Consider the following 61908-nt stretch of genomic DNA (forward strand, 5'->3'; position numbering starts at 1 on the left):
TGAGGGATCCTTACACTCTTTTCAAGATTTGCAGCCTCAGTTTATTACCTCTGTCAACTCATGAAACTATGCTCCCAACTATGAATATGAACAATTTTGTTGGCAAGATTCTTAGCAAACTGATCACAGATCCTTATAGATTAGTGATGGGGACCCTTTTAGGCATAGAGTGACCAAACCAGAAGGCCCACATGTGCGCCAGAATGCCAGAAACCCAATGACCACCTGGCTGAGCTGGGGCAATGGCGCATGTGCCCACAGAGAGGGGTCTGTGTTCCACCTCTGGAACGTGTGCCATAGGTTCGCATCACGGTTACAGATGAAGCTTCCAGTACAAAAGTGCATCGCTGCAGTAGATATAGAAAGATATTGATACTTCACTGACCTTATTGCATGATTTAAGCTCACATCTGAACCCATGTCTGGCCGGCTTTACTCTTGTGTTTCTGCTAGCATTCAGAAATGCTTCTTTTCCCAAAGCAATTTATAATCCAAAGATAAATTAGGGAATCGGAAGAGGCCTTTTGGGAGCAATTCTGTGAAGCCTGTGAAGAGACTGGTCAGCCACTTGTCTGGAATGCTATTTGGACTAGAAGACCTCCAAATTCCCTTCCAACTCTGTTATTCTGTTATTTTATCATCTCCATAATTCAAACTTCAACTAGGTACTCAGATTTCCAAGGGACCCAATTGATTCCATAAGCACCTAGAATAGAGCATATTAATGGGGCTGTTTCCTATAGAGAAATTAAAGGTGTCCACAAGTTTTAAAGTGACCAGAAAGTCATCTGACTGTGATGAAGGGCTTATGTTAATGTTTCCCATCTTCAGATCATGTACAAATTTGTCAAAGATAAAAGTTAGCTATAATATATAGTGCCCAGTCTGTGTCAGAGCCGTGATGATTTGGAACAAACCAGAATTTGCATGGAGATTGTGAATTCCCAGCTGTCTCAAACCTCTCCACATGGAGGTTGAAAGCCCCAGCAAGCCTTAGCTGGGGCCGGGGCCAGCAACCTTAAACACTCAAAGAGCCACAAAGACCCTAACCAGAAGCCCCCCATTGAGTTCTGGAGCCAACCGGAAATCTGGTTTCCCCCACTATAGAGTCTCCTCCTAGCATGGCGTCCTTTTTCCTCTGCCGACCAGAAGTTCGGTTCCCCCACCATAGAATCTCCTCCTAGAGTGGCATCCTTTTTCCTCTACCTGTCCTAACCAAAAGTCCTATCAATTGTGGAGCCCACAGGTGACAGGGAGCCACAGCAGAGAGATAAAAGAGCCATGTGCGGCTCCAGAGCCGCAGGTTGCTGACCCCTGGCCTAGGGAATCCATCCCAACTGTAAGTAAAGTTAAGTACACAGAAACGAGTCTGCTGGGCCATAGTGGAAAGTATACATTAGTGGTATCTCCATTTTGTTCTTCATATGCAATTCTACTTACAGGACTTCATATCCAGCAACCTGCAGAACAACATAGCTGAACACTATCAAAGTTGCCACCTCTCCTCGCTAACCTGGTATTGAGGCTGGTATCCCATGTGAAGCCTGGCCATGCAGATCTCATACAGAGGAATTCTGATACTCTTCTCTAAGCAGGTCTGAGAGATAGATACCAGATCCACTTTCTCTTCTGTCACTAAATCATGGAGGAACCATGTCTTCTTAAAAAGATTTGTCATTCCCCAAAACAGAAATAATAACAAATCTGAATCCAAGGCTTCCAGCAACCCAGCATCCAGGAAACTACGCTGAGACTTGAGTCACCATCAACCCAAGCAATCTCAGAAGCAGGCATTCCTTAGCATCAATCCTATTCCCACATATAGCAACAGAGACACCTCCTCCAATACACCATCTCCAACTCATTGTATCTTTCCAACAGCAAGGATTACCTAACCATTTCATCTTAGCTCTTCACCCCTTCTTCTTCTATCAGTGTTGGAAATATATGAAAAAGAAAGCAACAAAAATTATTTTATATTCTCTTTCAATTAATCTTAACACTCATTTTGGAATAAGGTTTTGTTCCACTTTTCATTTCTTCTGAAGCAAATATATGTCACTTGGATTTATCTTGCCACAGTATGCTAATCTTAATAATGTTAGAACATAGCAAACTAGCTTGTCATCCATAAAGGAAACAATGATGACAAATGTTTGATAGTCATATTTTTAATCATTTCTCTAATTAATATGCTAGCAAGGATGGATATGCAACTGAGGCCAAAGTAATAGTCACATAATGAGTAAATAATTAATAACATGCTATCTCATCACATGCTGCTGCACATAATATGAACTGTTGTCATAAACTAAGTATTATGAATTTTACATTTGATTCAATATTCTTTTATATACACATCTAAAACATATTGCAGACTTTAATTGCTTCCTGATTACAATTAACTGCTGCCACCTAGTTACCGTTGGCTGAACTTGTACAGGCAGTCCTTGGCTTATGACTACAATCAGGACTGGAAGTTCATGGAAGCACTGGAAGCTAAATGACCTGGTCATAAGCAAGACATCATGTAATCACATTACATAGTGACCCAGAATCCTGCAATCCCTGTTGCCATCATTAAGTAAATTGTACCAGAAATGCCTCTTTGCACAGAGCCCCTGGGAAGGGAATCAGAATCAGAACAGAGCTGGAAGGGATCTTGGAGCATAAGATCCTATATCATTTCAAACAAATGACTGTCCAGTCTCTTCTTTAAAACCTCCTGATGAAACCCCTACAACTTCTGACTGCAAGCTGTTCCATTAGTTAATTGTCATCACTGTTAGGACATTTCTCCTTAATTCCAGGTTTCTTCTCTCCTTGATTAGTTTCCATCCATTGTTTCTTCTCCTGCCCTCAGGTGCTTGGAAAATAAATTGACCCTCCTCCTCTTTTTGGCAGCCTCTCAAATACTGCTATCATGTCACCCCTAGTCCTTCTTTTCTCTAGATCAGCCAAACCCAAATCCTGCAACCATTCTTCATATGTTTTAGTGTCCAGGCCTTTAATCATCTCAGTTGCTCTTCTTTGCACTTTTTCTAAAGTCTCAACATCTTTTTTGTAATAAGGTGACCAAAACTGGATGCAATATCCAGGTGTGGTCCTACTAAGGATTCATAAAATGGTACCAATATTTCACATGATTTTGATTCTATGCCTCTGTTTATACAACCAAGGATTGTATTAGCTTTTTTGGCTGCTGCAGCACACTGCCGACTCATGTTTAAGTGATCGTCCACTAAGACTCCAAGGTTCCTCTCACAGTTACTGTTTCTGAGCCAGTTTTCACCTAATCTGTTGCAGCTTTGGTTTTTCCTGCCCAGGTGTAAAACCTTGCTTTTCTCCACATTACATTTCATTTTGTTGGATAGGGCCCATTGTTCAAGTCTGTCAAGATCTTTTTGGATCCTGAGCTTGTCTTCTATGATGTTGGCTAGTCCTGCCAGCTTGGTGTTATCTGCAAATTTGATGAATTCCCCTTCTATTCCCTCATCAGAAGTAGGTTGTGGTCTACTTCATTAAATGCCTTGCTGAAATCTAAATATATTATGTCTACAGCATTTCACCTGTCTACTACGGTAATTTAGTCACTTTGTCAAAGGATAAAATAAGATTGGTTTGGCATAATCTGTTTTTAACAAACCCATGCTGGCTATTAGTTATAACTTTATTTATTTTTAGATGTTCACAGATCTGTTTTTTGATTATTTTTTCCAGTATCTTCCCAGGTATTGATGTTAGGCTGACTGGTCTGTAGTTTCTGTTTTTCTCCCCTTTTTTGAAGATGGGAACCACATCAGTTCTTTTCCAATCCTCTGGTAGTTCCCTGGTGCTCCAAGATTTTTTAAAGATATGATAAGATATGATTGCAATGGTAATCATAATCGTAATGGTACAATGATAAAGATATGATTCAATGGTAAAGGGATTGGCAGTGTTTGTATTATGAAAGAAAGGATGGGGGAGGCTGCTTTTGTCTTTTCTTCTTTTTTTCACAGCCAACTCCATATAATCCAGGAACTTGGCACAAAGGGGAATTTTGGCATCCTGCAGCTCCGTTAAGCTATTTTGTACTGCTACTTCTTTTTTTGCCTTGTAAAGTCAACCCTGAGGCCTGAGAGATACTGATTGGCCCAAGGACACCCAGTTGGTATTATGTCCCAAGAACCAGGCAGTGGGAACAAAAAGATAGTGCTGAAGATCTGCTGGGGTGGTGGAGTGCAGAGCAGCAGAGGACTAAATAGATGGGGAAGTGATAGGTGGGGAAGTGATAGATGGGAGATAGATGGGGAAGTAATAGGTGGGTGAGAGCAGTTGCAGCACTCCCATGGTCATTAGTGTGGCAGATTACCCAGTGCCTAAACATGGATCACATTATTGCAAAGGGTAAGGCAAGAGCCATAACTTTAGGCATGTGTTGTAAGTCCCTTTGTTCAGCAACATTGAAACATATGGCTGCTGAATGAATGGCCATAAGTCAAGGACTATCTCTAAAACTGTAAAACTGAGCAGAGTTGAACCTGATTAATAGCAACAGGAAATGCCAGAATTGTAGACTGGGAAGTAAAAAAATATCCCAACAAAAGGCAATGACAAAACATTCTTATATTGCTGCCAAGACAGTTATGCTGATATGTCCATAAGTCATCAGGAGTGGAGCTCACTTTGAAGGAGATTTAATCTGAAAGACAATCCTTCTAAATAATTTTCAGCAAACTACATTCAGTGGCCATTGGAAGAGTTCTTGTTTAAATTGGAATTTAATTGCCCAAAGCTCAGCTTGGATGAGGGTTCAATATAGTTTGTCATAGACTATTTTTTGGTGCTTTCTAGACAATGTTGACTTTTAGAAACTGCCTGGACATGCAAGATTTCAGAAGTATTTTGTCACTGCCTCCTTTCTAGGCCTGAGAGATACTGATTGGCCCAAGGACACCCAGTTGGTATTACACCTAAGGCAGGACTAGAACTCACAGGTTCCAGCTTTAAGTCTTAACTACCATGCCAAACTAGCTCTCATGTTCTAGAACTCTATTTCTAATTGAAGAATCATGGAGTTTCCCATTCTATTATCAAAAAGATGTGACAACACATTTGATCTTCATTGATAGCAGTTTGGTGGAAATGACAAAAATTGTGCAACTTCCGTAAGAAGAAATCATGGACTGAAGACAGTTCTGTGGAAAGCTAAGCCGACAACTGCAGCAAAGCACTAAAGAACCTGTAAGTAAATTAATACTTCAGAACCTCTCTGGACAAGGAGAGGATAGGTGATTGCTCCTATATACTCCAGTCCAAACAGTTGCTACTTACAAGAAGATTGCAAGACAGAGGCAGATTTTAAGCACTGGGAAATGACATCTTGCTCGCAACTGTGGTCAGTGCCTTTTAAAGAACACTAAGTTCACAAACTTCCTTTTCTATTCACATTCAGAAATTGCTTGTTAAGACTTTTAAGCTATTAGAGATTTTTGGATTGACAAGATTGAAAATGGTGGCTGAATTTACTTTCAATCTTTACCAAAGAAAATATTAACCATAAGTTTAAGAATTTTTAAATTGAAATAATCAGTTAAATAAAATATTGTAAGTTATAAGCAGTTTAAGGCTCTAGTCAAATTAGGATTAAGATTTTGGAATCACTTCCCAAGGGAAATAGATTTATTTGGACTTTGGCAAAATAAGAAAAATCATTTTAAAAAATTGGACACTAGAGGGAACTAAAGGTTATAATTAAAGGAAAATATACACAACCCTGATTAGCTTGACTGATAAAATGACATAAAATATTTTAACAATGAAAATACTGAAGGACACTTTTGAAAAATGGAATCAGAAGTTAGTATCAAAAATATCAACAGCAATAGACGGTGTCCAAAATGTTATGCAAGAAATTGCAGATGAAGAATAAGTTTAACTGACAAGATAGAGATGACATGAAAGTGGATCTATAAATCATAGACTGTTTGAATGATATAAAAAAAGATTTCCCACTGAACATACAAAAGAAAGTGGTTGATGACTTAAAAATCCAAAAGCTATATATATATATATATATAATGTTGCAATATTTTCAGGATCAGACTCAATAAGATTAGTAAGAGTTAAAGGTTTAAATATATTTCCTTTTATTTACAATAGGCATTCTATATTCACTGAATATTCACAGATAGAAGCAAGGAAAAGGGTGCATGTAGCTCCTTATATATACAATGGGTGGAGCTATATGTGGGAGTGGTGAATTATGAATACATTAAGAAGTGAAGAATAAGTTAACCCCTGATACCCCGTTCATATACTATTTACACATTAGAGAATAAGGCATTTACATCTGACAAATCCCCCTCTAAATGCCGATTCGTTATGCAACACCAATTACATTCAGATTCAGGACAATACAAAACATACAATTTAGAAGTTAAATATTTATGTTGCTTAGAAGGTAAAGGCTTTGTCAATATGTCAGCTAATTGTTCTGAAGTATCACAATGCACTGCTTTGATAAATCCATCCTGAGATAATTGTCTCACATGTTTAAATTTTATATCTATGTGTCTGGACCTTTGTCCAATAGCATCAGATCTAGATATTTCAATGGCTGCTTTATTGTCTTCATGCATAACAAAAGGCAAAGCAGGTTTTTTCCAAACATCTGAAATTAAATCATTAAACCATACAAGGTTATTTGCAGCTTTGGATAAACAAACATATTCCACTTCTGTCGTTGAAGTGGCCACTAGTTCCTGTTTACCAGTGTACCAGTAAACTGGACAGTCATTTAAGAGGAAAATATAACCAGATGTACTTTTTCTACATGAGGTGTCTCCAGCCCAGTCCGCATCTGCGTAACATGTAAGCTTTGGTTCTTTATTGTCATTAGGTTCTAACATTAAACAAAAGTCTAGTACTTTTCAGATATCTTAAAATTCTTTTAACAGCTTCCCAGTGATACATTGTTGGTTTGCTGACATGTCTGGATAATAAATTGAGTGGTAAGGCGATATCTGGTCTTGTCCAATTAGATATATAAAGAAGTGAACCTATGATTGATCTATAAAATGTGTTATCCTTGAATTCGGGGGAAGATTCATCAGTATTTCTTAGAAAATCAGTTTGCATAGGAGTATCACAAGGTTTGGCATTGTTTAAATTGCATTTATTTAAAAGTTCTATGATCTTATCTCTCTGAGTAAGTTTGAATCCCCTTCTAGTCTTATTAATTTGAACACCAAGATATTTGTTTACTTTGCCTAGGGATTTTAACGAGAAATGTTCATTTAGCTTAGTTACAAAAGTTTCTCTTCTCTCTTTATGTTTTCCTATGTATAAAATGTCATCCACATAAATCAATACAAATTCAATGTAATCATCACCCTTTTTGACAAAGAAACAGTTATCAGCAGTGGTAGCGTTGAAGTCCATGGTTTTAAGTACTTTTACTAAACAATCATACCATCGTTTACCAGATTGTTTTAACCCGTATAAACTCTTGTTTAACAACCAAATCTCATTTTTGTTTGTGTATTGACTGTGAGGTGCTCTTACGTATATTTCCTTATCTAGTTTTGCGTGTAGATACGCAGTCTGTATGTCATATTGAAATACATCAAGATTGAGTGCTGATGCTACCACTAGAGCTGTTTTGACACTCTCTGTTCTTACTGTGGGGGAATACGTGTCAGTATAGTCCTCCGGATATTTCTGTGCATAACCTTGTGCAACTAGTCTGGCTTTGTATAGAGTATTGCCTCCCTCTAAGTTCTTAATTTTATATATCCACCTGGTACCAATAATTGTTTTATCTTTAGGTGCAATTGCAGGTGTAAATACATTTAATCCTTGTAAACTTTCCATCTCCTTTTTCATCGCTAATTCCCATTTTTCTTTTTCTTCACGAGGGAGTTTTAACACTTCCTCATATGTATTAGGTGTTGTTGGCTCACCATCCATGTGCATTATATAATCCTTGTATTTATTTGGCATTTGATTTCTGGTGTTTCTAATAGTTTTTTCAGGTTTACTATCGTTATCATGCAAATATCTTGCTTCCTTTTTTGTTAGTGTGTCTGTCTTTATTTTGTGTTGGCTATTTGTCCAAGTTTTGTTTTTGTTTTTATATTTGTTGATATTTTGCTTTTCTATGGTCCCTTTCTCATGAGATTTTGTATCTTTGTATTTATTTGGAAATATTTCATTAAGATGTAATTTAGACCAGTTGGCCTGTTCATGGAACACAGCTGTTCTGGAGACTATAAATTTGTTATTATTATCAATGAATCTGTACCCTTTAGTGCCAGTCTCATATCCCATAAATCTGAGTCTTCTGGATACGTTTTCTCCCTTTCTTCTTAATTGCTTAGGTATGTGTACGTCTGCAGTGACTCCGAATATGTGCATGTGTGCTAATTTTGGTTTCCTATTATACATCACTTCATATGGTGTCTTATTTACAATGCTGGACCAGGTTCTATTTTGTGTGTAATTTGAATAATGTAAGGCTTCTGACCAGAATTGTTTGCTTAAACCAGCATCTTCCAATGTGCATCTAATCATGGTTTGTAATGTTGAATTCTTCCTCTCTACAATCCCGTTCTGGAATGCAGAAAATGGACTAGATTTGTAATGTAGCATTCCTTTGTCTTTTAACCATTGGGAGAATTCTTTAGACATGAATTCACATCCCCTATCTGTCATGATTTGTTTTATTTTGATATTGTGTTGTGTTTCTATGCGTTTGTAAAATTCTTTAAATTTTTGAAAGGTTTCATCTTTGTGTTTTAATGTATAAACAAATCCATAGCGGCTATAATCGTCTACTATTGTCAAGAAGTAACCTTTTCTATAAGTGATTGATGGAGTTAATGGACCAACTAAGTCCATGTGTACTAAATCAAAAATTTTGTTAGTTGATCTAGTAGATTTTCTTGGCCTGGGACTAGTTTTTAGTTTTGTAGATTTACATACTGAGCATTCCAAATAGTTTTCACAATTTTTTATTTTAACACCTTCTGCGTGTTCAGTCATTTTTTGTACTACAGGAAAACTGGCATGTCCTAATTTCCTATGTAAGATGTGAGCACATTCATCATGAATTGGCTTACCTATTTTTGGTTTTTTTTCATTGTGTGCATCTATGTGATCATGAGATATTTTACATTCATCATTATCACTGTTGCTAATATTTTCATCATCTACTTCAATACAATCTCCCATATTTGAATCAATGTTATGCAGCCATTTTTCCTTTGTTATCAGATAAGGTAGGCCTCCTTTAATCATCACAGTGCCTATATTTATTTTATTCTTCTCTAAAGTCGCTTTTCCTTTTGAAAAAACAATGTTAATGTCAGAATCTCTACTTAGTTTTATGGCACTTAGTATGTTATGAGGTATTTCAGGTATTAGTAATACCCCCTCTATTTTTCCTAGACCAGGCAGGGTTACATTCCCTCTACCTAATACTTGAACCTTTTCTTGGTTAGCTACCTTTATTACAAATTTATCTTCTGTAAATGAAGACAATATATTTTTGTTATTAGTGGTGTGATTAGTTGCTCCAGAATCAATAAGCCAATTATTGTTCTCATTTTGCTGTATGTTAGTGTTGTCTTGTTTATTTAACCCATTCAGTGAGCCAGATTTTCTATCCTTTGAATTATCTCTGCCCCCTCTATTCTCTTTGTAATTTGGTGGGCTTCTATATCTATGTCTATCTATGGAAGACTGTCTATAATTGTATTTGTTCCTATATTCTGACCTATGTCTTTCCTTTGAAATCTTGGGGCAATCTCTTCTATTGTGTTCCCTGGATCCACAATTGTGACATTTAAATGTTTCATTATATTTTTCTTGGAAAGCTACTTTCCTATATGGTTTGTGTTCTGTGTGATTGTTAGAACGATTTCTTCTTGAATTGTCTTCTGCTATCAATTTATTGGATAGACTTTCTATGGATAAGTATCCTAGATTGATTGTGTCTAAATGTGACATAAAATTGTCCCATGATGGATCAAGTGAGTTGATAATAACACTTTTCATTGTTTGGTCTGAAATCACCTCCCCCCTCAAATGCAGCTCAGCTCTTATTTTGTTTAAAGATATTAAATGCTCACTTATGGAAACCCCTGGTTTTATCCTAGATGAAAAGAAATCTTTAGACATCCTTGTGGTGGTAGCTACACTATCACTGTGAAACAAATTAAACATGCATTGAATAATTTCTGAAACAGTCAGATTTGGCTTAATGCTGTGATACATTGCAGGAGACACACTAGATATTATTAAGAAAAATGCTTTATGGTGTAAACAATCTATTTTTAGAGTCCAAGGTCTTTTTGGGGGACTAGTGATAAAAAATAGTAAGCTTTCCTTCATAAAGACAACCTGGAGCTGTTGATACCATTCTTGCAAGTTAATGCCATTAACCCTTAGCTTCGGGAAGTCACTGGGTAAATTTCCGACATTATTGGGTCCATTACTTACAACCTGAGGTAGTCTGTGGTCTTGTAAATGCAGAAAATTGCAAAACGGCGTGGGGATGCTCGCAACGAGTCTGCGCGGTCTTCTCGTCAGTTCATGTCTTCCCGGGCCGTCTGCGTAGTCTTGCGCATGCGCGTTGTCCATTTCTTCTTTGGAGTCGTCGTGGAAGGTTCTCCCCATTGCGGCTCGCTCGTTCTGCTCCTCCTCGGACGAATCGGTCTCTGATTCGATTTTGGGAGTCCTGACGACGGCGGCTGTTCTTCCTCTTCTTTTGAGGGCGTTGGTGCTTGCTTCGGTCTGTGGCGTAGGGCGGTATCGGCAAGGCTCTCTGGGTTCGGGCGTCAGCGCTCTCGTAGTCAGGATGGGAGCGGGCAGGTCTTGAGGCATTGGCTTGCTCGCTCGCTTCTTCGTTAGCTTTTTAGTAATTTTTAGTTTTGGCCCAAATGCGGCAAAAAGCGTTTTCATTGCTGATTTTATTTGGTAGTTTGTTGAATCACCTTCACTTTCTGATTCTGATTCTTCTGAGGTGTTTGAATCTTCTTTTTCATTTTCGTTGTCTGGTAATGTTTTTCGCGCCAGAAATTTTGAATTGAGCTTTTTGATTGGCTCTGCTTCGCTCATCTTGGAGGCCTGTTGAAACCAAGATGGCTGCCATTCAAAATTTCGCGCGGGATCACCGTTTTTCTTCTTCGCAATGATTTTCTCTGCAGTCATATCACTCACTATTTTTGGGTCTTTAGACTTTTCATTAGTGATGTTTTTCTCTCTCGCTGCTCCGCTGTTCTTCAGCATATCTTGGAGGTTCGCGATGAGGCTTTCATCATTCTTCTGGCTCTTTAATAATTTTAATATCTCTGACCTGAGTTCGTTATTCTCTATCTCGATTTCCTCCTGGTCATCATTTTCATCTATTATTTCTTCGTCTTCAGTGGTGTATTCTTCGGATTCTCTCGAAATTGCGTTTGTGGATTCGTTGATTATTTCTTGTTCTGTTTCCATTTCTTTGCTGTAGGCCCTGGTGTTGGGCCTATCTTTCTTAGACATTTTTAAGTTTTTATTGAGTCAATTAACCATCCTCTGCTACCAGCTTGTTGCAATATTTTCAGGATCAGACTCAATAAGATTAGTAAGAGTTAAAGGTTTAAATATATTTCCTTTTATTTACAATAGGCATTCTATATTCACTGAATATTCACAGATAGAAGCAAGGAAAAGGGTGCATGTAGCTCCTTATATATACAATGGGTGGAGCTATATGTGGGAGTGGTGAATTATGAATACATTAAGAAGTGAAGAATAAGTTAACCCCTGATACCCCGTTCATATACTATTTACACATTAGAGAATAAGGCATTTACATCTGACATATAATTTAAATGCTTCTTTTGAAAATTACCCAGGGGCAGTGGTGGGTTTCAAAAATTTTTATTACCGGTTCTGTTGATGTGGCTTGGTGGGCGTGGCATGGTTGGTGGGCGTAGCTTGGTGGGGGTGGCAGGGGAAGGATAATGTAAAATCTCCATTTTCTCCCGATCAGCTGGGGCTCTGGAGGCAGAGAATAGAAGGGGGAGGCCCCAGTCAGAATTTTTACTACTAATTCTCCAAACTACTCAAAATTTCTGCTACCGGTTCTCCAGAACTGGTCAGAACCTGCTGAAACCCACCTCTGCCCAGGGGGCATATGTCAAATGTAAGAGTTATAGAAAAGACATTAGCTGTAAAATAGTAGCTGTGATGTTGGACTAGGACAGGGGATACCACTCTGCCATCCACATTTCCTTGTTTTGTTTGCTTCTGCTTGATCTATTTCACAGGCTTGCTAACATGCGAAAAGATATTTGCAATTTCTTCCACTCCCAGAAGAAAGGTGGAATATAAAGGCAATCACACAGTAAAAATAAATATAGTTCCCCCATATCCATAGGATCTCAATAATTACATTTCTTAATGAACAATAGGATTCCAGAAATATAGTCTAGCTAAAACTAAGGAATACTGCTGCTAATGCACAGGGAAATAGCAATTTGACTGCTTATTGACATTCCCATAATCATTTATTGAAGAAAAGCAGAGAAAATTGGAGGCTAGATTTTAGGGGAGGGTATAGGGAGAGGAAGTTGTGTCTCTTGAGGATCTACACTCCCTAAAACAATACACTGGGCCTGTGGAGGTATCCGTGAATCAAAATATCCATCGATCTGCAGATTAGTCTCTTTGCAAAATAAAAATATTAAGTAAGAATTTGAGTCTAGCATTCTGGGTCCAGTGTCAGTGTAATGTTTCTGTTTTGATGTCAGGTGGCATTTACCAGATTGACAACTGCTTTCTAAAGAAGAAGGGTACATCTTCTCTGCCTCAAGCAAAAACAAATAGATTTGGGCATATATTTACTTATTTATTTTTCACATTTCTGAACTGCCCATCTATTTCAGAGACCAGACTCCCCATCCCATTCCTGATTCAATCCTTCCCTTTCCGCTACTTAGGAGAAGCTCCCCTTTTTAAATAATCAGGAAGAAGTTGATGCCTGGGATGCTGGAGACTAGCAAGATTTAACATCTCCCTTCATATTCAGTTTTAAGGTAGAATTTGCAGAAAGAAAGTTTTCCAACTAATAAAGTAGCACAGAGATAAAATCTATTTCCAAGGGCTTTGTAAGTTCTAAAGAAATAGGAAAAACATAACTGAGATCTTTAATTTAATTTCTGTTTTGGATCTGATACTTTACACTTTATTGTGCCCATATCTTTGTCTCTATACAAGTTTTGTCATTATATGCTTTTTTTTTTTTTGCAGCTTTACTAGCATCATTCAGTGATCTGTCAGAACTTTCTCTTTTTCTGAATATTTGTTCTTTTGAAGGTGAAGAATAGGTTTATAATTTTAGTAGCTTGCTCTATTTTTTCATCTCCTTCACCACTGAATGTCTTATATATGACTGCTTAAAAGATAAAACAAAACATTTCTCTTTTCTTTTTAAAAGAATAAAATCAATTCTCTGTATATTTTCTAAGATTAACCCAGCTCCCCAAAAGTAGGATGTGTGTGTATGTGTGTGCTTATTGCCCTAATCACTTGCCTAAAGGTAAAAGCACTATAGAATTTATTTCTCCTTCCTTTATTTCTTTGTTTTTAATTTGCCAGAAAGAAGCATAATCTGTGGGAGTTAGCACAGTCTGTATTGAGGTTTGGGAGGGCAAGGGTATTTTCCAGCAAGTGATGGGGAAGCAGTAATTACCAAATTTTGATGGCAAGGCAGGAGGAGAAAGTTGGGAGTGTAGAGTGTAGTGGATCTCTGGCAATATTAAGATCTTTTACGTCATCCAAAAGTGCTACAACAGAAACTCTAGCAGTATATAGATTTATATACAACTCCACAGTGCTTTATAGCAATTTCTGGGCAGCTTACAATGTCAGCATATTGCCTGCAACAATCTGGATCCTCATTTTACTGACCTCAGAAGGATGGAAGGCTGAGTCAACCTCGAGCCTCTTTAGGATCAAACTCCAAGCTGTGGGCAGAGTTAGACTGCAATATTGCATTCTAACCACTGTGCCACCAATGCACTCCTCCTGCAGCCACTCTGCACTTGTTTCACAGACAGGAAGGACCTATTACAAGAGTTACATTTTTATATTCCTTTATTGCTGTTATGCTTTAAATTATGGTATATTATTTTTTCATTGCATTATCTGTACTAGATGTAGGTACACATATGTAGTTCAGAACTTTTTGAGTCAATTACCCCTTTCTCCAGTCTCAAATAAGGTCATCCCTCCCTACACAAATCTCCCCAGTATGTACTATTTACCTAAAATGTCCCAGCAGATCTGGTCCAAACCAGATCCTCAGCTCACAAGTAAGTCATTGCAAATTATTCCATTACCAGCAAAATATGTCCAAATTAATCCTTGAAGGTTATTACTTAAACTAAATAAAAATTGCTGCTACCCCAAATGTAGCCTTTCATGCTAGAGTGGCATCTGTGCTGCCAGCCAAAGGTCATTTTATGAAGAAAGCTTTATATATTTGTGAGGCTGTAAAAATATTTTCATGAAAAATTCAATCAATGATATTGATACCATGAATCAGAAACAGTTTTGAGTTGACCAACCATATTTTTTTTTATGTTGCAAATCATACATATATTCCAGTACTGGTCAGGGGTGAAGCTCCTTACGTTAAGTCATCATCTCATGATGTTACAAGTAATGCAAAGAGAAATACTAGCTGTGATTTAAATCAGGGTTATACAAAGAAGTGGAGTCAATAGTTTCGCAGCCCTCAGGGCACTTCCATTGATGATCCTCCACCAGTTCAAAAGTAATCACAGTCTTTTGTGTTGGAAGTATTGGAGAGAAGAGTCAATTTATTTTGTCTCAATTGCACTGTAACTGAAATTGAATTTGCAGTTTCAATTACAGCTAGTATTTAATATAATATAATAACAGAGTTGGAAGGGACCTTGGAGGTCTTCTAGTCCAACCCCCTGCTTAGGCAGGAAACCCTATACCAGTTAAGACAAATAGTTAGCCAACATCTTCTTAAAAACTTTCAGTATTGGAGCATTCACAACTTCTGGAGGCAAGTTGTTCCATTGATTAATTGTTCTAACTATCAGGGAAATTTCTCCTTAGTTCTAAGTTGCTTCTCTCCTTGATTAGTTTCTACCAATTGCTTCTTGTTCTACCCTCAGGTGCTTTGGAGAATAGCTTGTCTCCCTCTTGTTTGTGGCAGCCCCCGAGATATTGGAACACTGCTATCATGTCACTCCTAGTCCTTCTTTTCATTAAACTAGACATACCCAGTTCCTACAACTGTTCTTCATATGTTGGCCCAGCACATTTTGTTTAGTCTCAATCTCTCTTAATTTTACCCAAAGCATACAGATAAGAATGTTTGGTTTCTCTTTGCAACACTTGAAACAACATGAAATGATGACTTAACTTAAGAAGCTGCACTGTCAACAAGTTATCTTACTCCTTTAAAGCTCATGGCCTTTAAGAGGTAAGACATTGTCTTTACAGAGATAAGACAATTGTTTGCATTGCAGCTCCAAAGACTAAGGAAGAAGGAGTGACATTATCACAAATTCTTCAATTTTCATCTATTCTTCAGAAGAAGATGAACCAGCATATAAAGCCCCAAGCTATTTAGGGTTTTTTTTAATTTGTTCTCTTTGCTTTGGAATGGGGATGAAGAAATTTTTGTCAATCCAGATCTGTGGCAGCCCAAGGCAGGTCAATTATTTTGCTCTTAGATAGGCAAAAACATTAAGATAATCATGGACTACATTTGAACTTCTGGGAAGTGGACAGTGAGGGTGTGGGATAGGAATGCTTTAAAATATTTTCTTCCTCTCAGTCCCTGCTCTCACTGCTACCACCCCGCCACCCCTTTGTGTTTGCTACAGAGATAATTTCAAAATGCCTTGGAATGAGATTATACTGGAGAAATTCTGCAATTCTTCACAAAACTGCTTTGTGAAGATAGTTTTCACAAAAGGTGGCACTTGTGCCTTGTTTATTGTAGCTTCTACCACTCATCCAGGGTAGTCTAAAAAACAAGAAAGAAATAACTAAAAGAATCTCCTGTGCTCTAAAAAGCTAAGCTATTTTTAAGAATTAGTGATTAATAGAAACAATGAGGTAATAAATACAGTCACTTCCATGCTCATAGTATATTGATTTTGTGGGTATTTATGGGAGAGGATTGTCCAAAAAGTCAAGATAGTGGGCCTGACTGCATGGTTATAGTGTCAGCCTATTTATGTCTTCACATACCTACTCCCACAGATGTCCTGATTTTGCATTTGTTTTAGGTCAAATGAAAATTTGATTTTTAGAAAATCTATTTGAAATAATATCTGCTGATTTAAACACAATACAGAATTTTAAACTGCAATGGCAAATTATATAACCAACTGGTCCTACACACAAGAAACTGAGAGAAGATTCTAAATGAGAATTTAAAATAATTCACAGTGTTCCCAATAACATCCTCTAATTACTCATCTAACTAATAAGATAGCAAGGATAGAAATGTAACTGCAGTCACATGGTGAATAGACAGATAATTATACTGAAGCAAACCATTTATCACATGCAACTGCACATACATATGGTATGTCCAGTCAGCATCTGTTTATACAATGTGATTACTTTCTGTGTATTGGTAGGGGGGAAATCCTTAATCTTGCTGAATTTTGAAAGATTCTATACATTATTTCTTATATTCTTGCAATGGAAACAAGAATATAAATATCAAAATATATTTCTGGCTATCCTGGAAGTATAGAATACAGGATTTGGCCTGTTGATAAAGTTGCTACAATATTTAATACTAAACCTTAACCCTAACCCTAACTCTAAAGCCAATTTGTTTTGGTCAGTAAAAAGATAAAACATTACATACATATATATTAAATATAGCAATGAGAGAAAACAATCTACATAGCCATAAATAAGTGAATCCGCTATGAGAAAGGGCATACTCATGTTCTGCCCCAGCTCCGGATTTCCGAGGATATTGACATACACCAATGGTCCTTATCAAATTTATTAAGTAGCAAGAATAAACAAGACTGGCAAAGATTGGCAACCAGTCCAGAAAACAAGATATGATAAACCAAAATACTCTGATAATAATACAAATTGTTTCCAGCAAGAACGCACTAGCTGCGTGCGACTTAAATAGACTAAGGGAGTGGCCAATTATCCTCAAGCCCTACTCTCAAGTAGACCTCCTCCTCCTGAGTAGCCACTCCTGCCTTTTGGTAGCCCTGCGTGCTCGAGCATTGAGGAGAGGCTCCTCCACTTCGCTCTCTCCACTTGAAGGAACCTCTGGAGGTTCTGAAGGCCCTGGCTGAGTCTCTGCCTCTGGCACCACATCCTCTTCAGCCTCCTCGCTGTCCGACACGAGCACTGGCTGCGCAGGCTGCTGGGGCAATACCACACCAGCCTCCTCTTTGCCATGATCCGCGCAGGCCGCTGGCAGGCCACAACAACTCATCAGTTCCTTGCACATATTCCCAACAGTTTTATAGAATTTTGCTTTATTAGATGATAGCGTTGTCTAAAAATGCTCTCATTGACCTTTGATTTGAATTCTTTGCCTGAGTAACATGAAATACATTTCTTTGAAATGTAATTTATAATTAATGTTTATGCTAGAAACTCTGAATATCCATATTCTGCCCAAAAGAAAAAGGAGTGTTAATCTCAGTGAAATGAGCTGTTATACTACTAAATGGAAAATGCGTAAGCTTGCAACTTGTTTCTGACTGGAGGACAGTATATAAAAATAATTGTTGTCCATGGTGAATTTGAATAACTGGGGTAAGGCCCAGGTATCTTGAATACTTATTTTGCCTAGCCTCCCTTCTGTCTTTTTTTTTTTTCTTCATCTTTCTGCCTCTGCTAATCTACTTTTCCTTTTCCTTTTTTTCCTCCCTAACCTGGAAGAAAGTTAATCTTTATTATCTGGAATATGAACACACATTCATATCCCCATATATTCTTATTCTGGAAGACGGATACTTGGGTTAGGTCCAGGATAGAATTCTACTTAGCTATATTAACTCCATTTTTTCCTGTAAATGAAGAAGTCACGTGCTCACAGGCAGAAAATTAAGGCACCTTCAGATGCCAGGATGTGACAATAAGAAACCTAGGTGTTATGGATAGAAAAACTCTGTAAAAGATAAGTATTGACTGACGTAACTACACATAGAAAAAAAATCCTGGTTTCTTAGTAGCACAGGCATGGACAATATTTAATGATACATGTTTTTCCAACTGTACTGTATTTGAACTGTCTATATAAGCTCACTTGACCATATGTTTAGTGTCTTGGCCAAGGAAACACTGCCAAATATACTCTTTTGATGCTTGATCAAAATATGCAGATTCTTAATGATTCTTAATGACTTGACAAATGGTGTCCAGGGTAGAATGATAGACCTGAACCTTATCACTTAGGTGACTGAACAGCAACAAGAGTGCATATGTGTGCATGTATTGCTATATATATATATATCACAACTGAAAAATTAATACAGGATAAAAGCATTGAACTAAGTGGATAATTGGATAATAAAAGTGGATGATAATAAATGGAGGGAGACTGTGAACTTTATTGGTACATCAATAAGTTAAATATCAATGCACAAATTTTCTGAGGTTATCTTGAAAAATCTACTAGTTAAGAAAAATGGGCTCCTAATATTAGTTATTATTGGTGATTTTTATGACACAATTTCATCATTAGTAAATGATACCATTAGTAGATGATACTAATGTGAACATCTGCCTTCATGATCTATTTACTGCTAACAAATAAACCAGAGTTCATTAAAAAACAGAAATCTTTTTGTCTTTATTAAATAGTTTGAACATAGTAAATTGTGAGATATTATCTTTTTGAGAAGATTACATATTAAATTAAAGACAATGGTGGATCAGATTAACCAAGCCATCCAACAAATAACCAAAATGTTGATAATCTAGTATCAAAAGCCAATTACCACTCTCTCAAACTAAATACAGATTTAGTTTGGAAATTACTCTTTTCTACAAGTGTTCATTGGACAAGGTATGCTTTAGTTACAAAGCATAGCTAGAGCTAGCTCTAATTTTTTTTATTGGATGCTAGTATTATTATTTATCTTCTGTCTGTTTTGTTTCCTGTTTATTTTATGAGTAGAGTTTTAATTCTTGTTTAACAATCTTAATCGCAATGTTTTGTAGATATATCAGCTGTCCTTTTTAAAGACAGTGGTTATTTCAAGAAGAATTTGAATTAATCAGTTATTATCAAATAATCCCAGACTTCAATTTGCTAATCTTGGATTTCTCACAACCTAATAATCCATTCGGCCTCCTTAAATGAGGAAGGAGGTCAACTGAATTATATAATTAAAACTTGACTCAACTTAGATTTTAATCACTTCAACACGTCCTTTAACATTCATATGCCAATATGATTCATTATGATTTTCCCTACTACATTATATTTGTCCCTGTGTGGATTTGTATGACTTCTCCACAAATAAAATGTTTCAAAAAGCACAATCCACAACACAATGACAGTAAATCCTGATGAAACACTCTATCAGAGGAAAATATTCAACTGTGTTACAGATGATTTTTTTTAAAAAAATATTTAGATAAATGAGGATCATCAAACTATAGACATCACCTTAAATTATGGAATTCTGAATCCAAGAATTTGCTCTGGTATCAAACAGAACAGTTTTCCAATGCAAAAGTCCATTTCAGATTAAAGTTATTCTAAGATTTCTTCATTTTATTTTATACATTGATATATGATATGATATATGATATATGCCAAGAATGACTGCAGGAACTGGGTGTGTCTAGTTTAATGAAAAGAAGGACTGGGGAGACATGATAGCAGTGTTCCAATATCTCAGGGGCTGCCACAAAGAAGAGGGAGACAAGCTATTCTCCAAAGCATCTGAGGGTAGGACAAGAAGCAATGGGTGGAAACTAATCAAGGAGAGAAGCAATTTAGAACTAAGAAGAAATTTCCTGACTGTTAAAACAATTAATCAATGGAACAACTTGCCTCCAGAAGTTGTGCATGGTCCAACACGGGAAGTTTTTAAGAAGATTATGAACTTTAAAAATGTAGCTTTCTTTCTTTCTATTGTAGAAATCTAATCGGCAAAATCTAAATCTAATCAGCAAAAAAGAGGTAGCTATTTTAAATTTCAGATGCTTTTTAATTTTTTTTATTAAAGAAAAGTTAAAATATAACAGCCTTTTCTTTTAAAGGACCAAAAAAACCCCACAGCAAACAAGACATTAAAGAGAAAAGGGTACCTTAAAAAAAGGACCAACACATATACACATATGTCCTTCTTAGTTGGATGCTGATTAATATAATACAACAATGTTAGTTTCCCACCCCTTGCGAAAAAAGCCAAAAGAATTTTAAACTAGTAAATCTATTGACAAATTGTTAGTCAGTCATCTATATGCTATATTAATAATAAATAACAATATTAAGAGTATTGTATAAAAGTATGAAAGTAATAAAATTATCAATAATAATAAAAGAGAGACACGTTTGAAATTCCATAACCCTCTGTTAACAAATCATTATTGTAAGAGCCATGGTGGCGCAATGGTTAGAATGCAGTATTGCAGGCTAATTCTGCTGACTGCCAACAGTTTGATTCTCATGAGCTCAAGGTTGTCTCAGCCTTCCATCCTTTCGAGGTGGGTAAGATGAGGATCAAGATTGTTGGGGGCAATATGCTGATTCTGTAAACTGCTTAGAGAGGGATGTAAATCACTGTGAAGTGGTATATAAGTACTTATGCTATTGCAATCAACTTGTAGAAAATTTATCACCACTTCTTAACTATCCCAAATCATCCCAATAATTAACCCTAATTGGTTCTAGATAAAATATCCACATTTGTTTCTTAATACCATCTCTTATCAAGTGCTGAGTGATTGAATACAATAAGTTCAATCTCCAAAGCCAATCTATCTTCCTACAAAAATCCAGATGAAATTGTTCCCCAGTTAAATGTGAAAAGTCCATTAAACACTCTCCTTCAAACCCTAAAAAAGACATTTAACACTTATTGCCCCAGTTCTCTGCTATTTCCCCCCAAAATAATAGAATTCTTTAGAATTTTTTAGAATTCTTTATTGGCCAAGTGTTATTGGACACACAAGGAATTGTCTTGGGGCATATGCTCTCGGTGTACATAAAAGAAAAGATTCGTCAGAATCATAAAGTACAACACTTAATGATTGTCATAGGGAACAAATAATCAATCAAATCATATTAGAAAACAGTCAATATAAATCTTAAGGATTTATAAGACTGGGTCTTATATTAATTTTTATGCCAAAACACCCATTAGGGCTTATTTTCTAGTTAGATCTTATTTTCAGGGAAATATGGTACTAAATGCACATCTGGCTAATTATCTTAACTGGGGCTTATTTTCGGAGTAGGGCTTATATTACAAGCACTCTGAAAAATCATGCTAGGGTTTATTTTCTGGTTTGGTCTTATTTTCAAGGAAACATCATATATAAAACACAGGCTTGAGCTTTGTGACGGTATATGAAGTTGATTCTGTTATTTCTGAGTCCATGTTTCTTCTTGGCCAATTTAATGCTTAGAAATCACATTCCTCTTGATTCTGAATATTTTGCACAGTCTCTGTTGTTTCTGAATCCATATTTCTTCCCACTGGTTTGAAATCAAGTTCCTTTTGTGGGCTTAATATATGTCAGATTCTTCAGAATATTTTCTATGAGCTCATCAAATCTTTTAGAAACACTTTCAGCTAAAACTTTCATATTGCCAAGCAGTTGCCACCCCACCCCCCCAAGTTTCAGCTTCCTCTTTCTCTCTGTAATCCAACATGTTGTTGCTCAGTATAAGTATGAAGAGCAGGAAATAAACAAAAAAACCAAGGAAGATATTTTTTGAATATTTTCATTCACAAACTTTTGCAAGTTGGTAAAATAAAAATTCCCTGCAATGAATATTCAATAAAATATAATTCAAATGGATGCACTTTCACCATCCAGAGGCACGTGCCATATTTCCTCAGAGAAAAGCAGAAATTGATAAGAACCAAATAGAATAGAATAGAATAGAATAGAATAGAATAGAATAGAATAGAATAGAATAGAATAGAATAGAATAGAATAGAATAGAATAGAATAGATTTTTTTATTGGCCAAGTGTGATTATACATATAAGGAATTTGTCTTGGTGCATATGCTCTCAGTGTACATAAAAGAAAAGATGTTTATCAAGAATCATAAGGTACAACATTTAATGATAGTCGTAGGGTACAAATAAACAATCAGGAAATAATATCAATATAAATCGTAAGGATACAAGCAAAAAGGTTACAGTCATACAGTCATAAGTGGAAGAAGATGGGTGGTAGGAACGATGAGAAGATTAATAGTGCAGAGTTAGTAAATAGTTTGACAGTGTTGAGGGAATTATTTGTTTAGTAGAGTGATGGCGTTCAGGAAAAAACTGTTCTTGTGTCTAGTTGTTCTGGTGTGTAGTGCTCTATAGCGTTGTTTTGAGGGTAAGAGTTGAAACAGTTTATGTCCAGGATGCGAGGGGTCTGTAAATATTTTCACAGCTCTCTTTTTGACTCTTTTTGACTCATGCAGTATGCAGGTCCTCAATGGAAGGCAGGTTGGTAGAAATTGTTTTTTCTGCAGTTCTAATTATCCTCTGAAGTCTGTGTCTGTCTTATTGGGTTGCAGAATCAAGCCAGACAGTTATAGAGGTGCAGATGACAGACTCAATAATTCCGCTGTAGAACTGTATCAGCAGCTCCTTGGGCAGTTTGAGCTTTCTGAGTTGGTGCAGATAGAACATTCTTTGTTGTGCTTTTTTGATGACGTCTTTGATGTTAGCTGTCCATTTTAGATCTTGCTAAATATGGTAGAACCTAGAAATTTGAAGGTCTCTAATGTTGATACTGTGTTGTCTAGTATTGTGAGAGGTGGAAGTATGGAAGGATTTCTCCTAAAGTCTACCACCATTTCTACGGTTTTGGGTGTGTTCAGTTCCAGATTGTTCCGGTCACACCATGAGGCTAGTTGTTCAACCTCCCATCTATATGCGGATTCATCATTGTCTCAAATGAGACCGATCACTGTTGTGTCATCTGCGAACTTCAGTAGTTTAACAGATGGATCATTAGAGATGCAGTCATTGGTATACAGAGAGAAGAGAACCAAATAGATCAAACAGAGAAAACAGGAAAAAAACCAGAATCCAGCAGGGGGTTGAAATAAATCAGCATTTAGCCAGCCAATTAACATTTACAGATAGAGAATAGAACAAAAATTCAAAAAGTGAAGTTATGAAGCCTAGGCTTCCTTACAAGAACGTTCTGCTAATAAGAAGAGATGTAAAAAAGACCAATGACTTTTCAGCTGCTTCTACAAGGAGCTGCAATTTTCAAGATTCCCCTCCTGGGTTCAAAGGTCATCTTAGGTCATTCCCAAGTGCCCCCCTTAAAATCTAGGGAGCAAAACTGCCAAAGAAACAGGTCTGGCAGCAAAAACAGCAGATCGTGGGGAGGAGGAGAAATTCCCCCTACCCAGCAGCAGCCACTTTGGGGGAAAGTCTTTCCAAATATCAGATGCTTTAATGGAATGTAACGATATGTCTACAGTTACAGCTTTAGCTCCAAAATTTGATGTGTGGATCCCAAAGAGGCACTCCCAGTCTAATATGAATACTATGAGTTCTCCAAATTGGAGAAATCTCCATATTGTAATGTGCATCTCCAAGTGAGATGCACATTAAGCCAAATCTGGCATAAAAGGTTCTCTGGGTTAGTTAGTTAGTTAGTTTATTAAATTTCTATACCGCCCTTCTCCCGAAGGACTCAGGGTGGTGTACAGCCATATTAAAACAAACATATACCCAAAAAATTAAGAACAATTTAAAATCAATATATATATATATAATTTGGCCCTTATGTTAAAAAACCACAAACACCTGATTTAAAATTCATTTGCTAAGCCAGCCCGGCCTGTTGGAACAAAAAAGTCTTAAGGGCACGGCGAAAGGTACGGAGGTCGGAGATCATGTGAATCTCCGGGGGCAGTTCATTCCAGAGGGCAGGTGCCCCCACAGAGAAGGCTCTCCCCCTGGGTGTCGCCAGTCGACATTGTATTGAAGGGTCCCTTCTGATACTTACTCCAATTTATTGCTAACTTAGACTCATCTAGGTAGGGAATGAAAATTGATTCCAGTCTACTAGTATTGTTTCAACTTTGCCCCTCACTGTATTACTGCTGAATAGGAACAGAACAGTAGTGGGTTTCAAATCCCGGGGCTACTGGTTTGCTATCGGTAATGTGCAGGTGCGCGCACACTCTTTGTGAGCGCACGGCACTTCTGCACATGCACAGAGCATTTTTGATGACGTCCGGGCAGGTGGGTGCAGTCTCCCGCTGCCGCCACTACCGGTTCCCCTGAACTGAAGCGAACCGGAAACAACCCACCACTGAAACAGAACAGGCTTTCTCTCTTCCAGCAAAGTGAAAACATTAGTTTCAGGTGGTTTTGGGAATGAGGAGAACATATAGTTATGCTTTGTAAACTCACAGACTTAAGAGAGTATAGCAATTGAGAATACATTTCAGGGAACACAATCTCTTGGAAGAGCACTAAATAGAAAAGATCACCAAGCCCTTTAAGTGAAGCAGTGAAGCACAAGTGAAGCATTTTGGGACAAAGATTGTGCATACCTATTTATTATGTCTTCCTCTGCACTTTTCAGTAAGCAGTAAGACATTGTGGTGGGGTTCTAAATTGATAAGATAACTGCAGCTATCTGAGTGGTATAAATGTATAATGTAAATTGCCAGTGGAATGGAAGCAAGCACTCTCTTTCCTAAAGGTTAGGAGAAGGTTCAAAACATTTACTTTCTCAGGATGTCTTTACTTTAGCTTCTGGCCAGAGCTACTAATAGACTGGGCAGCATGTAGTATTTCTAAATATATAAATTAAGAAGCTGAAAAAATGGACCTACAATAATGAGATCTAGATTGCAAAAATGCCCATTAAATGGCATGAAGAGGTACAGAAAACTAGTTATGTCATTTAGTTCCTCTAGATTTCTGCATTCTAGATCTGATAGGTGTATATAAATGCATTGATATTTATATATACCTATCCACACCATGTGCGTCTGGGTGAAGAGAGTTCTATGTTCCAAGTCCATCTCCAACATACAACCTGCAGCATTTTTATGTTTACGTGTAAATGAAGATTAAATCTCACATTTTAAAGGACCCATATATCAAAGGTCTCCTACAGGAAGAGGAGTACTGGAGTGAGGCACATATATTATAAGGACTGCCTTAAGCCTCAGTTTTTAAAGCTTTTAAAAAATGGTATATTTATCTATCACAGTTCCATCATAAAATTTCCCAGACCTCAACCAAGAATTGTCCCAGATCTGTTTAACTTTATAATAGCTTTTGCCATAGGAAGCTAAGAATTTAAGCACATTTGCAACAATGCAAATATTTCCTGCTGGCAAGTAAAATCCCACATAATAAAAGTTCAGTAAACTGAGCTAGTAAACTGCTACAAACTGACCATATCTGCTTATATTTTCTTATTTTGCATATAGTAATGCTGTATTTTTTTTTCCTACCCCGATTGAAGCATATTCAATTTTCCTTGCCTGTCGTCAAAGCAGTTCAGCTTTTCATACAATTTTATAAATTATCAATTAGTGCTTACTGATTCTAAACTCCAATGGCTTTATTCTTCTGCACTTTTTTTTTTTTAAATTGAAGTAATTTTGGAAGCAAACAAGCAATGGAATGGATTTGCAATCGATTTGCTCCAAATCCCCAGTTGCTTTCTTCACAACACACAAACACACACACTAACACAAGGACAATAGTAACACTTATTTTTATAGTAAAAAACTTCTAGTAAGTCTCATATTCTATAGCAACATTATACATTTAAAGACAAGGAGCCTCCATTCTATAATTTAATTCTTAAAAAGAATAACAGTGCTTGTTTTAAGCTATTATTAACTACAATAATTTTAACAAAGGATTCCCAAAACAAAAAAGCAAGCTTTGGTTTATCAGTTCAGTCAGGAAATAGAGGCTATACTGAATCTTCATCACATAAAAATCCATTTCTAATGAACAACATAGTATTTTATTTTATTCAAAAATGTAATATTTCAGCTATAAACAAGTTTTATCCTCTGGTAAATACAATATACTAGTTGCTTAACTGTAGACTGGTCATATAATTTCACTTTAATTCACTATAATTTCAATTTAATTCAAAAGAATTTAGTATTCTATGCTTTTCAGAGCTCCACAATTTTAAGGACCTTTCCATTAATTATCAGCCTTTTGCATTTCTTGGCTTTTAACATTTACTTTTTTGCAAAGTGACCTGAGCTTGATGCAGTCCTTTTAGCCCTTAGGGTGCTCTTATATTCAGGTATTTTCATGATTCATACTAGACTGATATTGCACACTGAACAAAATTTCTTGTCTTTTTGTGTATATTATTCCACTTCATGCATATGGGTATGTGTCCATGCATTTCTTACTATATAGTGGCTGTCACAATGCATTCTTATTATGTCTAGATTCTGCTGTTTTTATTCCCTGTCAAATTAACCCTGAGGGATGATTATGTTTCCTGAAGCCTTGCTTTATATTTTTATTCTCCTCTGCCCTATTTTCCATCCAGTTACATATTGCATTTGATCTTTGTTTTGTGACTCTTATTATCCCAGTCATGATCATTTCAGGGTGACTTGAGTGATAATTGAGGCATTGATCAGGACAGGTCAGCTTTTTGTAGACCTGTAACATTAGCCATTGTTGTTTTTTGATGGGAATATCCATGAAAGGGAATGATTTTGTTCTTTTTTTCATTGTGAATTTAATTGATGGATTTTGATGGATTTTCTCAATTCAAACGCTGCAGGAATACTTCTCCATCTTGTTTTTGTGATCCCAAAGCACAAACATCTCATCCACACTTGCTTAACTCATTTGTGGCTATTGCTAAAACCATTTTTTAGTCATCCATAAACATGCTGTACTGATAGTTACAGAACAAATCCCTGAATTAAGAACTATTGTGTAAGTGTCACAATATTACAGTATGTCGATGAATGTTACAACAAATTTATGGCAAGTCTATGGGATCTAGAACAATACAATATTGATGATCCCAGAACAAATGTCTGAATAGATGCCTGTTTTGCAAACACCAAAATTTTGTAATATGGAGTTGAAAACTATAGCCAAATAGATGACATATTAGCTGACCATTATTCTATACTTATGTAGGATGACAATACATCTTTTGCTGAAATTTTGCATGTTTTACTATGTACATGTTGTCCCTTAAAAATTATTTCATTCAACAAAACATAATATACTAAGATTTCATTCATTAATAAGTGGATGTGTACACCATATTAGGTGTACATCATGTTAGGAAAACCTTAACCAACTCTTATAGCAAACAAGGGAGCAGTGGGGGGAATCAAGAGTTCCCTTACTTCTGCCATTCTTCTCCTCCAGTTCCCAGCTTTACAAAGCTGCATTCTTTAAACATAGGAGTTACGTGTGTTCCCAGAGTGGAATTGGTTTATTAGAATATAAATATTTTATTATATGTACTGAAGTCAAAAATCAAGCCAAATAAAAATGGACTTATAAAGGAAGAAATGATGGACTGAAAACAGCTCTACAAAAGTGGACCCAACAACCACAGCAAAAAGACAAGAGCCATGAATAGATCTGTTCTTTGGACTTTTCCAGACCAAAGCAAGGGTTCAAGATCACTCATAAATGCTCCATATAGTTGCTCCTTGGTGGGTTTTGTCCACTGAGAGATGAGGGAATAACCATTTTGCTGAAATTGCATGAAAAAGTTTTCAATAAATAGTAGAAAATGGTTAATAAATTTATACAATGGTTAATAATTTATTCTTGCTTCTTACAAAAGCAAGAATAAATTAAAGCATTGTATATAATACCAATGAAGGCGGCCTTGGAATTCCAGATAAATCTTATTATTACATAAACCATGTCAATACATTTTTTAATCTTGATAAAGACAGAAGAATTAGTTAAAGGTGGAATAAATAAATAAATAAATAAATAAATAAATAAATAAATAGTGAAAATCAGAGTACTTTCTGTTATAAAAAATATTTATAAAAAACTGAAGCACATTTCATTTGACTAAAGTCATAATTTGGAAAAAATGGGCTCCTAAATTAACCAACCAATTCTTTAACCTTTTATATTTCATCAAGCCTTTTATGATGCTGATAATAAAACTGGGCAGAATTTTGGGTTGGAAAATAAAAATATTTTACTATTTAAAAATCATATGATGGCAATATTCCTAAAACAGGGAAACAATCAGAAGTTGTGCTAGAAAATTTGGCTCCTCATCACGTTTTGTGCTTCATTGCAAACCCTGAAGTTAAAATCGAAGAGCCATGACTAAATTTGAAATGAGGTTAAATTCATTGCCTAATATGGAGAGAGGGAGTACTTTAAAAAGTACAACATTCTGTTAAAAGAGAAGACAAATTAATGAAACTGATTTTGGCAAAACTTGGGAAAAACCAATGAAAGTATTTTATAGAAAATATAACACGATAAATCGGAATATCAATAAAGGAGAATATTTGTAGCTCAAGGTTGAAATGAGATGTCCTTGATGCTCTGAGCTTGGTTATGTTGAAAGAAATATCCATCTGGTTCAGTTCCAAGTGGGGAGAAAGACACTTGAAACATGCAGGCTGATTGGAAAGATGGTTTAATGGTGAAGCAGAACCACCAAGCACGTTGATTCTGGGTAGTTGATCACATGGAGTGGAGAGTGAGGGTTATTTATACCCTCTCTTGGGCCTTGCCCTTGAGTTTTCTGTTCCTGTGCAAGCTGGAGGAGTTGGCTGCTGTAGGAGTCATAGCTAACCTTCTAGGTTTTTCTGAGTCAAGCTTGGTTGAAGCTTGGGCTGATGCAATGAAGGGGCTTGTTGTGCAGTTCCTATTGTGGCTGAATGGCTTTTCCCTGAAGGATAATCCCATCATCCTGGAGCTGAAGGTCTTTTGTTCTGTAGATAGGCTGGCCCAGTCTTTCTTAATGGGCACCAAATATCTGCTGGGGACATGGAGCTGAAGCTCTAAATTTCTGTCTCCCTTAAGATTTCTATTTCTTTTTTAGGGGAAATATAATATTCTGCCTTTTTAATATTTCCTAAAATATTTCATTCTTCTAGAGAGGTGGGTCCTAACTTTCTATACTTGCTTGTTTTCTTGCAGAAGTAAGGAATGCTGTTTGTTGTCAATTTATATTCTGGTGAGTTATCTGTCTGTGTGGGTGGATGGTCTTCGGGATTCTTTGGTTGGGCTATTTACTAATGGCTCTTTGGCAGTTTCTATATAGACTATGCAAAAGAGACAATCAACCAGCCCAAAAGAGAAAAAAAATCTAGCACCTCTCCACTAGTAATCAGCACTCAGATCAGTATAGATTAACTCCCAAGGTCAACTTCGCACCAACAATCTAGTAAGCAATACCCCAATCAAGAAACTGCCAAAGAGCCATTAGTAAACTGCCCAACCAAGAAGAGCCATTAGTAAACAGCCCAACCAAAGAATCTCAAAGACCGCCCCCACCCACACAGACAGGCAAAACACCAGAATATAAACTGACAGGAAACAGCACTCCTTATTATCACTGATAATAGTTAGGGTAATAAAAAGTCTGCAAGAAAACAAGAAAGCTCAGAGAGTACCAAGGACCCCTTGAATTGGAGTATAAATCCGATGCGATGGATAAAATGTAAAGAAATAGATATATATTATCATTCTTGCTGGTCTTGCAAAGTTGCTTAACTGTTTTGGACTGATTTTTTTTAATGCAGATAAATTACAATTCAGACCCTGCCTTACTATGTTTTTGATAATCAAGTGACATCTTGGGGCATAAAGTATTGATAGTTTTTTGGTTGATTGCAGCCTGGCATGAACTTGAAAGAATAGGAAAGCAGTTGTCTATTTCCATATATGAAAAACACTTTCCTTGAAAAGGTAACCTCCCTCACAAAAGGTATCAATATTATGATAATGAAGAACATGAATTTTAGCCTACCTGATTTAACCTTACCAAATAAGTACAATAAAGGCATAATATCTGATACCCAGTTTCAAGTTCCTATATAATTTAATCAAGGCTACAGACATTTTGTTTTTATATTTTCTTCACTGTACATTGTATATAAAATACAGTAAACGATTACTATTATCTTTAAGCTATTTTTAAGCTATAGCTTTCTCAATAAATAAATAAATAAATAATTTGTTGATTCTCTGTAACTCTGAAAGAGGGTAAGTCTTTGTAATTCAAGATTGGTGTCAGCACCTGGCAGGGATTACTGACTTGGCCAGTGGCCTAGTTTTAAATATGTTTAATTTATGAGTCATTCCATCCATAGCTCTCAGGGCAATATAAATAAATTCAAAAATTAAGCACAATAACATCCATTGCATATAGTAAAACAAAAACTAGGCACAATAGCAATTTAAAAGACTAAAGATTAATTTTGTATCATAAAACAACAAGTAATAAAATATTTTAAAAAATGTAAGATAACTGTAGTGAATATAAGGAACGTCTACTAAAGGTCCTATGAAGATTAAAGAAAAGTTAATTAAGTGTCCATCCAGCGTACAGGTAGACACAACAATAGAAGTTCAGGAAAATCAAATTCAGAGGAGACAATCAAGAAAATGGGTTTCACCTTCTCAGGTGGGCTTTTAAAAAGTGGGGTGGGTAGCCTCCATTTTTGTCACCATCTTTTGAGATTGGTGTTTACTCACCTAAAGCTAGCTGAAAGTTAATTACAATAACCAGGCTGGATCTACTAATTTGGATACTAAGGTTCATGAGAGATCCTGAGGTTTTCAGGACATTAGTCTCAAGATGATAGTGACTGGCATCAACTTCAAAAAACAATTGTTCATTACTTCTCTTCTTTTGATTTTACTTTTTAAAGTAATTTTATTAAAGATATAATTACAATAGTACATACAAACTAAAAAAAATAGAAAAATAGAAAGAGCAAAAAGTGCAAAGACAGAAAATGAAAGACAAAAAGAACAGAAACGAAAAAGAATAATAAAAGAATAAACAAAAAGAAATGTATGAAGAACTTTCAATACGTATAAACAATTTTAATAATTTTTGTCTCCTCTTAGATTATGACAAGTTATCTCTTCATCCCAAACCCCATCTTTTATTACAAACAAATTCATAACACATCATTTCAGTTCTTGTGTCACTTAAAATCCATTAAACTTTCCAAAGAAATTCTATAGTATATAATACTATAATATAATATAATTCATATTATGGTGAATTTATTATGGTTTCATCCAGGGTTGGGTTCTATTTATCTTTACTACCGATTTGCAACTGTTAAGAGTAATGGATGTAAAAGGTTACAGCAAAATGAAGCCAAAGCTACAATTAAGAGTTTACATATTCCTTTGCAAGTTTAAATAATAGCAGAGCAAATGTAACAATTTGGTCGCTAACAGATGGGAACACAATTGCAAGAAAAGAGTTCAGTTTTTTGAGGTCTGAGCTCCCAAATTCAATGCCATCTGTAATTTGTCCCTGAACTTATTGTAAATGAAACAGTGGAATGCATAGTGAATAATGTTCTCCACTTGACCAATACTGCAAGATCAGACATGTTGTTTGATAGGGACTTTATAAAATCTTTGTCAACCCTGGGGGCCATCTTTTCTTTGGAGCTTCAGGTCTGCCTCATTAAGTGCCTGGGAAAACGGAAGGGGGGATTTGCAAGGAGTGGTGAAGATATATAGCCATAACAACATTCTTTTCTCTGGAAGTCAAGGACACTCAGCCCACACCTGGATGGGAGTGACTAGGGGCTGTCTCCAGTTTGGAAGGTGGCATGATTGGATCTTCTTTTTTTTTATTTATTTAAAAAGTTTTATAAGTACATTTTCTCCCCAATTTCCCCCCTCCCAAGCCCCCCCCCAAACCCCCCATGCCCTCCCTAGCACTCCCCTTTCCCCCCCAGGACTTCCACAAAATAAAATCCTAATCAAAAAATACATTTTATAAAGCTTAAACCCCTCCACCCCCTATATAACATGATTGGATCTTCTGATGAGCTTTCTTTTGGGTGGGGAATACCTGGGAACTTTCAGATTCGGGTTTTCCCAGATGTGCCAATATGACATCTCTAATAAAATGGATCTTTGAGGAATCGCTAGCCTCGGAGTCTTCTTTAGTTCGGGATGTTACTTGGAACCATGACAATCTCCTTTTGAGTTATGCAGCAATCATAATCTGCAGGTGAAGGGAAGTTAAAGCCCTTTTCACTGAATCACTGGAATCCCTTTCAAAACGCCTATCTGTAATCTTTTCTTTATTCCAGGAGCTACATTCTCCCAAAGGTGGAAGGAAACATATTTGTAGATGGGGGATAAAGGCTGGCCAATGACTCTCAAGTGTGTACTCAAATGTTGATGGAAAGTAGCCTTACCTCCATAGGCTACTTAAATAGGTAGCAGGAGTTCCCTATGGGAGGCAGTAAATCTTACTAATGAGGTTATTTTGGACTATTTCCAATTGGGCAGTATTCAGGCTAGACTAGATATTATAACAAAGCAAAGCAAGATGTCATAGAAGACAGCAATAACAAATCACCTCCAAAATGTCCCTGGAAAATTGTTCATGAAGTCACCAGGAGTCAAGTTTTTCTTGAGGACAATATGCCCAATATTTTAAAGTTAGTCTCTTGAGATGGCCATTTTACTGGTCTTTTTTTCTGAGAGTCAAAGCTATCCATCAGGATGTAAGGCAACATTTTTCAATCTAAATGTGTTGCAAACAAGGAAATAGTTTGTTTAGACTCTTAACAATTGTGGGCCATGAGTTAAAAAAACAACCCTTCTTGCATTTTACTGATCTATTTCAGGAAAGAACAGACAGGGGGATTATTTCCCCTTGCCCTTAGGTAGAACAGTAGGTCCTACATACCTTCTGTTCTATAGTTAAACATTACTGTAGGTATTAAACATATGCTCTCTTTTTCTCTAAATATATAAAAATATATTAAAAATGACCTTATATCAGGCCTAGCTGCTGATTTCCACAGTCTAAACCAAAAGATCATTGCAGTGATTGTTATATTTTAGGGGTGGTGACGGTGGCAGAAGGGGAACAATAAGAAAAAATTAGTCACATAATTATACCTTTTTGTGTTCAACGTTAGAAAAGGATGTGTGTGGTTTCAGTTCTGGCCTTGTTTGAATTCCTAAAAAAAGGAGGCCTCTTAGGGAGGAAGCATATACCTTATAGTGTTTTATCCTAAGTCACATTAGGGTTGAGATAATGGATGGTTAGCAATATATGTTTACTATGACACTATAAAGACAGGTTATGACACAGTTAAGATTATTGGATGTAACACACTGATAAAAAGCAGCTTCCTTTGACTTAATTCTGAACAGTGAACAAGCATCTTATCTGAAATGTAAGGGTTGTTGAAGACTGCACACAGATGAATCCTGATCTGTTGCAAAGCAGTTCTGATTATCATTCTTCTTCTTTCATCTGTAAGATGAAAGCCTACTCCAGATATATTGTAATCTATCCTGTGTCTTTGCACTTTTTTTTAATAACAATGTCTGCTACATTATATTTTAAGTACCAGTAAATCTGAATTTTGAAATCCTTAATAAGTAACAGCACCAATAGTAATAGTAGTAGTAACAGTATATAATAGTGATATGGAAGTTGCGGCCTGGAATCTTTGGAGCAGAACAAAATGTCAGTTTCCTATTTACAAGGTTTTTAAATTTTATGTTTGAAGAGAGGTATCTGTTATGTCAATCAAACCAATGTCTCCTGCTCAAGTTAGTTAAGAACAACTAGGGATTCTTTTCCATATTATATGAAGCTCTGAGAAGAGAGTGATTCCAATGATATGAGATGTAGAACTTCTAATGGCATGTAGGGAGGATCTTTTCATGTTATAACAGGATGGAAAGCCCCCCCCCCCCATTGAACTAAAATCCTGTGCCAGGTTGTTTTTTAAGAGGATACTTGGTTCAGCAGTGAAATGAGTTTCATACCCTAGCAAATGTTCACATGTTCTGACTAGCTTTGCATTCAAAAATGCTTTTGTTGTCATCAGTAATATTGCACAAGAATGTATATTGGTCCACATCTCATGAAAAATTCCTGTCCTTGGTTCTGGATCTTTCCAGCTCTTAGAAACAAGTCACTCATTTCAGAAGGGTGCCTAATAGGTTTTTAAACACCTCATCAAAGGATGCTCGTCTAACAGAGTACCACTACCTGTTCCTCTCTCATTTCAAACAATAATCTCTATCGGTACTTGTCAAAATTCTGGATAAGTAGTCAGGCTTTTTAAAAAATATTGAAAACACAGTCTGGTTTTATCTGCAAGAGACTGACTGACTGACTGCCCCCCCACTCAAATATATATAATATAAATTTGGAATGATTCATTCTGTTGTAGTTCAATCTTCTTCTCATCTTTCAGAATACACTCCACATGCAGTTCTAGAGCATTCCTTCCCACACTCTCTGGTGACATATTTCTTTGTCAATGTTCCTCCTCTATTCTTCCCACAGGCAACACCAATAGATAGCTTGCAATCTCTATAGAAGGGCCATCCCCTTTCTCCACCCTGGAATATTTGTTTACCTTCCTAGTGTTATTTGTTCCTCCTCCATATTTATCTGCACCTTTATCCCAGCAACAATGGATCTTCTCTTACTCACCTTCATACTATTTGTGATCTTTCTACTTTATCAATGGAGCATGACCTTCAGATTTTTCTGCAAGTTGGCCTTCATCAGTTGCTGGGTTTTATTCCTGTCTGCCACAATTTCCCCTTGGGTAGCTGTATTCATTGGACAAAGAGTGGAAAACTTTAAGTGAGTAGATGTTAATTCTAGCTTCAATTTGGGGGATGAGAACAAGATACCATAAATCTTGGCACCAGGTTTTTCTGAAAAATGGACCAGTGATGGCCAGCTTCTTCCACCTAGGGGACAAAGATTTACCTATAAAGCAGCATGAGAACCAGATTGTCCCACCCTTCAGATCAAGAAGATAGTAACCTTTTCTTTCATCAAGAAACTAGAAGTACAGTGAAAGAGAATGATGGATCTTGCTAGAGTATCATTTTTTGACCTGATTTATATCCATTTGTGAGTGATTTATTCAAGACTGGATGGACAAAGGAAAAAGCAGAGAAGTGGGGGTAAATCGTGCAAAGAGTGCATAATTACTTTTCATATTGGTTTTGACTTAACACCCATTTTTCACAAGCTTATCCTTTCAACAATCCATTGGCATTCAAAAGATTAACAAATTATTTATGGTATGAACTCATGGTTATGGTCCATTTTATCAGCTATCTAAAGTGTTTCCCTGGATAACCAAAGTATTTATATGTATTTGTAAACAGACATGATAGGCAAAGGGGCACTATAAGTGGCAATGGTAAAAGAAAATTAAATACAACCTGTATTGGAAATGCATTGTTTTAACATTTAAATGAGTGTTCAAATCTTTACAGTGCCCAATCATAAAGAAGTTTTAATAAAAATAAAAACCTCCTATTATTAATAAGATGATTAACTCCAGTAGTAAAATAAAAATCTTTTGCAGATGCACAATTGAATTGATGCACCTATTCTACTTCAATGTTTTCATTTAATTTATGTTGTGATTGCCCTTTTAAAATCAATAACAGATGAAACCTGAAAGGTATTCTAATTGATTTCTGAATATTTACTTTCTGATGGCAAATTTGTTCCTATTGATTGGTTCCCCTCATTTTAAAAAAAGCCCTAACCTTTTTTACATCCTTTTGTTGGATGTAAAAAAAGTCAGGGCTTTTTTTTAAAAGGAGGGGAACCAATCAATTAATGTATAATATTTTATAATAAAATAAAATTTTATTTCAGCACTGTGGTTGTCCAGGTATTCTTTACTAGAATATTGATGTCAGTGGACAAAAAGCATTGAAGAAAACTTACTTTGAACAAGGCTATAGGGAGAAGAATTGTGGCAGGAAGAGTAGAGAGGGCTTTTTGTTCAAATAAGCATTCTGTTTTGGGATTCTTAAACTGATTGTTCTGCCAATGGATAGTTGAAAGGCTCTTTTGATAGATAATGAGATAAATAGGAAAATGAAATTATAACCAAATTGGATGTTTGTGTTTGATGCTGTTAAGCCTGTAATATGATTGTTTGGATAGAGATGAAGAGGATTGACATCTGGATTTATTATATTTTGTTCCAGTTGGCTGGCCTGGTAGTTGCCTGTTTAAGGTTAAGGAATCACTTGTGAGTTCTGTAGGTCAAGCCTCATGAGAGCGTTTTTAGTAAATTTAAAACATTCCCTCACAATCTCTTTCTTCCATGCTATCAAGCTGACTGGGAAACAGCTAAACTACAGTGAAAGCATGTTTCTTATGTCTGTAGCTTTTCTCTGTGGCTGGACATAAGGATCCAGAAGAGGGAAGTAATTAGAAGCGTGTATATAAAAAAAAAACACAGAGAGAATGTTTTGGTTGGGTTGTAGTGATATAAAAATATACATGCTGTACATGAGGCATTATGAGTTTGTGTAATGCAAGTGAACGTGCAATGCAGTCCTTTGGAGTAAAATGATCCCCACTCTTTTGGCTGGGTTCTGTCTGAGAGGTAATGATTGAAATGACTGTTTTAATTTTTAAAAAATAATGATTGATAACTAATTAAATATCCTTCCCATTTATTTTTTATTTTATTTTATTTATTTGAGTTGTATACCGCCCTACTCCCGAAGGACTCAGGGCGGTGAACAGCCAACAATAAAATACATAAATACACAAAATTTAAAAACCCGATAAAATCAAATTAAACTTTTTGGCCCAGACAAATTAAAATACCCCAATAATTTAAAAACAGATTAAAATTTACATGTTTTAAAAAGGGAAGAGATCAGGCCAAGCCCGCTTGATGGAATAAAAAGGTCTTCACAGCACGGCGGAAGGAGCGCAGATCCGGGATCCTCCGTATCTCTGGGGGGAGCTCATTCCAGATGGTAGGTTCCCCCACAGAGAAGGCTCTCCCCCTAGGGGCCGCCAGTCGACACTGTTTGGCTGACGGCACCCGGAGGAGTCCCTCTCTATGAGAGCGTACTGGCCGGTGGGAGGCTATTGGTGGTAGTAGGCGGTCTCGTAAATAACCAGGCCCTAAGCCATGGAGCGCTTTAAAGGTGGTCACCAAAACCTTGAAGCGCACCCGGAAGACCACCGGGAGCCAGTGCAGCTCGCGCAGGAGAGGTGTTACATGGGAGCGCCATGTCGCTCCCATTACCACCCGCGCGGCCGCACTCTGCGCCAGTTGGAGCCTCCGGGTGCTCCTCAAGGGGAGCCCCATGTAGAGAGCATTACAATAGTCCAGGCGGGAGGTGACGAGGGCATGAGTGACCGTGCGTAATGAGTCCCGATCCAGAAAGGGACGCAACTGGCGAATCAGGCGGACCTGATAAAAAATCCTCCCGGTCACGGCCGTCAAGTGCTCTTCTAAAGACAGCCGTGAATCCAGGAGGACGCCCAAGTTGCGAGCCCTCTCCGTGGGGGCCAATGATTCGCCCCCAATAGTCAGTGATGGCGTCAACTGGCTATATCGGGACGTCGGAAACCACAGCCACTCGGTCTTGGATGGGTTGAGCCTGAGCCTGTTCCTCCCCATCCAGATCCGTACGGCCTCCAGGCACCGGGACATCACTTCAAGGGCATCATTGGGGTGATCCGGGGTGGAGATGTACAGCTGGGTGTCATCAGCATACTGATGGTACTCCACCCCGAAACCACGGATGATCTCGCCCAGCGGCTTCACATAAATGTTGAACAGGAGAGGTGAGAGGACCGACCCTTGCGGCACCCCACATATGAGGGGCCTCGGGGTCGACCTCTGTCCCCCTGTCAACACGGACTGCGACCGGTCAGAGAGAAAGGAGGAGAACCACCGCAACACAGTGCCTCCCACCCCTAACTCTTCCAACCGGTGCAGCATGATACCATGGTCGATGGTATCAAAAGCCGCTGAGAGATCTAACAGGACCAGGATAGAGGAGCACCCCCTGTCCCGAGCCCTCCAGAGATCATCAACCAACGCGACCAATGCCGTTTCCGTGCTGTACCCGGGCCTGAAGCCCGACTGGAACGGATCCAGATACGTCGTTTCATCCAGGTGCTGGGGAAGCTGTTGCGCAACCACACTCTCAACAACCTTTGTCACAAAACGAAGGTTGGAGACCAGACGATAATTTACCAACATTGCCGGGTCCAGGGAAGGCTTCTTGAGGAGAGGCCTCACCACCGCCTCTTTCAAGGCGGCAGGAAAAACACCCTCACCCAGCAAAGCATTTATAATCCCCTGGAACCAGCCTCGTGTCACCTCCCAAGAAGCCAGCACTAACCAGGAGGGACACGGGTCCAATAAACAAGTGGTCGCGTTCAGTCTACCCAGAATCCTGTCCACATCCTCAGGGGTCACAGGATCAAACTCATCCCAGATAACATTCTCAAGACCTGCCCCAGTCCCTCCCCCTGAGACTATCCAGTCGGAGTCCAGATCTTCCCGAATCTGAGCGATTTTGTCATACAGATATTGGACAAAATCCTCGGCTCTACCCTCCAAGAGGTCCTCCCGCGCTTCCTGGTGGAGCAGGGAGCGGGTCACCCTAAACAGGGCGGCCGGGCGATTATCTGATGACGCAATAAGAGCAGCAAAATATAAGGATATTTAATTAGTTATCAATCATTATTTTTTAAAAAAAATTAAAAGTCATTTCAATCATTACCTCTCAGACAGAATCCAGCAATGGGGACTCATTTCCCCCCCCAAGCTCACAGTCAATCATCCCAATTTGGTCAGTTAGAAAAGAAAGACCCTCAAATCCATTGTTAGCAAAAATACAACTTTATTAAAGCCAAGTGGTTACAGAAGAAGCAAAGCTGGATCTGGGGGGGGGGGTTGTGCTCAAAGCATATAGTTAATTTTGCCTTGTTTCAACCTTCCCCCCTGGTTATCTTCAAGTGTCCAATTAAATTCTAACAACTTGTTTGGGTAACTTTGTTGTGGGCTGGTTCTGCATTTCATAGTGTGACCTTGGAATGGCCGGCAGCTCTCATGGGATGGCACGATGTGTAGTTTCAATTCTTCTCATGCTGACCCTCCCTTATCCCAACCCATAGCTCTCTCTCATTGAGTATGGCAGACTGGCAGCAAGCAAGTATGGCATAGCAGGATGGCAATCCTGTCATTCTGCCTCTCCTGGAAAAGACCAACCCATGGTGTCCAGTATCGCTCTTGAGGATGACTTCAGTTCTCTTGGTTAGAGTTCCTTTGCCATCACTAAAAGATGGTATGAACTCTATAACCGCCACTCCTTTCTGTCCCTCCTTCCTTTGGCTTGGGGGTGGGCTTTTTCTTTCTTCCTGATGTTTCTTGCAGGGGTGGTTATTGGCCAACAAGTGCCTACTCAGCAGTCCAGTGGCCCTCTTTGTTGGTAAAGTATTTGGTGGAGCATTGTTTGGGTCTGGGGCGTTATTGAGGCTTGGCCCTCTCTTATCCACTTTCAAGGGTTTTCTCTTCTCTGGGGTATAGGGATTCTGTATCTCCTGTCCAGTGCATTCATGGAATGTGGTCAGATTGATCACAATTTCACTGGCCAGGACATACTACCCTTGAAGATTTCTGGGTGCCCCCTCAGGACAGGAAGGTGTAGTACAGGTGTAGTACTACAGGTGTAGTACAGCTCTTGACTCAGCACTTCTCAGAAGTAATCCATCAGAATCGACTTTGGCCCATCCCCTAGTTGACCAGCTAGTCTTCAGAATTCTTGAATGTACACTGTAATGGGTCATATTCCTTACCTGATGATCTTAATTGAAGTGACAGTGCATCGATCCACCAGGGGGTCCTCAAAATATCATCTCAGAGAATGCATGAAATGATCAAAGTGATATAGAGGATGGCAGTCCTGACATTCACTCTCCACTTGGAGCTAGACTAGAACTCTGAAATTTATCATGGCCAAATACAATATGCATTTCTCAATACAAACTTGATTATCTCAGAAGAATATATTACATACCTCCAGTCCTTTGTGGATTCTCTGATAAGCAAGTGTTAATCAAGTTCAGAAATATCCACACCTAAATTACATTTGATAACAGCAGATAGAGTTATGTATAGCAAATGTATTGCATGCCCTAAAGGGAATAACAAAGGATTACTGAATTCTTGCTAGTTCACATGGAGTCGTAAACCAAACAGAGGAAGTAGATGAACTTTTTGCTAGTCAGCTAACTAAGGTATGTAGGAAGCACATCACAATAGTAATGGGGGATTTTAACTACCCTGACATCAACTGGGAGACAAACTCTGCACCAAGTGGAAGATCCAAAGATTCCTAACAAACCTAGTAGACAACTTTGTTTCCCAAAAAGTAGAGAAGGGAACAAGGGGATTAGCCATATTGGACTTAATTCTCACTAACAGAGATGAAATGATAGAAGGTGTTGAAGCTACAGGAACCTTGGGGGCAAGTGATCACGCAATATTGGAATTCAACATTATGCAAACACAAATAGTAGAACAAAGTCAAACTAGAGTCTTGGACTTTCAGAGAGCTAATTTCAATAAACTTAGAGAAAGCTTGAGAAGGATTCCATGGATGAGAATCTGCAAGGGGAAAACAACTCAAGAAGCTTGGGAAATTTTGAAAAGTGTGATTATAAAAGCCCACTCTAGCACAATACCAATGAAGAAGAAAAATAATAGATCTCAAAAGAAACCAGCCTGGCTGTATAAAGAACTCTCTCACACATTGAAAGACAAAAAGGACAAGTATAAAAGTGGAAAGAGGGGCAAATAACCCGAGATGGGGAACTCATTAGATTTGCAGATGACACCAAGCTGGCAGGAATAGCCAACACTCCAGAAGATAGGCTCAAGATACAGAAAGATCTTGACAGACTTGAACATTGGGCGCTATCTAACAAAATAAAATTCAACAGTAAAAAAAGCAAGGTTCTACATTTAGGGAAAAAAACAAAATGCACAGGTACCATATATGTGGTACCTTGCTCAATAATAGTAATTGTGAGAAGGATCTTGGAGTCCTAGTGGACAACCATTTAGATATGAGCCAGCAGTGTGCAGCAGCTGCCAAAAAAGCCAAAAGCCAGTTCTGGGCTGCATAAACAGAGGGATCGAATCAAGATCACGTGAAGTGTTAATACCACTTTATAATGCCTTGGTAAGGCCACACTTGGAATACTGCATTCAGTTTTGGTCGCCACGGTGTAAAAAAGATGTTGAGACTCTAGAAAGAGTGCAGAGAAGAGCAACAAAGATGATTAGGGGACTGGAGGCTAAAACATAGAACGGTTGCAGGAACTGGGTATGTCTAGTTTGAAGGACTAGGGGAGAGATGATAGCAGTGTTCCAGTATCTCAGGGGTTGCCACAAAGAAGAGGGAGTCAAACTATTCTTCAAAGCACCTGAGGGTAGAACAAGAAGCAATGGGTGGAAACTAATCAAGGAGAGAAGCAATTTAGAACTAAGGAAAAATTTCTTGACAGTTAGAACAATTAATAAGTGGAATAACTTGCCTGCAGAAGTTGTGAATGCCCAACACTGGAAATTTTTAAGAAGATGTTGGATAATCATTTGTCTGAAGTGGTGTAGGGTTTCCTGCCTGGGCAGGGGGTTGGACTAGAAGACCTCCAAGGTCCCTTCCAACTCTGTTATTCTATTCTTCTATTCTATTCTATTCTATTCTATTCTATTCTATTCTATTCTATTCTATTCTATTCGATTCGATTCGATTCGATTCGATTCGATTTTGAATATAAAGAATAAATAATAAAGGCAGAATTCCCTAATATTCCTCCATTTGTTAGTTTCACTTTTTGAAGTGAAACTAACTTGCTGTCTGATCTGGAGGAGGGCAGGTGGGGAAGGAAGCTTTTTAATAGTTACCTCTTAATTTGGGCCTGTTGTTTCTGTCATTTGTCCATGTCCTTTTCAAACTGTTTTTACTCCCCATTGATGAATCAATGGGGCTATAGTGGCTATATTTGTGCAGTACACTAAACCTTGCTTGAACTTAGTCTGATTTTTCCAGGTGCACATAAGACAGGTAAACTAACTACATGAATAGTATTTGCATAATATGCTAAATTAAAATCTGATTGGAGCTGATGGATTGCATGTTATGTGAAAACAACGATGTAATTTTACTGTCAGGCAGGAAATGTCTTTATAATAATAACTTTATTGTCATTGTATGTGTATACACAGTATATCCATACAATGAAATTCACTTAACACCCAAAGATCAGGTCCAACACGCATAACAATCCCCAAACACACTCCCACCCACCACAATTCCCCACCCCTAAACCATCCAAATATCCACACAACAGACCAAGTAATACTGTCCAACAGCTCACTGATGGTGGCCCTTTAGTTTAGGATATATAATATCTTTAGTCTCAAGTGTCAAAATAACTTGAACAGTTCTGGAGCACTTTATTTTGTGATATCCTCTGTCCAGCTCCAGCTTCATCAACAAATCAAGAAATCCAAGAAGAAACCAGCATGGCTGCACAAAGATCTCTCTGACAAATTGAAAGACAAAAAGGACAAGTACAAAAAATGGAAAGAGGGACACATAACTAAGGCAGAATATCAGCAGATAGCCAGAATCTGCAAAGAAGTCAGGAAAGCAAAGGCTCAGAATGAAGAAAGATTTACAACAAAAGTCAAGATAATAAAAAAATGTTTTGACAAGAACTTTATGATCTTCTCCAGTATCATATCCTTACAGGTAGTCCTTAATTTATTGTCACAATTGAACCTGAAATTTTGGTTGGAAGTTGAGGTACTCACATGACTGTTTCACTCAATGAGCACAATCTTCACTTTCCTAGTTGCAGTCATTAAACAATTATATGGGTCATTAAACAGAACATGGGGGTGCTTCAAAGGGTAGGAGAAGCTCTGGGAGACTTGCTGCAGGAGGCCAAGCTGGGAATGTGTTGAAAGCTATAGCTGCCCCAGCCCAGCCCTGCAGCACTAGCAACCTAGACAGGCTTGGATCTGAAGTACAGTAGAGGCCTATGGCCTTTAACCACCATCCCAGGCCTTTTCATCTGCCCTAGCACTGCCACCACAGCTCACAAATATCATCTTGCGCCATTCTTCCTTTGCTGTCCAATGCTCCTGAAGATCAGCCACGTGCCACTTACCATCAGGCATTTTTCTCCTGCTGTGGAGAGACTTGTGTGTCCCATCTGAATCAGTTCCCTTTGCACAAGGCCTTCATTCCTGGAGCTGTTCACTCAAGGAACTTAGTTGCATGGAGCCACTAAGACTTCCCCAGTTGTGCAGAAGCCACTTCCAGAGGCTCCAGAAGCCTCCCATGACCTTGGAATGCCTTGGAAGATATTGGAGAGCCTTACAGGCTTTGTGAGAATTCGTGAATATGGAGGTGCTACAATGGCTATAACTTCAGGCAGAGATTGTAACACACTTATTAAGAACCATTCTCCATTGTCCTGTAATTTTAAATGGTTGCTGAATGGATGTGTGTTAGTCCAGGACTACTTGTATTCTATTTAAAACATATTGTAATCTTTCACAGGTTGGTTAGTGTTAAGGAAATTTTCTGTCAAGGCAAAAGACAATTATATTTTAATTTAAATGGAAGAATTGGGAAAAGTATATCAGGAACATCCATCCATCCATCCATCTGATTTTTACCCTGCTTTTATTACTTTAAAGTAACTCAGCAAACATATATAATACTGCTTCCTCCTCCTGTTTTCCCCATAATGACAACCCTGTGAGATGGGTTTAACTTGCTACATCTCATCATCACCACATGATGCAGTTTTATACATTTCCTGACTACAGATGCTTTTTTTTAATCAATCAGACAATATAGAAAGGAGAGGAAATCATAGAAGCAATGAGAGAAAGAACTTCTTGATGCAATTTAATGATCAGGTGATTGAGTAATTAAAAGTTGCTAGACACAGTGCTAACTTGATAAAAGTACAAAAGTCTTGTAAACAGGAAGAAATTTAAACATTGTATGCTTGTGGTCAGATATAGGTGAATCTTAGTTGAGCTTTGTAGGAGAGATTTTAATCTCTTCAGTAGCGGGAGAAAGATCCAATAATGTTGAGGAGGCATTGAAATAATAATGGAAAATCAAGGATCAGGGAACAGATTGGAAGAAATATGGATGCATACTTCCAAGATGGTCATAAATAAAACAAAGGAATGAGAAGAGGCTTTTCTTTTACAGTAATATAAGAGTAAAAAATTAACAGAAAAAAATATATAGCCATATAACATTTCCATAACATAAGTAAACATTAAAGGAGGACAGCTATGCTAGCCTAGAATGGCAAAATATCAAGAGATTGATAGCACTTTTTCTGAATAATGTTATTAAGAGATATACACTTTTGTGAACTACAGCTCACTTACTCAAATACATAAAGTGAATGTACAATGTACAATCAATTGATGTAGGTTTTAAATTGGTCACCAGCAAGATCAAAGAATAAATCAATAGAGCCAGATCAATTTCAAGAGGGATCTATTAAAGGACAGACCACAGAAATAGAATATTAGAACCAAGACACTACAGGTTATCAACTACAGTTAAAACCATTTAAATACATTATGAATAGGTTATGGCCCATGTTCGACAATGACATGGCATTTTCTCAAGCACTGAGTGCTAAGCCCATACTTGAATATCCAGCCTGAATTTTTTTTTCAAAACCAACAAGAAAAAAGATAATGATGCCAATATGGTAACCAGATCCTGCAAGTAGATATCTTCTTTGATCTGTTCCCATGTATACTAAGAGCACCATCATACAAAAAGAAAATTAGAGATGCCTATGTATGCCATAATCTGCCAACAACGCCTTCTGAATTTTACATAGAATAAATTGGACAAATATTTTGCAAAAAAGGATTAATGGGAACAAGTTTGACATCAGGAATCAAAACAAGGACAAATATCAGAACATTTGGGTCAAATGACCCTTTCACAGGGGTCGCCTAAGACCATCGGAAAACACATATTTTCAATGATTTTAGGAATAATTTTATGGTTATTATTAATTGATAAAGTAGTTTTAATTTGTCTCACATGTAATATTCATGTTCATAATCAACCTATCTTCCAATTCCGCCCCCCCCCCCCGCCACACACACTTTTTTAAAATTTTAATTTTATTATTTTTACACTGCCCATATCATATAAGTGATTCTGGGTGGTTCCCCCTACTACCACATCCCAGTTTCAATCCTCCTTGTTAGTCTTCCCAAGTAGGCTAGAGGGGAAACAGATCAAATGAGCTAAATTCTACTTCATTGCAAGCCTATATTAGCAGAATCTTTCAAGTCAGAAAGTACAAATCAACCGTCTCTTTTTTCAGCCTTGCAAATCAAAGAGAATCCTTTCTGAGTTTTTTTTTCCTCTGGTCATTAAACAGCTATGGACTCTCCCCTCTTCTCTAGGCAACATCTCCCCCCACCCCCAAGGTCATTCCCTGGGCAACATCCCTCCCAACCCTGCCAAGATCATTCCCATGTACCATTTCATTATATTATGCCTCTGATAAAGTGAGCTGCAATGGACACAAGTTAGAAAAGGAAAGAAAGCATTGAAGGGGATTCTTTGTTCTCTATATGTCCCCAAATTCTTTAGTTGATCAACCCTCAAATGTTTTTGTATGAAAATAATGTAATAAATACTACTTTAACTATGAATAATGATAATGGCAACAACAATAATAAATAGTCCCTTTGATTCTTGGGGGTGGGGGGAAAGGTCAATATTGACTACTTTGAAGAATTTTCTCCTAAATTATATTTTTGTGTTCTACTCCTTTCAGGTTACTCTGCTTCTTAATTCGTCCACTCAAATATATCTACAACATCACATTCACTGTGCAGGGCTCTGAGAATTTGAATATCAAGCAGTCATATGTGATTGTTTGCAACCATCAGACAAATTTTGATCTTCTTGGTATGTGGCTAGGCTATCACATCTAGAATGTTGTATGAGTGTTTTGAATTATATTCCAAATGATTTGAATGTTATTAATGACATTTATTTATATTCTCCTCTCAATCTCCCTTCCCCATGGGTAGAAGGCAAGATAAAAACATTTAATCTAAGTAAAGAGAAGCTCCCAGTTTTAAAGAGATGTTTGTCCAACTAAAGTGAACATTCCTAAATCTGAGTTTTGCAATATTTTGATGCATCCAGATAAAGTTGCAAAAAGTTTGCTCAGATGGAAATTATTGGCAAAAGATCTATCTGCTTGATCTACTTTTTTAAATATATACTTGGCAAATTATTCAATATATCTAAAGGTAAAAAATCATGTGGCTTCATGCTATTAGAAATTTAACAATCCAAAGTTTATAAATAATTACCACTATGTGTGAACTTTCTACTGGAATTCTATTGATCTCTAAACAAAACAACAAGCAATTTCTTCGTATAGGAATGCATACCTTGATGCATCTGTGGTTTTTCAGCATTGTATAATACTCACCCAGCCACCCCATAAATGTATGCATGCATCACATTATATGTTGTATTTACTTAGTGGAAACCACACACTGTTCAAGGCCATGAAAAAAACATACTGAAAGATTACTGATTAAAACTTATTATCTGTAAAATAAGGTAGCCCACTTAATATTGACTCCCATTTTGAAGTAATGGAAGCTGGAGCACCCCTGCAGTCATTTGTCTTAACGACTGTCAACAGGAATGCTGCAGCGGGTCCCTGTCTATCTCAACCCCCATCCCACCCCATTGAGTCCCCACAGACCTTGGGCCTGCTTTTTTCTCCCACTGGTCTCTATGAGCCTTAGACCTTCTTTCCACCCTGCAGGTCCTTACACCCTCCTCCCCTCCCCCACTGTGCATTTATTTTTCGAAAATAAGAAGAACAGGGGCTGTGGATTTCATGTTAGGGAAGAAGGGCAAGTCACTTTGTCCCATTTTGTCTCTGTGCTGTGTGGCTGCATCCCAGAAGTGGTTGCCATTTTCTGAGCAGCTACAAGGAATTGTGACTGATCTAAAAATGGTGGCTGCTTCTGGAATGCAATTACCCAGCCCAGGGACAAAATAGTCAATTCTGCTTCCCTAATGCACTCTGTGCAGCACTGCAAAAACTTCAGAGCTCTCCACAGTATGGTACAGTCCATATTAAGGAAGCAGAGCAGACCATTCCATCCCTAAACTGCACAGCTGCAACCTGGAAGTGGCTGCCATTTTGGCATGACAACAGTTTCTTATGGCTGTTCCCTTCTATGGGAATGGGAAAAAGCCTGCAGGAACCCAGTGGGGGGAAAGCAGGCCCAACACCTATGGGAACCCTGAGGGGTGGGAAGTAAAGCATGGGGTGGGGAAGACCTTGGAAGGTCCAGGCCCCATAAGACAACCTGTGCTTCACTTAATGATCTGCACAGTCATTTAATGATCGCAACAGAGAGAGCAAGGGTGATGACGATCACAACTTGCAACCATAGCAGGCAGACTCATGAGTCAAGGACTACGTGTACACACCTATATTGTCTTCTCTCCTTTCAATAGATATAGCCAAAAAGTAGGAGGGAAATAGAGGAAAGAAAAGAGAAAAAAAAAAGGAGATAGACTAAGATAAAACAAGCATCTGAATGAGAAAAAAAAGGGGGGGGAGTTCTATTACAAAAACGGTTAAATTCACCAGATAGTCTCCCTAAGCTACTGTCTCAAAAGTCATCCAGTTTTTCAGAACAGTGTTTTGTACCACTTAACAATTTATTTGTTTAATATGTATTTCATAAACTACGATGACTGAGTTCATACAAATAAAACAAATCACATTATTGCTTACTAGAGTTTGTAAACACAGACTAAATGATTTTGTTTTCCTTTCTTCCCAACCCCAAAATTGTCTAGGAAGTTGATTTGGGAGATGTTAGGGAATAATACATCTGGTTTATTATAGCCTCAGTGAGGGTCGGCGTGAATGAGGAGAGACGGATGGTAACATCCGCGGACACAACACAGTTGTTCGGATTATTTGAGCCATTGCATTCTAATTTTATTTTATTTTATTTTATTTTATTTATGTATTTAATTATTCATTCATTTTTCTCCCCCCCCCTCTCTCCCATCTTTTCTCTCTCTAGCAATGGCAGAGATCCTGCCAGAGCGCTGTGTACCAATTACCAAAAAAGAGCTGTTATATTGGGGGCCTCTGGGCTTCTCTGGTTGGTTATGCAACTTAGTTTTCATTGATCGCAAGAAGCAGCACCAAGCAAGGGACATCTTAGGACATCTTGCAGAGAGGATACAGCATGAGAAGGTGAGCACTGAGAGAGAAATTTGGGAATATGATTTTATTTTGGGAGAAGCATGAAAATGGGAAAGTTCCAATTATTGTTGGAAAACTGCTGCAGCTGTTGGTATGGACTGTTCTTCAAGGTGAAAGCTATATATTTTGTCCATAGAAGATTCCAAGTTCTAATATTTACAATTAGAAGGATCAAGTGAGAAGTCATTTTCTAACTGAAATCTTGAAGAGTCACTGCCAGCCAGAGAAAACTGAACTTGGCTAAATGGACAGAGAATCTGACCTGGTATATGTCAACTTCCTTTTCTCCAAGTGTTTTCCCCACTCATCTTCAATGGGTGGATGTTGGACTTTAATCCCTTATAATGAAAGCCTTGCTAGTTGAGGTTTATGAGTATTTGAATTCCAACACACTTGGATGGCACCTGCTTGGGAAAGATAGCCATAGGACAATAATTTTAAAAACCTGCATTCTATATGTTCTAAAACAAATGTCCCTAAGAGCCCAAATTACCTTAAACCACTTTTGTCTGCAGAGGAAGGAGCCCTGAAATCAGGAATGCTCTTATGTATTATATGTGTGTATCTTTGTTAAAGGACCATTAGCTCTTTGAACCTACCTTGCTCACTTAACTGGAAGGACAAAGTGATATATGGATGCTGAAGCTTTTAGAGATGATTGCCTCCTCTATTTTTTCCTTCACTATTATTCTCAGCTTAGTTCCAATACAATTAATGGTGAGAATGTGAAGGAAGCTAATTTATGTTATCATCTTACTATAAAAATTAATCTCTTCACCACCCTTCTTTTATATAGCATCTTAAACAATTAGCCATTGAATATATTACACCTCAATGACCACACATGGAAGAAACCAATACATCTCATTATATCTGAGTAGTGATTCTGGATCTTTCATTTTAATACTAATACAACCTCTTGCAAACCTGACTGAATGTCAAAGCAGGATTACTGTGTTTCCCCGAAAATAAGACCCTGTCTTAAATTTTTTTGAACTCCGAAATAAGCACTTGGCCTTATTTTCAGGGAAGTCTTGTTATTTTGGGGTACATGAAGGAAACAAGAGGAAATGGCGGGGACCGGCTGCGCATGTGTTTAAATATTTTTGGGCAGGGCTTATTTTCAGGGGATGTCTTATTTTAGGGGAAACAGGGTACATCAAGGCAGATCTTGGATGGTGGCTTGCTACCATGTTTCCCCGAAAATAAGACCCTATCTTAAATTTTTTTTGAACCCCGAAATAAGCACTTGGCCTTATTTTCGGGGAGGTTTTATTATTTTGGGGTGCATGGAGGAAACCAGAGGAAATGGCAGGGAATTAAATATTTTCGGGGAGGGCTTATTTTCAGGGAAGGGCTTATTTTAGTGCATGTGCTCAAAAACCCAATTGGGCTTATTATCAGGGGATGTCTTATTTTAGGCGAAACAGGGTAGGAAATCCTAGAGTTCACTAGATTGCAAAATTAGAAAAATATCCCAGAAAGTAGCATTGGCAAAATATTTTCATACCTGATGCCAAAGAAATAACACAAATATGTCTACATAATTACTGTTCTGTTTGGAGAACTCGGCAATAATGAGGAGGCTCGGCTGCTGAACTCAACACTTTATTGACCAAACAGTAACTAGTAACACCACAACCAAGAGTTAGATAAAAGACAACAAGCTGCCGTCTGACAGCTGCTTAAATAATAGCTGTCAGATCGGCGGTAACCAATATGATTGCAGCAATTTCCCGCTGGCTGCCTGCTCGCGTCTAACCCAATCAGAGCAGGGCAGCAACAAGGGAGGTTCCAGCGGAGGTCGTAAAAGTGAGGACTTAACACCCCTTCCCACCCGAATGGCGCATGCGTAGTCCTCCAAGTACGGTGGCCTACGTCGACTCCGCCCAGATCTCCTTAGTACTGGAGCGGCCGCTGTTGGAGGCGGAGCTGGAGTGTCCTGCGTCAGAATTTCTGGAGTTTGCGCCGAGGCGGCGGCCGGGATCATCGATAACTTGGAAGAGCCGAATAAGTCAGGTGAGGTTGCTGCCGTGGATGGTTCGGGTGTAGCCAGGTGCTCAAAGGCCCAAGTCGTTAGAGGGGAAGTAGGTGGATGCTCCAGGCCACCACGGGTTGTAATGGGTTGGCTCGGCTGGGCGGAGGCCTCACTGACGACCCGCCGACGGAGTTGGTTTATGTGCCTCCGACATTCCCGCCCGTCATCCAGTTGGACCCTATAAGAGTATGGTCCTGTTAGATAGAGTACACACCCCGGTAACCAATGAACATTGGACCCATAGTTTTGGGCATACACCAGGTCCCCTGGTGCAAATGTCCGGAACCTGGCGGCCGTATCGTGGAGAGTGTCTGGGGCGTAGGATGGGTGCAGCCGGTCGAGAGGTGTCCGGAGTCTCCGTCCCATAAGCAGTTCCGCCGGACTAAACTTTGTGACTGGGCAAGGCGTCGTGTGTTGTGCCAGCATATACTGGTTAAGAGTATGGTGCCAATCGGATTGGGGTAAGCGGCTCAAAGCCTCTTTGGCCGATCTCACCGCCCGTTCCGCCAAACCATTCGCAGCCGGGTGGTAGGGGGCTGTCGTGGCGTGGCGGATGCCCTTCGTGGCCAAAAACATCTGGAAGGGTGCCGAGGTGAACTGAGGCCCATTATCAGTCACTATTAGATCCGGCAACCCATGAGTCGCGAAAAGCCTCTCAAGGACTTTTACTATAGCCTCCGAAGTGGTGGAGTGCATTACGGCTAACTCCACCCACTTTGAGTATGCATCTACGACCACCAGAAACATTTGACCCCGGAAGGGGCCAGCAAGGTCCATATGTATTCGAGCCCAGGGGTACCTAGGGGCTTCCCATTCCCGCACGGGGGCCGCCGGGGGGGCCGGCCTTGACAGTTGGCATGTGGAACAACTGGCCACCCACTGCTCGATTTCGCTGTCCAGGAGGGGCCACCATACGAGGCTGCGGGCTAGTGCCTTCATACGTGCTATGCCGGGGTGAGCCTCATGGAGGCATGTTAGGACCTGGTGTCGCAGAGCTGGGGGAACTATGACTCTGTTACCCCAAAGTAGGCACCCCTTCTGAACGGACAGTTCTTGCAGCCTGCGATGGTAGGGCAGAAGATCGGCCGGAACCGGCCCCTTCGGCCACCCCCTGCGCACGTGATCGAGGACTAGCGAGAGGGTCGGGTCCGAAGCGGACGAGGTCCGTATGTCCGATGCGGACAACGGTGACCGCAATTCCTCAACCAGCAAGATAGCGGCAGTAGGAGCAGGGTCTTGAACGGGAGTAGGGAGAGGGCAGCGGCTGAGGCCATCAGCATGGCCGATGGCCGAGCCCGGTTTATATAGTAGTTGGTAGGAATAAGCGGAAAGAAATTCCGCCCAACGGGACATTCATGGGGACAAAATTTGTGGCGTCTGGCGGTTGCCGGCCAACAACCCGAGGAGCGGTTTGTGGTCCGTAATGACTGAGAAAGGACGACCATAGAGATAGTCGTGGAATCGTTTGATTCCAGCGACCACAGCCAGCGCTTCCCGATCCAATTGGCTGTAGTTACGTTCAGGGGCAGATAGCGTGCGCGAGTAGTACGCAATGGGGGCCTCTTTGCCATTAGGAAATACGTGGCTCAGAACTGCCCCCACTCCATATGGTGACGCGTCACAAGTCAGGGACAAGGGAAGGCGCTCGTCATACTGGACAAGTACAGCCTTAGAAACTAGAGCGTCTTTGACGGCTTGGAAGGAGGCAGCTGCCTCCGCATTCCAATGCCATGGGGATTTGGCATCCAGGAGCCGATGGAGAGGCTCTGCAATAGATGCCTTATGCGGTATAAAAACCGCATAAAAATTGAGGAGCCCTAGGAAAGCCTGCAATTCCGACTTGTTAGTCGGGGCAGGCGCATGCTTGATGGCCGCTATTTTCGAAGGAGTAGGGTGGATCCCCTGAGCATCGATAAGGAACCCCAGGAATTCGACCTGAGACACCCCCAGGGTGCACTTACTTCTTTTTAATTTAAGCCCCGCTTCACGCAGGCGTGTCAGGACAGCTCTCAATTTAGACAGGAGATCGGAGTGGTTGGCAGCAGACACAATGATGTCATCGAAGTAAGGAACCACTCCGGGGATTCCCTGCAGTAATTGCTCCATAATACATTGGAATATTCCTGGAGCAACGCAAACCCCGAATTGGAGGCGCGTACATTTAAACGCGCCCCTATGGGTAACTATGGTCTGGGCCATGGCAGTTTCCTCATCGACGGGGAGCTGCTGATAGGCTTGCGCCAGATCTAACTTGGCAAATATTTTTCCCTGCCCTAATGAATGTAATAAATGCTGAACCACAGGGACTGGGTACGGATTTGCCTGCAACGCCTTATTCAGGGTGCCCTTAAAATCAGCGCAAATTCTTACTGAGCCGTCTTGCTTAAGGGGGATCACTATAGGTGTCTCCCAGTTAGAGTGGTCCACTGGTACTAAGATACCCTGTTCTATAAGCTTGTCTAGTTCCTTATCGACCCGTGGCCTCAGCGCCAGCGGCACCCTTCTAGGTTTAAGGCGGATCGGTGTAACCTGGGGATCCAAATTTAGAGATATGGGGCGCCCAGTATATTTACCCAGGCGGTCATCAAAAACATCCGCGAATTCACGGGCCAACAGGGTAGATACATCAGGCATCGTTGCGTGGACACTGGACACATTGAGGTGCAGCGCAGCGAACCAGTCGAGACCTAAAAGGCAAGGCAGGTCATTCTGAACAACAATAAGCGGTAGTTTGCCAGAGAATGATTGATAAGACACCTGGAAAGTGTCATAGCCAACAGTCGGAATTGTCTTCCCCTGGTAATCTTTTAGGACAACCGGGCAAGGCTTGAGCCAGCGTTTCGACATCTTGGGCAGCAATTGGGACAATGTAGACCAAGCAATAAGGGACTTGGAAGATCCTGTATCTACTTCCATCTTGCAGGAAGCACCCTCTAAAGAGACAGTGAGGTAAATTTTGTTGACCGTTGCCACTGCTGCAGCGTGGTTCACCGACATGTCAAGGGGCTCATCGTAGCGGGAGACCTCAAAACAATCGTCACGCCGGGCAGCCGGTCGTTTGCCTAAGTGGCGATTCCGCGGTGTCTCTGCTGTGGCCGACCTTGCAGGGAGGGTCGCCCGGCAAACTCGGGACAAGTGGCCTCTCTTTCCGCATCGGCGGCATACGGCGGATTTAAAACGACAATCAGCCCTTAGGTGATTACCGCCGCAGCCTAGGCAGACATCCGGCGCGTTTTTTGTGGTTTGAGAATCCCGCTTCCGCCGCGTAGACTTGAGGCGGCCGACAGCCGCCTCGTCCTCGGAATTGCTGTCCTGATCCGACTCTTCATGATGGACAGACAACGGCTTCCCTCCGGACGCGGCACCTTGCTGAAAACGTTGTATTTCGGCAGCGGATCGGTCTGACATTTCCACCGCCCTAGCCTCATCTAAGGCCGACTTCAGGTCCAGTTCCGAACGGGCCAGCAGGCGTCGTTGAAGTTTCAAGTCTTTCACGCCGCAGACCAGTTGGTCTAGCAACATCTCATCCATGTTGCGGAATTCGCAATGGAGGGCGGCGGATCGCAAGGACGCCATGTACTCATTAATTGATTCCTCCGTTTTCTGAGATCTCTGCCAAAATGCGTGCCGCCGTGCGATACGCGAGGGAGTTGGGGCATAGTGGTTCCTCAGTCTCTCTAACAGAATGTCCCAAGGCACTTCGAACACTTGTTGAGGAGCTGCCAGAGCCCTGGCAGTTCCAAAGATCTCACTACCACAGGAGCTGAGGAAATAGCCCCTTTTCCGTGCGCTGGATAGATCAGTCAGCTCATTGGCCTGCAAGAAACATTCAAAACGCTCAAGATAAGCGTCCCATGTCTCTGATGCCGGGACGAACGGGGCAAACGCCGGCAGGAAGGTAGACATGTCACTTATTGTCAGAGCTCACCGCGGTGTGGATAGGATTGCCTCTCCTGCCTGAGGAACCCAGGGAGTTCGTCACTGTTCTTTTGTTTTGTTGTTTTCGGAGATAGCCATAGCCTCAAAACGATCCCATCCTCGTTGCCAATGTTCTGTTTGGAGAACTCGGCAATAATGAGGAGGCTCGGCTGCTGAACTCAACACTTTATTGACCAAACAGTAACTAGTAACACCACAACCAAGAGTTAGATAAAAGACAACAAGCTGCCGTCTGACAGCTGCTTAAATAATAGCTGTCAGATCGGTGGTAACCAATACGATTGCAGCAATTTCCCGCTGGCTGCCTGCTCGCGTCTAACCCAATCAGAGCAGGGCAGCAACAAGGGAGGTTCCAGCGGAGGTCGTAAAAGTGAGGACTTAACAATTACCAGAAGCTCAACTGGCTTGAAGGACACAGTTCTGCCACTATTATCTCAATTTTGGTATTAAAGACACTTTATCTCTGTCTGAATAAAAGACAGATGGTGGTATTTAGTGCTTTAGAGAGAATAGAATAGAAATGGATGTGTGGGAAAATTTACTTCAGAGGAGTAAATGGGCAATGCTAGGGATTGCTAATATGGAGGCAAGAAAGCATCCAAACCATCTTGAAGCCTGGAAGAGATTTTCTACCTCTCCTCCCCTCCTAATATCCCCAGGTCTTTAACTGCTGCAACCTTTACCAAACACAGGAAGGCAATAACAATGTAAGCGTACTACTCTTGGACTGTGCCTTTCTGGAATCACAGATCTATTACTATGAGGGAAAAGATGAGTGATTGAAGTCAGGCATCACAAAATGGCTCCTCTGGAAAACTGGTCTGTTCCCAAAATGGCTGCCACGGTCCCTCACTAAACATCTGTTTACCCTTATCAAAAGATGAAAGAGTTGCTTTCCTTTCCCACCCAATGATTTCTAATATCCTTGCAGGCCCTTTGCAACATATGTTTCTCTCTTTCTTATTTTGAAAGAATGTTTAAGAAATGAGGTGGGTGGGGAGACTGCTGACAACAATTGAGTGTGATTTATTCATAGGTAGCATGTTGTTTATTCCTGGTGAGAGGATGAGTTAAGAGGAAAACTCCAGCTATTTTTGAGAAACAGTAAAGATGAGTAATATAGCCGACTTCCCCAGATTTTGTTGTGGTCCACCAGCAGCCTGTGGAGCTGGCAGCAAAGTTGGACAGTGAGGAGGCTGGGGAGGAACATGGGCTAGTCCTGGAGTCTGGAGGGGGCTCGGACAAGGGCTCTGTGTCAGAGGCAGACATGGGGCCAGGGCCATCTGGAAGTTATGCGCGGACTCTGGAGCCTCCAGAGTCGGAATAGGAGGAGCCTGTTCCTAGTGCGTGCGTGCACAGAGCTGTCAGAAGGCAAGAACAGTTAAAACAAAAGGGACAACTTGGGAGTAAGGCCTGGAGATGATTGCCCCCTCCCATAAGGCTTAAAAGAGGAGTAAAGGCACATGGACCCTTTGCAGGAAAGCAACGTTGTTAATTCTGTTCACAGTCGGCATCTCTGTTTGATTCTGGACTCTGTGTGGCTTTGTCAAGTAGGTCTTTGTCAGAGTGTCAAGGGAGATAAAGGTTGGTGATTGTCCCGAAGGACTGCTCCCAAAGGATTTTTTGCAACTAATTGGGACTCAGCTGTGAATGAACGTAATTCATAGCTGTTGCAATAAAAGAGGTTTTTGGGACTACTCATGTGTTTTAATGACTCAGGAAGCCTAGATCACAACAGATTTCCTGACTTTTATCAATTCAACAGGAAGGCTGCAGAGAACCTCTACTTATCTATTTTAAAAGCAAATGTCCTCAATATTACTCTTTTTTTTATTGGGACCTATTCATTTGAAGGTTCTTCCTCAGGACTTGAGCCCATTTTTCACTCCTTCCCTCCACCATTTCCCATTCAACCTGGGGCTGTTAGCATAGGAAGTAGTAGATTGAGAAATGAGCTGGACTGGGCAATGGGCATGCCATTTCTTTTCTGGGTTGTAGGGCAATTCTTTAAACAAAATAGCTGAATAAGGGCTGGAATGTTTTCAGAAGATAGGCTGCACAGTTCAAATTGTAATTGGTGGTCTTTTTGTTTTCCCCTGCTGTTCACTAACTCAGCTGAGGATCTGGGTTTATCCAGAAGGCACCAGGAACCGAGAGGACACCATGCTTCCCTTCAAGCGGGGCGCCTTTCACTTGGCTATAAAGGCTCAGGTAAAAAGTTCCTGATAATGATGTTGATGCTGTGTGGAAGAGGGAAATTCTGATTCAGTATTGCAGAGTAAACCAGCTAGGAATCACAAACATAGGAGTTAATTCTACTTTTTTGTAATGCTACATTGACTGAATAATCTTACTAGTCTGAAAGTACAATTCACCCATTTCCTTTACTGTCTCTTCTGAGCTTCTTGCCTACTATCCAGCTATGGGTTCTTATCAGACTCTGGAAGTGCCTTTTGCCCAAGCTCCCAATGTCTCTCCCATTTTCCATTACAGATGTCAAATGCTATAAATACAAATGTCATAAATACTATAGTTCAGATTTAAAGGTGGTTAGTAAAATACCTTTGAGAAATTGCAAGTTTATATGAGTAAAATGAAATTACCTTAAATTACTTTGTTTCCATTCTTTCCTTCTTTTCATTTCAACATATGGATAAAAGCTTAGTTGAGCAGAAATAAAAGTAAGATGTCCTCAGGTGGAGTTTAACTCCTGATGACACATCTTGCAATTATCTTGGAACAATACAACAGTGGTGTAGCTTTGCCTCCTCTCAAGATGTTTTTTGACTTCTAAGCCTGTTAGTTCCCAATCCTGGGATTTCTTAGTGGTGTGCCTTCAACTACTAACCTGAACTTTAGCTCTCAAGCCTAGGCACAGACTTCCAGGTACTGCTGAGGCATATGCATTAAGGCTGGGCATACTTCAAATATTATTTGGAAAAATGCTTTGGAACTTGCATAAGTGTAATATCTCTCTTCATTGAAGTAGCACCTCTTTTCAGATTCATGTGGGCTATTTTTATGAATAGCAGAAAGGTGCCATACTTGTGTGAGATCTAAAGAATTTCTGCCTAATCATTTTTGAAGCATACCTATGCTTGATAAACATGACAACATATATAAAAGCTTATTCAGAAATGTGTTATAAAAAGTTTGTGGCATTTCAACATCCAATACATTTTTTTTTTGCTTGCTTTGTGATTCGAATAACCTTCAGATATCATCTCTCATAATTCTTACTCAATATTGCCATATTGACTGGGAGTTACAGGGCTTGTAAGTTGAACCAATAGGATCTCAGTGGTTTGAAGAAAGCTGTCATACAGTAAAAGTTTCATGGAGTAGCACCCACTTCACCTAATACATGAAATAGAATTAATTTCCACAGAAAATGGAGAAATCAGATTTATTGACTTGTTGATCTTAAAATGCCTATTCCTAATCAATTACAAGTACTATCTAAAGCTTTATAATCCTGTTCAGAGAAGGTTTAAACTAACCTTTACCTATCTGGACATTTTCCAGATATATGGACTCTAATTTCTAGAACTTTCAGCAATGCCCACATTGGTGAGGGAATTCTGGAAGTCCACATATCTATAGATAGTTAGATTAGTGAAAGTTGTTGTAAAATTGTGGCTGCAGAAGACTGTCACAAGGGAGGAAAAAACTCATGATGTATTTCTCCAACATTTTATCTTTCAACTGCCTTTTATCCTTTAGGTTCCCATTGTCCCCATTGTGATATCTTCTTACAATGATTTTTACAGTTTCAAGAATAAGAGATTTGATCCAGGTAAGTCTAAATGGCAAAGAACCATGCCTAGGTTTTTCTTTTTAATTGCCATCAATTGATGTGTCTTGCTTAGAAAGAGATAAAAATTCTATTCACCCATTTTGATTATGGTGATATACAAATTTGGTAGATGAATAGTTCTGTCTACAGAAAAAAAAAAATCATCCCCTTCCCCCAAAGGACAGAGATTTGTATGACATTTCCACATAGTAGTTTACATATTTAGGTGCAAATTTAGAAAATTTTGCTTATAGTTTAGATAGCAGTGACAATGGCAGTATTTGTGAAATTTGGATTATCTACAATATGCAACAGATAGAGAAAACTAACGTAGATTCCCCTATTGATACCCATCATATCCCAAGATCCAGCTCATTTCTTCTATCTCTGTCCTATTACTTATTTTAGAATCTGTCTGTCTGTCTTTTTCTCTCCCTCACACTAATAAAACAAACAAACAAACACAAACCTGGACCTTTAACATAAAACATTTTTAATGTATGCACTGCGCCCAAAAGCAAAGAAACAGACACTTATATTCTCTTACAGCACTAATTTTCTCCCAGACCTATAACTGTATTTTATCATATACTCCAAATTCAAAGGGCAATATTTATTCAATTTAGTCTCCTTTGAAAAAGACTCTTGAATCTTATGGTGATTACTGGTTATAATTATAAAAATATAAGTAGAACATTTCTGGTAACTATATCTACCCCTACCAGATTTGTATGTTAGTACATAATCAGGATTCTAACTAAAATACGGTAGATCAAAATGCTTCCCTTGCTGAACATTTAGGAGCTGGAAGTATCATTCAGATATCTACACATTGATCCTCATTTATTTATGTTTAAATAAAACATATTTATGTTTTGATATAAAAAAGGCCTTTTCTATACAAACAGCAGACAAATTGATAAATCTATTTCTAAATGTACCCAGTTAAATAAGCTTTAGTAAAACAAATCTTGGTGGGAGAAGACTAGATAGAGAATTCTTGTCTTTTCTTTCAAAAAGACCTTATGTAATTTTTAGGCTCTGTAGGAAAGTATTCAGGCTACCCTTGTTTATATTCCAAAGTGCATCCAAATACAGTCTAAACATATGAGCTTTTTATCTAAACTATGTTCATTCCAGAATTAAAGCAAGCTGCAGCCTAATATCCATGCTAATAACTATTCAAAACTCTTTCAAATATGATGCCTATGTGATATAATTCCAAGATGTTTCTTAGAAAACATTCTGTAATTTAAAAATTATCTGCATGTGCCTTTAACATCAGCTTCAGCAAGAATATAGTGCTATTTGTATGCCATTCCTATCTCTTTCTTGAGCAACATAATCCTTTCTGGAAATATTCAATTTCTACATCAGATTGTCTTTTGTTTTTCTGTCTCTCTTTGATTTCTAATAGGTAATATAACCATTCAGATTTTGCCCAAGATACAAACACAAGGACTTGACTTACAGGATATTTCTGGACTGGTTGAGAGCACTCGCAGATTGATGCAAGACACGTTTAATGACATTTCTGGGAAGATTGTGCAGAGAAAGATGAGAGACAATGAGTGCTCGTGATCATAGAAGCCTCAGAAAAAACACTGGTCATGATGGAAGTAAAACAAGAACATTTCTCTCCTAAATAAGGCCAGGAATTACCCTGAGTTGGAAAAAGACTAGCACTACCTTGTTACCTTGCTATAAAAAAAATATTAACTACATATAATCTCTTTTGGATCTTTTCCAAAGAATCTATTTTGGAGAGGATGCTTACAATAAGAGGAAGATCTCCATGTCTACTTAAATCCAACATCACTAAATATGGTCTGTTTGAACATATACCTGCCATCCAAGACTTAGGTTATAATAAGTAGTTCAATAATAAAACTTTACTACTGAAGATAAATTAATTTGTATAAATGCTAAAGTTGTGAAAAAGAGGTGCTGTAAGTCTCCTAAGATAAAACAGCTGTATCTAGTTTGAATGAGATACATTATTTGCATCCAGGAAATTATCATGGGAAAAATCTGAGCTGAGTCACTCAGCAGAGCTGAATTAGGCAATGCAGTCAAATCGGCAAAAGTGTGTCACCAAAATGTTATCTTCCAGACTTCTTGCCTCTTTGCCTCCTCCTCAAAGTATCACTCTGTACTATTATGTTGCAGATTCTAGCAATGTTCAGACTTGCCATTTGGTTGGAAGATTCCAAGATGAAATGTTTTTTGTATCTCCACATTCTGTGAGCGAAAGCCAATTGTATATAGCTTGTTTTAACTGGCTACTACTGTATTAATCTTGTACTTTTTGTGTTTAGATTTATAAAATTGCTGGATCATATTTTATTCTTCTCTTCAAATGCTTTGGGCAGGCCAAACAGTAGAAGTAGAGAAATATAAATATATTCTGAATAAATGCAAGATGCATTATTCTCAGGTATTTGAGGTTAAAGAGTGATGGGAGCCTTAAGCAGACTTGTAAGTTGGCTGCAACTTAAGAGGACAGTTTCTATAAAATCATAAAAGAAAGGTTAGAGTTTATCACATTTGGAAGGTAAAGGTTCAACTCTGAAATTCCTAAAAGATTCCACTTAATTCTTTGAGGGTTTGACTCTCCTTTGAAACATTTTCAGCCTTTAGTTTCTTATTTGAAATTAAATCACTAAACAAGCCCTTGGAAATATTAAGGAAAAACTAACATGGAATACAAGCTGTCTGAGATCTAGTATGTCCTAACTCTGTTCCGGGGCTGAGGCTAGAAGAGATCTCTGTTGACAGTACATAGCACGGAAGAACAATTTTTAAAATACCAACCCAGCAATTAAGACTCTTCTCATATTTATTATCAGAAGATCTCTTATCTGTGATCTAAAGGGCCCAGATATGAAGTATGAAGTTTTCTTCCTTGTAATAATGGATATAGCTCAATGTCACATGTGAATCAGGTTCTCCTCAAAAAGCAGGTCTTGGAGTAACTATGTTGATAATAATTGCAAGACAGAGCTGGCAATTAAGAGTTGTATCTGATATGGAATTGCAGGTTAGGTTTAGGTTTAGGTTTTATTTGATTTGTATACCGCCCTACTCCCGAAGGACTCAGGGCGGTGAACAGCCAACAATAAAATACATAAATACACAAAATTTAAAAACCCGATAAAATCAAATTAAACTTTTTGGCCCAGACAAATTAAAATACCCCAATAATTTAAAAACAGATTAAAATTTACATATTTTAAAAAGGGAAGAGACCAGGCCAAGCCCGCTTGATGGAATAAAAAGGTCTTCACAGCACGGCGGAAGGAGCGCAGATCCGGGATCCTCCGTATCTCCGGGGGGAGCTCATTCCAGATGGTAGGTGCCCCCACAGAGAAGGCTCTCCCCCTAGGGGCCGCCAGTCGACACTGTTTGGCTGACGGCACCCGGAGGAGTCCCTCTCTATGAGAGCGTACTGGCCGTAAAGGTGAACTTCCTGTTATATTCAGAAATTGTGTTGTATTAGCATTACCCACTGCTGTACTAAATGAATGGCTTAATACAGAGAT

General features: G+C 38.9%; 1 protein-coding gene across 1 annotated transcript; it reads left to right on the forward strand.

Annotated features, from left to right (window-relative positions):
• Positions 1 to 34840: 34840 nt before the first annotated feature.
• Positions 34841 to 60089, forward strand: LOC117664606 (1-acyl-sn-glycerol-3-phosphate acyltransferase alpha-like). The gene is made up of 6 exons (XM_034415698.2): positions 34841 to 35048; positions 46110 to 46243; positions 48409 to 48584; positions 56686 to 56781; positions 58294 to 58366; positions 59784 to 60089. Exons 1-6 carry the CDS (start codon positions 34873 to 34875, stop codon positions 59945 to 59947), a joined length of 819 nt encoding a protein of 272 aa, XP_034271589.1. The 5' UTR covers positions 34841 to 34872; the 3' UTR covers positions 59948 to 60089.
• Positions 60090 to 61908: the final 1819 nt, after the last annotated feature.

Source organism: Pantherophis guttatus, chromosome 4 (assembly GCF_059756535.1).
Source record: "Pantherophis guttatus breed Tessera chromosome 4, ASM5975653v1, whole genome shotgun sequence".
Classification (NCBI taxonomy): Eukaryota; Metazoa; Chordata; class Lepidosauria; order Squamata; family Colubridae; genus Pantherophis; species Pantherophis guttatus.

Coding starts and splice junctions, on each gene's coding strand:
- LOC117664606 (XM_034415698.2), top strand. CDS start 34,873: ATGGATCTTCTCTTACTCACCTTCATACTATTTGTGATCTTTCTACTT. Junction 35,049..46,109: donor CAAAGAGTGGAAAACTTTAA/GTGAGTAGATGT, acceptor TACTCCTTTCAG/GTTACTCTGCTTCTTAATTC. Junction 46,244..48,408: donor GACAAATTTTGATCTTCTTG/GTATGTGGCTAG, acceptor TTCTCTCTCTAG/CAATGGCAGAGATCCTGCCA.